We start from the raw sequence: 72089 nt of genomic DNA on the forward strand, positions 1-72089 counted from the left end.
TTTTTTTAATTAGTTAACATTAGTTAATTTTTATTATAAAATATCTTTTTTAAAAGAATTACTTTTTAAAGATTTAGAGTAAAAATTATTTTTAAAAGATTTTGTTAATATTAACCAAACCAAATTGACTTCTCTTGATTAAACTTGTACTTAAAATACTCATACAATTTGACTCTATGGATGCGGTTGCAATTGTTGATATGACAATCATTGCAATGCACACTGCAACACAAAAATTAAACTTTTTATATTTGTTCTTATTAACTTTACCTTCTAGTATTTTAAAATGACAAATATTTTAAAAGAAATTACAAGAAACTAATATGTTTAGAAATACAAGAAAAATAATAATCGCATAATTTTTTATTTTAAAATTAAAAAAAAAATAAAATTATTTCATGTTCTGTACCAACAATCTATTTATTATAATAGATGGCTGATATGTGGAAACATAAATTAAATTAAATTAAATATGGTCAAGAATTTATTTGTTTTTTTTTTAATTACCCGTTTAAATTAAATGATAAGAGGGATACGCTGATTGATGAATACTAACCCAATGCGGGAACCAGCATGGCCAGTGCATTTGGAGAATGTGAACAACATAAGATCATGGTCATACTGTTGAGTAACGGGAGTGTATTGTGGCCAATAATACGCTAAGTCATGAATCACTTTCCCTTCTCCTTCACAGTTTGCCACTGCTCTCCTTATGCTTCCACAAGGGTTGTTAGGGGCAGTTACCACCTCTATATATTCCTCATTCTTATCATACTCCCTTGCATCTCCTCCCCACCGATACAACCCCGAACGCAAAATCTCAACCTCATCTTTATATTCCTGCAATTATAATAACAAACACTCAATAATTTCAAATTGTTTTATTTGACTTAACATTTATAATTTTAACCTGTTAGAATCAGACATCAATAGTAATGATAAATTATTAATAACGAAAGAATCATCTCATTTGGCGCCGTTTCATGTGCAAATTAAATGGCACGCAATTTAGATGATCATTTATTAAGTCAATCACTTCTAAAATTAATTGATTGGAAATATTAAATATTAGAGTATCAAACAAATAATTAAGAAGACAAGAGAGAGACACGGCCATGTTACAATGTTTGCATACAGTGAGATAGAGAATCTATGGATCCATGTGGTTCTAAGTGAATCATGTGTTAGAAGCCTAGTGTTCCCAATAGATATGTTTGTCATATTTTGGTCTCCTAATAAGGTTTTCTGCGCACAACACCGTTACATTCCTCATCATCTACGACTAAATTATATATATGTATGGAGAATGAATTTGTCACAAAAATATGTTCGATTGTTTATACAAATAATAAATTAAACGTAATTTTTTAAATAAAAAATAAAAATAATAACTGTTGGAGTAATTATTTAAGGGTATAACAGCCATAAAGCAAAGTGATTCAATTTGAGTTGTTAGTTAAATGAGTGAGGAATTACATTTGAAGTAACAAGTAGTGAGATGAAAAAATAACAAACCGAGTAATAAGGAGAAGCAGCAACGACATTGATGGGAATGGGAGAATCCGAAGGAGAGAGAGCAAACAAGGCAGCCTGGAAGAGCTGAGTGGAGCCAGTGCCCACCACGATGTGCTTGTCCATACCGGCGGAGGCGTTCCCCACCACGCGGTGGAGCCGCTGGATGGCTTCCCTCAGCTCCGGCAGCATGAACCAGCACACGTTGCTCGTGTCGCTCAGGTAGCTCATCAAATCCTCGCCGTTTATCACCACCGTACACTCTTCACTCTTCTTCCTCCAGTATGATCTAAACACCTCTGGATCACCTCTGTATTCAATTCATTTTATTCCATTAAAACAAATCATATATTAGATTCACAATAATAATAATAATACCTAATATGTATACATTAGTAACACTGTCATATAGAAAGAACGAATAATAGAGTATGTAGATATATGTAATGTGGGATGAAAGAGAAAAAAGTGTGATTTATATATAGGATGAGGGGTTATATGATTACTGATCAAGATTGATGAAGGAACTCGGAGACGGGGTGATAAGAGGCTTGATGGTGCCATTATTAATTTTGTTGACAGAAGGAACAGGAGGAGAAGCAGCCTTCAGGACCACCATAGTTGAAAATCAGAAGAAGTGACAACTCTTTCTATGATTTATATATAATAATAATGCTTCTGATGAATTCTATTAGCGAGTATGAATATATATATATAAGAGGAAGAGAGGTCTATGCACATACATCTGAATCAAGGTAAGGTCCATGCATGATGTATGAATGCGTGATTTAATTTTTTCCTACATTTGGATTGGGTAAAATATTTTCTTACAGATATACCATAAAAAGAATATATTCTTACTAATTTGGTTTGACAAGTGAATTGCTGTGTATGACTCCTTTTGAAAAATTTTTGATATATCAACAAATAGAAAATAATATATCAACAAATTTTTGTTAACAAAAATATTAGACAGACAGTTAAGATTCAACCACCAAAACAACAAAATATTAAAAACAGATAACCATTAGATTTCAGCGGTCAAAAAAGTGCTTAAACTTTCCATTTTTGACATTATTCATTTGATCAAATCATTTAATTTATTTTAGCACTGAATCCACTCAGCAACCGGAAATGGATCCTCTCTATTTTTTTTGTCACTTGAGATAATAAAGTGTAATCTCCCACCTTTAATTCTACAAGTGGGACCAGAAATAAATGAGAGAGAAAATGCAATAAAGAGTGAGATCTTCCACTGAATACCATTCAGTTTTTTTTCCACTGGAGATGATCCATTCCTCTCACCCACCTTTTCAACTCATCCCTTTTCAACTCATCTAAAAATCAATTTGGTGATTGCATACCATGATAAATTTATACGTACCAATACAATAAACATATAGATAAATTAAAATAAGATATGTGAATTATATTTTTCATATCAGTAATTAATTTTTCTTTTTTTAAATATATATCATATCAATATTTTTATTAAACTATCCATATATTTTAATAAAATAAAAAATATTTTTTAATTAATATTATAAAAAAATTTAAATATCTTTTATTTTATATTGGACAAAAACTACCTTAATTCTTTTAATTTACTCAAAATTCAATTAACCTTAGTTTTATATTTTTAAATTTGAACCAATTTAAAAATTAAAACCAAAATACATTTGACTAGTCATATACTAAAAAATGGTTTGGTTTCTCATTAACTCTAATCTAATCCCTGGTGCCTCCATTCATAACAAAAAGAAAAACACATTTAAAAAATTATTTTTTATCATTGTATACCAATCTACCAATAAAGTGCAACCTCACCCCTAATCTCCTCCCCGGATAGCAGCAGCCTATCCTCACCCTTTCCCTTCCTCGCAGTTAGGGCTGGAAGTGAGGCAAGCTGAGTCGAGCTAGACAAAACTCAAGCTCGGTTCACAAAAATTGAGTTAGGCTCACGACTCGACTCATTAACAATCAAGCCTATTTCTTAAGTTTAAGCTCAGCTCACGGAAAGCTCATGAGCTGGCTCAAGGTCACGAGCAGGCTCAAATAACTGGAACATAATCTATAGTTCTATATAAAAAATTATAATTTTAATATAACAAAATAAAAAATAATGCATCCATATATTTAACAAACTTAAAACATTACATCTTATAGCTATCAGCTATCAAGTTTTGAATATTTATTTGACAACTTAAATTGGTAATATAATCTCCACAGAGCTATCTTCAACCTTAGACTTGTTTCTTAGGCCATAAAAAATTCGAAGCCAATCTCCTCCACAATTAAAGTTTCAACTGTAGTCGGACTTAGTAAGGATCGAAATGTATCAATTACCCTTCCACCAGCACTAAAAGTTGACTCTGAAGCCACAGTTGAGATTGGAATAGCAAGAACATCAGCTACCATTCTAGATAATATCCTATATTTTCCACGATTGACCTTCCACCATTCTAAAGCACTGAAGCTAGTTACATCATGTTCTATTTGAAAATATTTTGGTTCATCCAAGTAAGTCTCTAACTCAGATTTTAAAGTTGGAACTACTTCTTCATCCTTTACAAAATTTATCATTATTGACCACCCAGTTTGTGAGGAGTTTGAACTTTTCATTGTAGAGTTGATACTACTTTCGCCACTTGCACTCAATGAAGTTGATCCTTCTTGCTCGTTGGTTAGAATGACATACTCTTGATACATTTCTGTCAAGATTTGATGCACCAATGTCATATTTCTTGTAGCTTCTTGCCTATATATCTGCTGAAAGCACATTTTAAGACCTGTCAATTTGCATCTGGGATCTAAAACAGAAGCAACAGCCATGAGAAGGTTACATTCACTCCAATATTTATCAAACTTCAGTTTCATTTTGGCAGCCATTTCCTTGATGAAAAAAGGTCCACTATTAACAGCTTCATCCAAAATTAATTTAATGCGAAATACCTCAGCAAGATAAAGGTTGGCAGTAGGATATTTACTTCCAGATATGATATTGGTTGCACAATTGATCACTTGTAGAACTTCAGCTATTTTTTCAACTTTATCCCATTCTTCGTGGTCAGGAAGATATCTATAATTTGGCTCACGATCTTGGAATCGAGTGAAGACTTCCTTAAAGTGCAATGCTGTAGATATCATTTGATAAGTTGAATTCCATCGTGTAGGACAGTCAAGAATCAATTTTCTCCCAGGAAGTTGCAATTGTTGAACAATCTCGGAGAATGTACGCAACCTTGCCTCAGACTGATTGATAAACTTCACACTCTCACGTATATTTTCAATTGTTCCTGCTATTTCCCCCAATCCATCTTGAACAAGTAAATTTAAGATATGTGCACAACATCGCACATGAAACAACTTTCCTCCGCAAAGCAATTTTCTATGCCTTGAAATCATGTCCTTCAATGTCCTTAAGCATGAGTCATTATAGGATGCATTATCTACAGGTATAGAATAAATCTTTGATTCGATACCCCATTCAATAAGACATTTGAAAATGGCATCTGCAATATCAACTCTACGTCGAGGTGGAGGAACATGAACAAAACTAAGAACTCGTTTTTGCAGTATCCAATTTGTATCAACGTAATGACCTGTGATAATCATATACTCAATTTTCTGGTTCTGTGATTTCCACAAATCAGTAGTTAAACTGATTTTACTCACATATTTTAAACTTTCCTTTAACTTCTTCTTTTCAGCTTCATATACTTTGAGACAATTACTTTTCAGCATTTTTCTACCAATCTTCTCATAAGCTGTATTATTGCACTTCATCATCAATGAAAAACCAAATTCTTCAACAATGCTGAATGAATACTCGTGCATCATTAACCAATGTGCAGTTGCTTCTCTTTGTCTTGCATGATCATACTTTCCACTAGGAGTTACTAACATAGTACTAATGACATTTGGATGCTCTACTGAATCGCTTTGAGGGAAGTTCAATTTTTTTTTTGTTTTGCCAACATTATTTTTCTGTAGCCATGACAATTGTTCTTCAAATGCCTATTCAATTGACTTATAGCTTTTGAGTCAGTTATAGCATATTTTCTTTTGCAATGAACACATTGATTCTTCACAACCCCATTAGATAATTTCACTTTTTTAAAATGTTGCCAGACAAAGGAGGTTTTCTTCCTTTTATTTTTGTGAATAACACCCTCATCTTCATTGTCTTCTACCTCTTCATCTTCTCCACTTTAATTTTCTCCTTCATTGTTGTCTAATGCTTCTGCTTCAAGTTCCACTTGTATTTCTGGTGATGATATTCCATTAATAGGAAGAAGTAGTTCTTCATTTTGTGTATTATTTGCGTTTTCATTTGAAGCAGACACTAACAATTGATTTTCAAGTTCAGAAATTTTTATGATACTGTCAGTAGAACAATAATTATGTTGAACAATCAATAAAAAAAGAACTCTAAAGATTAAAAAAAAAACAAAAAGAGAAAAACAAAAATTGAAAGAACATAAAAAATATAACTTACTTGATAATTGATTCCCAGAAAAAGAAAGATCAGACTTCAAAGTAATCGAATTTTTCAAAGTAGATCGATGAACAAACCAATTTGCTATTTGAGAGAATGATGTAAATCAACGATTCACTGCAAATCAAGAGATTTTCTTTTGGAAAAAACTCTTCCTATTCCTCTCTGGTTCTCTCTGTTCATTATCATTGACCAATGACTATTATGATTTGTGGTTTGTGAATATAAAGATGCTCTGTACCGCCACACTATATTTCATGATTTTTATCCCTTTAGGTTTCTTTGTCTTTTGGTTTCTAATTTATTAAAAATCTAAATGATAATTATATTTTCTGTTCCTAAAAAATAGAAACTAGAAACTTGATAAAAATTCATTTTGGGACTCACAATTTTTTTTGTATTGACAAATGAATAAATCAAAATATATATACAAAATTATATATTATTACTTTAATGTGTATATATAATATTAAAATATAGATTAAATATATAAAATATATCTTATATGTGTATATATATATATATAATCGAGCTAGCTCACGAGCTAATGAGCTAAGCTTATCCAAGCTCAAACTCGGCTCATTTAATTTATGAGCTCAATTCCAAGCTCAAGCTCGGCTCACCAGCTCACGAGATCAGCTTATCGAGCTATTAACGAGTCGAGCTCGAGCTCGAGCTGGCTCATGAGCTGGCTTGACTCACTTCCAGCCTTACTCGCAGTCGTGCTCTTTCTCCGTCGTTCTTCACGCTTCACGCAGTAGCAACATGCATCAGCAACCACCTTGTCGTTCTCCACGCATCAACAGCCCTGTGTCACCCTCTGTGTAGTGCAACCATCGTGTCATCCTCCACGTAGCAGCAACCCCGTATCGCTCTCCAGCGTTGTGCCTTCCTCTGCTCCTCCCTACAGTTGCCACTCTCTGTCTTTTGCTTGTAGTCGTTTAGTCTGCCGTTTTCACTGTCTAGCCCCACAATTTTCGTCGACACAGTCCCCTGCATCTAGAATGGAGTCTCAGGTAATTTACAGTTCAGTTCCAGCATTCTCTGTCCTAACTTTTGATTTTTTTTATGATTTGTTGTTTTAATCATTTTAATTATTATGGTTCTATTATTTGTGGTTATGTTCTCTATTCCAATATTCTCTCATGTAACTTTGTGGTTGCTATTTTTTTATTATTTAATTTTAATTTGTGGTTTGGTGTTTAATTTGTGCTTGTTCTAATTTTAGTGTTGTTGTAATTTTAATTTATGTTGTTCTAATTTTAGTTTTAATTTTGCTTTAGTGTTATCTGCTGAAAAATGATTCTAATCCGAATCCTCAACAGACATTTCCCTCTTCGTTCTCAGAGCAAGATTTTACTTATTAGTTGGATTCCATCACTCTTCTCCTCCTTCTCATGCTTCTTTCTTACCGTCTCTTCTCTCTTTACAACCTCTTCACTCTCACTTCCTTCCTCGCTCTCCTCTATGAGTCATGGTTCACCTTCACTTTCCGCACCACCATTTCCACCAAATGGACTCCTTTACACACAAGAATCTACTTAACCGTCTCTTCCTTCGGGTTCCTCATATTTCACCTTTCGACCTGATTTCGTCTCTTCCTTTGGGCTTTTTATCTTTCACCTTTCGACCTGTTTGTCACAATCGCAGATCCATTTCTTGAACCACCAATCATAACAATCAACACTGTTCTCTAATTATTGGCGCTTGATTACCCTGTCAACAATCTTTCTTGCTATGTCTTCGATGACGATTGCTCTCCTCATACCTTCTATGCTCTTGTGGAGACTTCAGAGTTTGCAAAGCTTTGGGTTTCTTTCTGCAAAAAGTTCAATGTGCAAGTTAGAGCACCGTTTAGATACTTCTCAGGTGATTCAAAAGTCTATAATAGCGACATCCCTGGATTTAAATAATAAAGGTTGAAAATAAAGGTAATAATACATAGTGATTTGAAATTTTGAATAGTATGTACTATTTTCTTAAAATAATTATGACACTATTTCTTTATGCAGGAGGAGAATGCGCTACTTTGTCAGAAGATTTAAAATGTAGATAAAAAATCTGTTCCATGTGAGCTTGTTAAGAATTTGTAGACTTTTTAAAAACTTAGCAGAGAAATCATCCCACTGTGGTTAAGGTATAGAAAATGTGTATACAAAGTTTTAATTTTATTTTATTCATCGGTTTCTAACCATTAACACCACATACAAATAATAAAAGTTACAATTAATAATAATTTGTTGTTTTATAGTTGATCGAATATGCCACCGTGTCCTCTTTTTTATGTAATAATAATCACACATGCTAGTTTAGATAATTCCAACCTACCCATGAATTAAAAAATTTGCAAGTAGCTAGAGTGAAGTGATGAATCCCAAAATATGCGCATAATACTGAATCGAACAAAGAAATAAAGTGAAAAAGTGAAATCTCATTTATTTGCCAGTTTTTTACCACTTGAATACATTATATTATATCTCACAAGCTTGGAAAGACTTACAATATAATTAATAAAATCTAATAAAATTTGCTTACCTATCGAACAATGACTATTTTTCTTAAGGGTATGTATAATTATGTCAACCTATAATCAATGACAGTGTTATATCCATTTTTTATGTATTATTTGTTTTGTATTATATGGGAGAACAAAGAAGGGGTCCCAAATAGAGTGCTCCACTTGATCTCATATCTAGAGAGAAGACACCAGAACATCCACATCATTACAAAGTTGGTGCTATGAATGTGTTGGTAATTAAATTAATCATTCTTCATACCTAGAACTCCAATATGACATGAATGAAACTTATTATTGAGTCTTTTGATTCAAAATTATGAACAAACTAGAATTTCTGGATTATTGACAAATGCTCCGTTTATGGTGAATGTGGATTGTGACATGTATGTGAGCAATCCTGAGGTTTGTTCTACATACACTCTGCATTGTGTTTGCTTCACTCTGATATTTAAATGTGAGTTGTGAATTTATTTTTTGATTTATGAGTTGAATTGTAAATTTGTGTTACTAGTTCTTTGTGATTTGTGAGTTGAGTTGTGAAGTTGTGTTTTGATTTGTAAGTTGAATCCACACCTTTTTCTATGTATGAAAATGCAAATTTTGCTATTAGTTCTTTTTTCCAGCACAATGGTCATTGAAAGGTTTTTGCTGTTTTGAATAAATGATTAGAAGTAGAGCTTTTCTATTAGAGAAGCGGGCTTCGAATTTGTTAATTTTTCATGTCTTCTATTCACTTTTTGACGAAATCTAGGTTTTTAAAATTTCTAATTTTCTATAAATGGTTGTTTATTTTTGCTTATTGTCATATCAAGAATCTAATTTCTTTCGTTTCTAAGCTTTTGATAAAACTATTTTACGTTAGATTAACCTCTCAGTATAATTGCTCTTAGATATATATAATGTCAGTATTACTCAAGATATAGGATCATCACAATTATATAGAATGGTTTAATTTAGTTGAAGCAGTTAAAAAAAATTCACTCGAAAATCTCACCAGAATGCCTTATTAGCTTAAAAAATTTTGAAAGAATTATTTATTTTTTGTGATTATAAAAGATCTGTTCAATTTAAAATTAAGCAGAGAAAAGTTTTATTCAGTGCATTATAGACGGTTAATGTATTGATGCAAAATTGAATCGAGCCATATATTTATATGATAGGAAACTTTATTTGATGTGATTGGGTAATTGGAGAGGAACTTGTTAGTACCTTTGATGAATAGGTTCTAAAATGTTTATTCTGTTTCTGGTTGGCAGGTTTGAAAAGCAGGTGGTGAAGATCCCATCATTCATGGTCACGGTTGATTCCCAGAATTTAGATAATATGTTGGGATTTCTTGAAGCTAACTTAGTTGTATCACCATGTTTATTATAAACTTGTCAAGCAAATCCAATTCTTTCATGACATGTTTTATTTGTTGTTTAAGTGAAAATGTATTCTTTCTAGAAGATAAACATTGTAGATACAACTTTCTTTTGTTATTTCCTTTGACTTTTTAAGTCAAATATAAGATATTATCCAATATGAACTTGAGTTTAGATACTGTTGAATATGTTTGAATTCAATAACAAAAATATTAGAGGATATTTTGCATATCAACACTAGTACATTTGTTACCTCTTCTCCCGTTGGTCCTTTGTATGTACTACAAATAAATTTTAGTTATTTAGTAAAAAAAGTAATAAGTTTGTTTCATATTTTAATCTACTTTGATATTCTTTTCCTAGTGATTCTAAATCTTGATAAACTTAATTATGTAAATATAGTTTTTTTATTACTCAGTAAAATCAATTGAAAAAACAAAATACTAACTATAACAACCAATATAAGTGATACCTCATAGCATTCAACTGAACTAAACTCTAACAACTCTTATATTCAACTAAATTACATAATGAAAAAAATAAAATAAAATCTATTAACATAAATCCTTTTTTTGACAACCTTAACATGTATTTTACTTTATTATTATTATTAATAATAATAATAATAATAATAATAATAATAATAATAATAATAATAATAATAATAATAATATACATAGAATTTCTAAAGAAATTCGTCTTTCTTTAGATAAAAGTTTATGCTGATGTACCTAAAAGAAGAGCAGTTTATGTTTAACATTGAACTTGGTATAGGAAGAGAAGTTTTATACTTCTATAGCTATTAAATAGATTTTCACATACAATATCAAATGTTGAATACTTGTCATACTATGATATTCTAAAAATTAAATATTTCTATGCACACATTTGGGTGTGGTGTAAGCCTAAAACCTAGTTAGCATATGTTCAATATTTGAAGATTAAGACTTGTTGGCTTCAGTGCTTCACTCTGGGTACAAAGAATCTATAGCAGGCACTTCAGAATATGAAAATACAATTGCTGAAAGAGGTTGAAAGTTGGTGTTCCCAACAAACTAATAGAGAGCCTATTTCAAATTGTAAAGGGTGTACTTGAGAGCTTTTGTCCAGTTTTGCCGCTTATTGAAGCTTTGAGTGATGGAATAGTTTTCCACTTTGTCATTATCAATCCTACAAATCAGCCCAAAAATTTGTCATTTGTTAAATACCACAAACTAACAAGTAAACCTAATACTGGAAACAAACAAACAAAACAAAAAATAAATAAAAATGGTGTGAAACATTGAAATATGAATGATTGTATGTATGTCATTAAGCCCTACGTGAAAGAAACGGTGAAGCTTTGCTTTACAATGAAGTAACTTTTGACCCATGTGAAAGTTTATTCTATTTCACAGCCAACTTTGGGCTCTCCAATGAAGAAGAAATTTGTTTGGATAAAATTTAATGCAAGAGCCAACGCCTAAATGTAAAGGTCTTGATGAAAAAGCAAACCTTCAGAGAAATTTCAAGAACTATTATCAGTGAAAAACTCATCTCACAAACTATTTATAGATAAGCAAAATTTATCAATTACTAAACTTGTGATTTAAAGATCTGATATGAAGGCATGTAAAGAATTGTTCATAAATATCAGTCTACGTCAAAGCACAAACATAGTAAAGCTTAGCTCATTTCTATTTTACAGTCTACTGTCTGTATTTTTGTATTTAATAAAGAAAGGGAAGAGCAGAGATAGAAATCCAGCCTGGATATGCACCAGTAGAGATTATGGACACAGAGTAGGCTTAGTTTGGTTCTTTCCTCTTTGTGAAAAAGACTCGAAGAGCTGTATATCTCATGCATTTGTTCAAAAGCAACATAAATTCCATTAGCTATGACTAATTAAACAACATGCTCATGGATATCATAAGTCATGCCTTGAGTCACATCACATTACTCTCTCAGAGATCAGTGAAAATGAACCCTTGGGTATTATTCCCTCCATAATTCTTCATCAATATACTTAGCAAAAGGCATGAAATGTAATTCAAAAGGATTTAAATTTGATGACACCAACACCAAATTTCTCTTCATCCGACAATTAAGAGTAATGATGATCTCAATGTGAAACAGTGAACGGTAAATTTTTAGGCATTTGGTCAGTGTCCAAAGATAAAACTCACTTCAATAATTAATATGTATCAGTATTATATGCGATGGTACTTACTTGTATGGAAGTCTGAAACATTTCTTAGGTGGGATATTATTTTCTTGATCTTTGGAGTTGGCAAATTCTGCAAAATCCTTAAGGCATACCAAAAATAATGTCATTGCTTTGTCTAGCGTGTACTCCAGAACAAGTTCATTGGACCAAACTTACAAAATCAAGGATATATTGCAATTGAGGATCCAAAGCAGTTGGTTTATATAGACATAACATAACACAATAAAAACAACTAAGAAATTAAAGCCTTTGTAATTATTCATGAAAATTAAAGATCAATAATTCTTAGCTACAATACATTCCACCAAGTCAACGACTACAAGTCTACAAGCTAAGTCAATAACAGTTTTTCATTGGTACTCTGTACATTGCAAAAATATAGAAAGTTAATATTGAATCGCCAAAACACTGAATTATTTACTTCAATTTGAATGCCATGAAATGAACTGGGTATATTTGTTGCACACCTTTGGAAACTACCATGTTACACAGAAAGTGTCAACTGCAGGGAGCAGTGGAGGAAGGCACGAAGTTGGAGAGTGATACAGGATTGCTGCTATGTGGAGGACGACATGATGGCTGCACTGCACGGAGGGAGACATAGGGCTGTTGATACGTGAAGAACAACAAGGCGGTTGTTGGTGCCACAGAGAAAGGTTCATCAAGAAAGCAATATCCAATCGCACTAATCAAACCTTGTTAGGCTAAGTCAGAGTTTAAAGATAAATAATTTCCATTTGCATGCAAGTTGATTTCTTCACTTCTTCTCCTACTCTCTGCGACTCCATTTCTGGAAAGAAGAAGAAACTGGTGATGGATTATGTCTGCTTGAAATCAATGGCTCAAATTATTACTTGGGGCCAAAGCACATCATCAAAGGTGTGGATTTAGGATTCTGACTGAGAAGACACTACTCTAATGCTCTGCTGACCTCGGTCAAAGTAAATAACTCAATGTTAAAATCCCTAATTTTTTGGGTTGATTGAAAAAAAATGAGGGATAATTTCTGATAGCTCAAGGTCCAAGAAGTTGACTTTAAAGAAATCCTAACTATGGTTCTAATCAAGATACAAAAAAGAAAAGGATTATGAGGAGAGCTCAAGGAGAGAAAACCCGAATAGAGAGTTGTATGTGAAACCTCACTACTGAGTTTGAAGTCTTGGAAGCATTGCACCTACACTAAAGGGAGCACTCTGCTAAGATGAAGAACAAAGTCCTGAGTTATGTTGTTGGGTTCTGTTCGTAGTGTTAATGCTGTTATTCATCATCTTCTTCATGTTTTATAGTTTTGTATTTCAGTTTCAATGTATATCTTTCAGTATTTTCTTTGAGAGGTAAAAGGTAAAAAGAGAGTCATTGAGAAAGAGCCACAGAGAGAAAAAAAAGCTAAGAGGAACACTTGAGAGAAAAGCCAAGAATGATTTTAGATTTCATTTGGTTGTGTTTTTTGTCTTGTGTCATGTACTTGAGAGGTGCCCCTTGCTAAGTTAGGTAAGCACTTATTGTAAAGATTTTAGGTATTAGCATAACCAAGTCAAGTTTAGGTTGAAACTTGTGTGCCCAGATAGGATTATGTGAGTCCTAGGGAATTGGTGTTAATATAGTAAAAATACCACCAATGTTGTAATGCAAACTGGATGTAGGTTGCATTGTATACAACAGCCGAACCAGGATACATGACTATGTTATCTTCTTCGTTTCTGTATCTGTTCTTTTTTCTGAAATTCATAAGACACAATGAAATTGTCTCCTAAATAATCCGCTGCGTAGTTCAAACAGAGTTGCAATTTGAGTTCTAGCTTGAAAGCTTAATCATTAAATATAAAAGAAGGTCATAGATTCAACCCCCTTCTCTAAGCCTTCTATAAGCTTCAATTGGAATTAGAGACAAGGTCTAAAGAATCAAGCTTCACAGCTTGGAGCAAAGGTCCAATGGCGAATAACTTGGGCACAACTATAACACTTTACCACACAGAACTTTACGCTTTAGTCGTAAAGCTGAGGTGGTGAGGTATTACGACCTCTAAAAGTAAAATTATATATATATATATATATATATATATATATATATATATATATAGTTGAAAGGAAACTTTATGTAGAAACCTATGAAGGAAAGTTTAAAACAAAGGGCGCAATGCTCACGTAAACGAAAAACTTGCGTATGAAGAAACGTAAGATATATATATATATATATATATATATATATATATATATATGAATAATAAAAAGGGAGCGTCAAAAGATACAAAATATTCAAGTTCCAGGCTCAACCTATAAAGCCAAGGTTGGCCGGAGAATATTTACACAAATATACATAACCCAAAATATCCCAAAACAGATAAAACAACAACCTATTTCTCCACATCGACCTTTAAGAGGAACAAAATAAAGTTAAATATACAGAGGAGAATCTAAATACAGAATAATAAACATATAAGTTCAAAATACGGAGTCCCAAGATATAACACTTCGCTTGCAGAATGAACTACAGACGCTTTCTGAAGTGCCTCTCGACCTACATCTAAAAAACAGCAATATCGTATGGGATGAGAACCGGGGGTTCTCAATATGGTAACGGTGCCGCATACATAATATATAAGGTCCCGGAAAAGCCAGAAGCAATCCTAGAACTCCGACCCTCAAAATTATAAAACTTAAATATTTAAAACTGAAACCATAAACAGGGTGGTCCTTTAAGGTTCTTAATCTTAACCCAACTCTAATTAAAATGCTCAGTTCTCTGCCTTCCTCCAATCCTCCAACTCCGGTAGAACCACAGAGACAAACAAATAGGCAAAACAAGCACATGTAGAATACAGATACAGCAGGTAGCAATTTAACAAGTTAGCATAATAATCACATAGGCAAGCCCAATTAATGCACAAGCAAACAAAATATACATATGCATATGATGAATGTTTATCCTACTGGCCGTGAGCTCACGTGTCGGTTACTTTATCAAAACCCAACACATTTTTGGTAGCTAACCCAGACATTTGTCTCTAGATTGCGCATCTCCAGGAAGAACTTTAACGAAGGAGAGTGCCTTTCTACCTTTTCCTGGAGGTTTCACGAAGGAGAGTGCTTTTCCACATCGAAGGAGTGTGCCTTTCCACTTTGTAACCAGAGAAGAATGTGGGGTAAACAATATGAAGGAGAGTGCCTTTCCACCTTCCCCACATCCCCATCACGACAAGTGAGGGAATCCTCCGTCCTTAATTTGCCATCCGAACACATTTTCAAGTTAACACGCAAGCGGGTTCGCACCCAAACCTTGCCATCTCAACCATTCTGGCCATACCCAGTCATTGCTAGTCTCAACATTCACCCTTCAATTTAGTCACATCTTCGTGTTTTTCATTCTTAATTCGTCATTTTTCAAGCTTAATTCACCCCCCAAGTTATCATCCCTTCCTAGATTCACCTTATCACTAGGCACACCACTAAGGTCTAGGGGATAGATGAGTAAAAATAGAGGTTTAGAGGTTCGAAATTGGATTTTAAAACACAAAAATTAACCTTGCTGAAAATAGAGGTCACACGTACGTGTGGGCCACGCATACGCGTGAGTGAGTTTTTCCTTGCTTGCATATACAAGCACCTAGCTTATGTACGCGAGATGCTCAACCCGAAAGGGTTAGTCGCGTTGCGTGCAATGGTCGCGTACGCAAGTTATGCAGAATGGCAAAAATATTGAATGCTGCAGAATTTTCAATTTTCCACTCCGAACTTCCGACGAGTATAACTTTTTTATTTTAAAATATTTTTTCATCCATTTTTTGAATGGCATAAACTTCACGGACCTAATTTTCAGATGAAACAAATTTGAAATAATTTGGGAGTTTGGAAGTCGAGTTTTGGCTCGCCGAAGTTCGGTCAAAAATTAGTTTTTCTCAACCAATCTCAAACCTTTATTTTTACCAATTCCTTTTACCAAAATCAAACTTTTACCACTCAAGATGACACAACCACATCCAACACAGCCCATATCCTATCACAACCATCCATACCTCAAATTAATCATACTTATCCCAAAAATCTCAATTATACACACACAATTCTCAATTTATCAATATTCATTTTTCTCATTCATCACCTTCAAAATCATCATTCATCAAACTATTTCACCAACCATAATCACGTTCACATCATGATTCATTAAATCTAATCAAGCAGCATGAATTCTACATACATTGTCAATTGAATCATTAAACATGCTCCAAACTCGTAATTCAACTTATCCTAGGTCGTCTAACCTAAGTTTTCATAAGATGTTCTATATTAAAACGAGAAACCAAAACCATACCTTGGCCGATTCCTCATTAAAGGCTGGAACACCTCACAATACAACGTTTTCCAAGCTTCCAAGACTCCTAAATCTTACCCAACAGCCCTATAGCCTCCAAAGCTTAACCCAAGCTCCACATTCTCAAACTTGACTCCATCAATAATAATTTTCAATCTATTATCATAATTACCACTATAATCAAAATAAAGTTTACTACTTCAACATATATACCAATGGTTTGAGGGTGCTTACCTTGTCCATAACTCAAATGAGCTGAATCCGACAAAACTCATAAGCTAATTCGAACCTAAACACTGAAATCATACAAAATTCAACATGCATTCACATTGAATTTCAAAATTGGGGAGAAGAAAACTGAAATTGAGAAGTGAGTTTCATACCTAAACAAGAACTGCGCTTTGTAGAGCTCGTCGAGGAAGACGCGTGGCCACAAACGGTGTGGCAATCGGAGTTCAGAGTAGGAAAATCTATGAAATTGAAGTTTAAGTGAAAGTTTGAGTTAGGGTTCCATGGACTCCTTTCTCTCTTCAGCGTTCTTGCTGAATGAATGAGGAAGAAGGAGTTTCTATTTAGTATATTGGGCTAAGTGGGTTGGGCCATGGGCCCAATACGGGCCCAGTTCACCTGGTTCGGCCCATTCAATCCAATCTTAGGACAAATTCTTTAAAATTGGTGTCAAAATTCTTATTTTAATTAGTTCTATCTTATTAAACTATAAAATTAAATTTTTCTAATTTTTTTATTAATAATTAATTTATTAATTAATTATTTACTAATTTTACGGATTTTAAAACAACCACAGTTGCCTACACTCTAACAGAAGGTCAGTCAAACAACAGACTTCCCTTTTTCAACGAGAAGAACTAAGCCTACTAAAAAGAGAAGTTGATTTCTTTGCAGAGAAGGCTCTTGTGGAGTAAGGAGGATGACAAATATAGATTACCTGTAGTGATGTGAGAAATAGTACAAGCTCCAAAAAGGCAAGGAGGTTTGGAAGTGGGTGATGCAGTGATTTGTAATACAGCTCTTGTGTTCAAGTATTGGTAGCGATTTTCAAATGAAGGTTATCCATTATGAAAGAAAATTGTGTGCTCTTATAATAGCTTGAATCCTAATGAATTACTCTCTTGTCAGCCTATACTTAAAAGATGAGGTCCTTGAAAGTATATATGTTAGTTACAGATAGAGGAGCAGGAGGTGAAATATAAAATGATCAAAGGGATATCTTTGGAGATAAGGGATGGAAGAAGGATTCGATTTTGGAAGGATGATTGGCTACTGTTTGGTGTGTTAAAGGTCACTTTTTCAAGGCTTTTCTGGTCTCAAATAAAAAAGAATTTGTTATAGGAGATTATATGTTTCGGGATGGGCTATAGTGGATATGAAATTTTCAATGGAGAAGGAAAATATTCCAATGGAAGTTCAAATCAGTTAACTAACTTTGTGGGGTTCTACAATTAGTCAAATTAACAGCTGAGAAAAATGACCGATTAGTGTAAAAATTTGTTAAATTAGGTATTTATTCAACTAAATTTTTTGTGCAGGTTTTGCAGGATGAAACACTCCAAGAGGGTATTACAATCTATCGTTTCATAGTGTTATTTGGAAAGACTTGGTGCCACCATTAGTTGAGTTATTCACCTAGTTTGTGTTGGTCGGCAGGGTTAATACTAAAAAAAGAATATGTAGATTACGCGTTATTGACCAAAATGATAAGATTTGTATATTATGTAAAAAAGATATTGAAAATATTCACCACTTGTTTCTTGGTTGTGAGTTTACTTGGCATGTGTGGTGTGCTTGGTTGCTTGCTTGTAATAAACTATAGGTTGTTCCAAGGGTTAAGTAACACTTTGAGAGTTTGACAAGTGCACCTTTAAAAAAAGAAAGAACGTAATATGTAGTTGATTGGTTTTTTGCTATCATTTGAAATACTTGGTTAAAAAGAAAATTAACAGCAGAGAGAGAAGACCAGTTAGTGTAAAAATTTGATAAATCAAGTGTTTATTCAACTAATCTTTTATGCATATTTTGCAGGCTAAAGCACTCTCGGAAGATATTACAAGCTATAATTTCACTAGTGCTATTTGGAGAGGCTTGGTGCCACCATGAGTTGAGTTATTCTCTTGGTTTGTGTTAGTCGGCAGGGTTAATACTAAAGAGAAGTTATGTAGATTAGACGTTATTGATCAAAACAATAAGATTTATGTATTATGTAAGAAGATATTGAGAATATTCACCACTTGTTCCTTGGTTGTGAGTTTACTTGGCAGCTGTGGTGTACTTTGTTGTTTACCTATGATAAACTATAGGCTGTTCCAGGAACAATTAAGTAACACTTTGAGAGTTGAACATGTGTACTTTTAAAAAAGGAAGAATGTAACAGGTAGTTGATTGATTTTTTTTCTGTTATTATTTGAAATACTTAGTTGAAAAAGAATGACAGAACCTTCAAAATGAAGAAACAGATGTAGCAGAAATAATCACCATGTCGATTAGGAGCTACAAAAAATGGAGTAGCTATTGATCTCTATGATTATTGATAGCAATATCAGAAATGACTACGGAATTATGGATTGATTTTTTATTGGAAAGTGCTAGGTAAACAATGACCATCTTAAACAATATGAACAACCATCAATCAAATAAAAATATACTATACCCTAATTTAATGCTACTAATTAAATTTAAGATTAATTTACTATTTTAACCCTATTAATTTACATTGTTCAAAAATATTATTGATTATCTATAGTTTTTCTTTTTTATTTATTTGTCTAGCATTTTACTTTCTCTTGTTGCTATACTTTATTCTGTTCAGCTCTTTATTTAAAAAAAAAAAAGAAAAAGAAAAAAAGTGTACAAATGTAGATTTTGACTATAACGGAATGTTGTAGAGACATGATAGAGATTATTGCTTGGTTACGCTGTCATCAAGATCAAATTGGAATTGCTGCAACCTAACGGCTATATTATTTATTAAGCAACAGAATATATGATTTTGTTACAAAGCAGCGTTAGTGATGATAGTATATAAAGTGATCGAATAAGTTAGTAAAGGACTTGTCATTATTTGTTCCTATGTATATGCATTTTCCTACAACAATCGAAAATAGTATCAAATATTACATCAAAGGGTGGTTTTGCTCTCTTACGATTCACGATGAACGGTATATGATCACCCTCCACAACCTTATAGTACCTGATTCATCAAATTAAACACATTGAATTTGACCTAATTATATTGGGGCAAATTGAAAGAATTAACGGGTTAAGGATGGGAGCGGGCGTACCAGATGCCTGGTTTGATGAGTGAAGAATCGTTTTGAAGGAAGCAATTGGGATGTTCAATTGGGAAACGAGGATGTGTCATTGATATTGTGTTTACTGCTCCATCATTCTCCTGCCAATCACCATCCCTTGTATTGCATTGTACACCAAATTTATGTCAAATGTTATCTAATAAATATGGCTTTAATTTTGATCAATGAAGCCCTGACTTAGTAATAATATCTTATTTTTATATTCATGTTTTCAAAAAATTATATTAAAATTTAATTTTTAAGATATTTTTTGAAAATATATATTTACTGTTGGATATTTTTTATTGTGTTTTTAAATTATTTGAAGACATTTTGATCGATAGTAAAATTCGAATATATTTTTGTTAATGTTTAAATAATTCGAGAACAGTTTTTGTGGTTAACCCTTTTATTTTTCTATAAAATATGAAAACATAATATATATATATATAATATTTTTTAAATAAATTATAATAGTATCTTATATTTATTGTATCAATATTAAAATAGAAATAATATTTTAAGTGTTAATATATAAAATATTTAAAATAATTTTTTATTTTGATAAATAGTAATATATGCTATTTTTAAATTTATTTTAAAAATATATAGATTAAAAATAAAGTTTAACACAATTTTATTTAAGTATATTCTCAAACATGTTTTTAGAGAAGTATTTTTTTATTTTTTATTAATATAATTGGACACTAAAAACATGCATGTTGAACAAAGAACAAATAAATATCGTATTCAAAATGTGTTAGACACACAAATATGATAATTCAAAAAAGTGTCTATATTTCATAATTTTTTTTTATGTATGTAAAATGGTTTAATAATCAAACAGTCTCAAAAAAAATTATGTTCTATGTCAATCTCGTATAATATCAAATCAAATTGATCTTTTGCGGTTTAAACAATGACATGTCACAAAATAATTTAGGTTATATGGTATTTTTTAATTGATAAAAGATCTAATTTGATTTAAGATTATATTTTTTAATAAAAATGTTATTTATACACTAAAATCAGTTATGATATATTTTAGTATCTATGTTTCTACAAATATATATATATTTTGTTTAAGTATATTTTGTATTTTAATAAATATTTTATATTAGTGATAAAATTTAGTGACTAATTTTAATATATACTTAACGATTAACTTTGTAGAGACTAATTTATTGTGATTGATGATTTGATCTTTCAAGAAACAAATTGATGCATACCAAATCTTTTAAAAATCATTTTTACTATTAATGATGTATAAAATATGTTACAAAAGTCAGTTCAATGAAATTCGACCATTGGAACAAAAAAGTGTATAGTTACCTGTAGCCTTTATAAGGTGGAGTCAAGTGTGAAGGATAACACCACTGAGCCATCTGCAAGACCCTCAAGAAAAGCAATGGCGTAATCTTGACCATGCTTGAATGAATTGTGAAACCCATCAGCTTCCACGTACGCTTTGTAGCGTAGCTCATGTAGTATGTATTTGGGAATGTACGTATATGTTTGTTCAGTCTTATACACCCTTGAATTGTGAGGTCAGGGAGGATCCAATCCCCTGAATAAAATGGACCTTCTTTCCCTATTAGGCATTTCCAAATACCCAAAATGCCCTTCTTTCTCCATGACAAGTCAAAGTGATCCAACCCAAAATTGTAGCGTTTCTTTAGCATCCAAATGTCTAACCAATCATAAATTATCACCGCAATGCGAAAGAGTTGTAGCATGCAAATAGGTTTCAATGATCTACCATCTCCAGGCCTGAATCATATATATCAAATCAACATTTCATAAATAATGATTATCGTTGAGATAAATCATTATATGACATGAATGATACGAAATATTTATGAAATTTTTTTAAAAAAAATTGATCTTTGATGTTGCTTTTAAAAAATTTGAGCGTATGGCGTACCAAACAAACATAGTATATATACAAAAAATCAACTACCAACAAGAGTGGAGACAGAACATTTTGTCGAAGAGAGTCAAAATGAAAAATATAACTTTAAAAAGAGAAAAAAATTAAAATTAGGAGAGACTAATATAAAAATTAAAGAACTGTATAGATTAAAATTTTTAATTTAAAAAAATCATTATCTTTTATTATGTACTAATTTCTATTGTCAATGAGTTATAGTTCAAATAGCATAATTTTTTCATATTCATCTAAGAGATGGCGGATTCGAGTTTCCTTATCTTTGGTAAAACTTAAAGGAAAAGATGAACAAGAAAAGAAGAAAAAGAAGATGATGATAATGAAGAAGGAGAATGAGGAATCATAAGAAGGTAAAACAAAAAGGAGAAGATGAACAAGAAAAGAAGAAAAAGAAGATGATGATAATGAAGAAGGAGGAGGATGAGTGCTTATTTTGAATTGAGTTTTTTTGCATGTCGTCAACATTAAGTAATTTCAATGCATTCTAATATATTGCTTGTTTTGAACCGAGTTTGTTTGTGTATCGTTATTATTAAATAATTCTAGTGCGTTTTGGATTTAATTTTGGTACATTCTGAATTTAAATAAGGTATACTTTTGGTCTGAACTTATTTTAAATTGAGTTTGTGTACCATCATCATTAAAGAATTTCAGTATATTCTGGATTTAAAATGTTATACATATAAAAAGAATTGAGTTTGTTCGTGTGTCGTCATCATTAATAATTTCAGTGCATTGCTTGTTTTGAATCGAGTTTGTTTGTGTATTGTTATCATTAAATAATTTTGGTACATTCTGGTTTTAAAATAAGGTGCACTTTTGGTTTGAACTTATTTTAAATTGAGTTTATGTACCGTCATCATTAAAGAATTTCGGTGCATTCTGGATTTAAAATGTTATACAGATAAGAAGAAGATGACAATGATGACAATAACGATAACCACTATGAAGCACGGACACTTCGTTGAGTTTCCGTGTTCGCATATCGGACACAACACTCACCGACACTCGTCCGACACACGTATCTGCAATGTCCAACCGTATCTTAATAAAAAATAAAAAATTCTTTTCCGGACACGTTTGGACACACCTAAATATCATCACGCGTCAGTGTGTCCAGTCTTATTCTTAACATATATTCTTGAAATAAATTTAGATACAGTATATATTATTATTTATTAAAATAAAAAATATTTTAAATATTTGATATAATTAAAATAAGACATTAAAAATAATTAAAAAATTAATTTATATTTTAATTTTAATAAAATATCACAATATCATTACGATTGATGTAAAAAATACTTTATATTTTATATGTATGCGTGTTCGATCCCTGTGTCTTATAAGATTTTAAAATTTGTGTGTCGGCGTATTCGTGTCGTGTCGTGTCTCGTATCTGTGTTAGTGTCCGTGCATCATAAGATAACCATGATGATAATAATGATGATGGAGGAGGAGGAGAAAAAAGGAGGAGATCGAAGAAATTCAAATGAAAAAAGAAAAATGAGGAGAAGGAGGAGGAGGAGGAGGTAGTGGTGTGGTGGTGGTGACGACAATGGTAACAAAAGAGAAAGATGAGGAAAAAGGAGGAGGAGGAGGAGGAGAAGAAGAAAAAGAAGAAGTAGCAACATCAGTGGGAGGAGGAGGAAGAACGCGAAGAAGAATGAGGAGAATTGTAAAGGAAAAGGATAGGAGGAATGCAAAGAAGGAGAGGACTGCGTGATGTGGAAAATGGTTATAACAACTTGGTTAGACTTTATTAAGTATTTTGTATAGTTGTAAAGCTTTATTCATTAGTCATTGGTATAGAATACATATTAAAATGCAAAATATATATTGAAAATTGGAATACTAGAGGGCCGTCAAAATTTATTGTTTCTGGTCATCACTTAACCATCAATGTTTAAAAATATAGAATAAAGTATGTTATTATATTACTAGACTAAAGAAATTGAATTAATGACTAAATAATGACTAAAAACAATAAATTTTGATGGTTTTTTAGTATTTTTTTTATTAAAAATGAGTTAAATAACACATGTATTTATATATACAAATATATAGAAGTTTTTTTTTTTTATGTGAATATAACATTTTTACGCATAAATAAACATATGTACAATCACGTTTTAAATCCACATCTAACAACTTAAACTTTAAAATAAGTGATTTGATGTCAATAATATATATAACTTGTGAATAGAAGTTAATAAGAGAACTCACTCCATGCCATCAATGTAAGTTCTGGTGGTCCCATTAAACGTTCCTGATAGTGAAGTGATGCTTAATACCCAGTTCTCAGAGGTGTTTCCATACCCCTTAAATGCCTGGAAATAATAATATTAAAAAAGAAATGGAGAATATATTAACCATATATCACACGTAACACAACCCATGGATTAGGAGCAACAACCTTATCAGCAAGCATTTGTTGCAAGACACGCACAACTTGTGCTCCACCTGAATGCCCAACAAAGTGAATAGGATGTTCCTCGTCCCAGTCTGGGTAGTGCCCTGTCACCCCCAATATCGATCAACACAGAAAATTATGCATATAAATAAAATATAAGTAAATAACATAAGATCCTTGAACGAACCTCTTTTGTAGATTCGTCCAAACTGTGAGTGCCCGCAAGTTTTGCTGTGTTCTTCACCATAATCAACTTGGCCACCTTTTAAATAATAGAACAATTCCCGTGCTCTGTATATAACCAGAAAGAAAATTTATATTATAACACTTGCAAACAAGTTTGAAGAATTCTCCTACTACAACGATCCATACTAAACCTCACCTATCATAAACACTGGGTAAAGACCCCAAATAAGGGACAAGAACCCTTTGATCTTCGTTCTCTGCCCCAGCAAAGTTTGATAAAGAACCTAATCTCTGGGAATTAAGATTAATCAGAGAGTTAAAGAAGTAAAATTTAAGGCAAAAACATAAAAGGGAAAAACAAAGGAATTAAGGGGAAAAACATTGGGCTCACCCTTTTGTCAAACGGCCCAAATCCCAAAAACCCATGAACCCAAACAATAGTAGGCAAATCATCATCAACCTTGCTTTCTCTTTGTGTTTTAGGTATTGTTTCCTCTCCGGTCCCAACATTACTGATGTTAGGCCTAAGAAAATGCGAAAACTCTTCAAGGGCATGTGAGATTTCTCCAGCAAATGCTAAGCCAAAATAATAAAATTCACAAAGAAAATGAACCAAGTAGCTCACGACTAGCTCCACCAAGTATTGATAAGTAGCCCAAATTGCAATCATCTTTGATGGGTGCCCAAAAAATATAACTAACAAGTTCCAAAAAGTGAGCTTGTTTAAAATGTTCAGTGCCCGAGTCGTTTCTAGCTCTTGAAGCTAACAATGTTCTCATTTTATATATCATACCATAGTTTCCTCTATGTATTAAATAAATCATATAAGGTAAGTATGTTTAGAATGAACCTTAGGGAAGCCTGATAAGCCTCTTTGGACGACTCATAGTACATATTACCTTCACGCAAGTACATAGATGTCCAAAAAAACACACACACAAACTTATGTCTTAGGCTAAATATTCATTCATGCAAAGTGGTAGGGGTGTTCGCGGTGCGGTTTGGATCAGTTTTGAGTCAAAAACTCATCCGATCCGAACACTAATTTTACTTGCGGTGCGGTTTGGATTGGATGATGTTTTAAAAAAAATCCGATCCGATCCGATCCAATTTCAAGCGGTTTGGATTGGATTGGATTTGCGGTTTTGTAAATTAAAAAAATTAAATGCATATAACAAGTCTTAATATCAAATTTTAAATAATTAACAATGACATAATAAGTCTCAACAATATCTTAAAAAACTAACGATAACATAACATAGAAATAAAATTATAGGTTAGTTAAAATAAATAATAAATAACATTTTGAACATAAACTATTTATTAAATAATAATAATACATGAATAATATAAAAATATATAATAAATTAAACATGTTATAAGTATAATTATAAATATAATAATAAAATAATAATATTATAGCACATTGTGCGGTTTGGATTGGATTGGATCGGTTTTGAAAAGTAGATCCAAAATCCGATCCGATCCAGCGGTTTGTAAAAAATAAAATCCAATCAGATCCAAATTAGTGCGGTTTTAATCAGTTTCGGTTTGGATTGGATTGGATGAGCGGTTTAATTTGGATCGGTTTGGCATTTTGTCTGGTAGTCGGTAACTCATTTACAGTTTGCACCATACAAAAAATATGAAAAAGTCCAATTTGTCCTCACCAGGCGGTTTTTTTTTTTCTTATAATATCCCCTACCCAATAGACTAAGAACTACTAATATGTCACAAATCAGAACTCCATGTAAGAAGTTGTCACTAATCAATGAGTTACTACATACATAAAATAAAATTAAAATTCCCAACACTTGCTTAAACGATTGAATAAACTAATCACTCGATTAACCCAAATTAATTTCTTACTTGTTGGTTGTTAGTTAACATTTAGTTGTATAATTAGCATTTCTCAAAATTATCCGGGGTTAGAAACACATGATTTGTGTTGCACAAAGAGTAAAACCAGGCCTATGAATAAGTCACAACCATTGCATTTATGCCCATGGCCAAGACCCTTGGCATCTTTACAAATTACTATGGCAAAGCTTAACACATCCAAAAGAGACTTACATTTGAAGAAATTATATGTAATTAATTTTCACTTTTGATAGCATTCATAGCACTGTGTACACTACTTGATTCTGATACTTCTCATAATTCTACAAATAAATTGGAAAAATGAGAGAAAATTTTTACATTTACAAAGGTGAGGGTAGAAATGAATTGAATGGCTATTTTTTTTTCTCTTTTCAATTGATAAATGGGGAGAGAGAGGGTGTGTCTAAGAGATGCAAATTTAAGGCTAGTGATGGACTTCATTTGGCACTGTTGGAAGCTTCTTTCTGAAAACATGCTTCCTGCAGCGTTCAAAAATGCTGTCATAGATTAAATCAAACTGCACTCCTGCTCTCTCCCTGTTAATAATGAATTGTATGTGATCACCTTCAACATACTTGTAGTACCTGTTTCAATCCATATATCATAGTTTTAGTTAGTGCACTCAATAATTTCTCACAATTTAAATAAGAAACTTTGCATAAATGCTAGAATTAAAGTAATTGAATAGGCTAAATACCGTTACTAAGAACTCCCTCTATTCTATACTGGATAAGTCGTTTTAACATTCCTAGTACATTAATAAATGAATGTATTTGGATAAGATTGCATAAGATTCATTGATTTATGAATATATTAGGAAAATCAAAATGATTTATCAAACATGGAATGAAAGGAGTACTTAGTAAGCAATTTGCAACTTGCAACTAGATTCCTTCATTACTACTTAGGGAGCATTCAATCCAGAACATTTTTCAGAACAAAAATACCATCTGCACTTTAAAAATCAACCACCATGTATTTATGTATAAATACAAGTGTTGTTTAATTCATTTTTAACGTGTATTTTGTATTCTAATATATATTTTATACAGGTAGCTGATTTGATAATTGATTTTTAGTGTACACCTAGCATGATTGTCTTAAGCAGTAGACTTCTTTTCTCCCCTAGCTTTTCTGACCATAAACTTAATAGATGAAAGGGAATCATCCACATAAATTTGAAAACTCCGAAAAGAAGTGGAAAATGATCATTGCATTTAAGTGCTCCCTAATATCAGTTTAAAAATAAATGTTATTGTCAATTTTATAATGATGTTAATTCATTGTCAGCAATACATCTCTGCATTATTTACAATAACTTATAAGATGACGGCACTGCATTATATAATATTTCCAGTAACTAAAGTAGTTTGTCCAAGATTATCAGTGTTGGAACTACCAATGTGTTATGGGCTACCAATGTGACTCAAAAAACCCAGATATGGAATGGTGTTACTTACCAGATCCCAGGTTCTAAGGGCTGGCAGTCAGAATCGTTTTCTACAAAGTGGCTGGGGTGTTCAATTGGGAGACGTGGATGAGTCATAGAAATTGTGTTCATCGCTCCATCATTGTCATGCCAGTCCTCATCTCTGCCCAAGCAGTTACATAAAACTTTGGTTGATCAACGTTCATATAAATTTTGATTGGGTTATTAAGTAAGGAACTACAGATGATGACGAAAAATAAATCTAAATATCTAATGCATTCAAGAACCAACCTGTAGCCTTTATAAGGGAGAGGAGCATTTGGAGGATAGGTCCACTGGCTCATTTGCAAAACTCTGACAAAGAGTAGCGGGTGAATTCCAAGTATGCCTGAAGGAACCGTGATTCCCCGGACCTTCCTGGTACGCTTTGTAGCGTAGCTGAAGTAGTACGTGTCTGGAAATGTGCGTAGTTGGCTGTTTAGTTTTATAGTACCTTGAATTGTAAGGTCAGGGAGGATCCAATCCCCTGAAGCAAATGGACCAGCATTCCCCAGGAGGCAGTCAACAAGGCCGGATATCCCTGCCTTCTTCCACGACATGTTGAAATGATCAAAGCCAAAGTTATAGTAATTCTTCAGCCAGGGAATGTCGAACCAATCATATATAAGCACCCCAATGCGGCAAATTTGTAGCAGGCAAACATTTTTCAATGATACTCCATCTTCTGGCCTGAAAGAATCCCAAATTGTGCGTGGATTAGCGTTTAGATCACTAAATGTAGCAAACTCTTTGATAATTTGCAAAATGCAATCAAATGATACAAGAAAGAGAGAATTTGTCGAGGATTGATGGTTTTCATTGAAAAGCTCAAGAACTTCCATTGATGCAATAATTAATCCCCTTAAACAAGAAGCAACAGCTAAACAGCCTTCTAGTACTACATCATCCTGGTGATTTGTCTATTTTTCATTTGATTCGTTTTCCATGGAAGTTGGAACAATTGCATGCTGTCACAAATCCCACTTTTGAAAATTGAACCAAGAAGCTTAAATAGATAGGTTGCTAAAGTAAAACCCTAAAGTATTCCCTCCAATGTTGATAAGGCATTATAACTTTTCTGGTATTCTTATATGAGCAGAAAATTGTTGAATCCCAAAGGGTTAGTTGATCCCTCTTGCTTGCCCAACTGGGTTTAAGCCATTTTATCCTATCATCTAAAAACTATATTCATAGATTGATGTATTTGGATGAAATTTATATCCAGATGCATTGAGTCATAGCATCTAGATAGATCAATTTAAGAATGTACCAAAACAATCAAAACAACTTATCCGGTAGTTCGCTAGGATTAAGCGTGAAAATTATGTTATCAGGCCTCACCGCATGCCGTCTAAGTAGGTTCTTGTAGTGCCATTTAACGCTCCAGATAATGCTGTTAGGCTCAATACCCAGTGTTCTGATGTATTTTCATATCCCTTGAATGCCTGAAGACAAATTTAGAACACCAAATATCAAAAAGAACGAACACCAACAAATAAAACAAGACAACCTCATTATGTGCCAATAGGACAGAGAAAATCAGGGATCAAAACCTTATCAGCAAGCATTTGTTGCATGACACGAACAACTTGTGCTCCAGCCGAGTGTCCAACAAAGTGAATAGGGTGATCCTCGTCCCATTCAGGGTAGTGCCCTGCCAATAACACAACAACTGCACCATTGAAACTCTATGGAAAAATACAAAGGAAGCAGAACAGAGTTCGGTGCAAAAGAACAAGAACAAACTGAAAGCATTGAATGAATGAATGATCCCTCGAACCTTGTTCATAAATTCTTCCAAATTGAGAGTGTCCACAAGCCTTGCTGTGCTCTTCTCCATAATCAACTTGGCCACCCTTCAAATAATAGAACAATTCTCGTGCCCTGAAATAAAAATAAATAAATAAATAAATAATTAACTAATCAGAATTAAAAAAGATATTTGTTGGAAAATCACACACAAACCGATTAAGAGGAAACCCATGAATAAACACCAGACATAAATTATTAATTTTCTTTTCTCTTAAGCCTTAGAACCTCACCTATCATGGACGCTGGTTAAAGACCCCAAATCCGGAACCAGAACCCTTTCATCTTTCTTCTCTGCCCCAGCAAAGTATGACAAAGCACCCAATTTCTAAAAGAGAAAACAACAATCATGTACAATAAGAAACCCAGCAAAGAAATTAAAATCAAATTATATTATTAATTTATCATATTATTATTCATTGGAAGATAGAAAAACTTAGCCCAACCCAACAAAAGCTAAAACAAAAACGTGTAACTTTGAAGCAGAAAAAGAAAAGGAGATTGGTACTTGGTAAATCTTACCCCTTTGCCAAATCCAAAAATCCCATGAACAAGAACAATAGGAGGAAGATCATCACCATTGGTAGAAGCAACACTGTTTCCTTCATCAGCAGAAATTATTCTCTTCTCATTGACCCTATTGACGACATCAACAATCTTCTTAGGCTTTTGGTACAGAATTTCATTGAGCGACTCAGATAAATCTCCAGCAACAGCTGAGCTGAAAATGTAGAATCCATAAAGCAAATGAACCAAAGAGCTCACAAACAGTTCCACCAGCTTCAGATACCCCATCCATAACCTCAACATTTTATCAAACACCTTGTCTACAAGAAGATGAAGAAGAAAGAGGAAGAAGAAGAAGAAGGACCAACAAAAGACCAGAGATTGATTTCAAACGAAAGAGCCTTCCTTTATACCGAAACAACAAAAGAAGGCTCTCTGGAAGCAACAAGTTTAAAGGGGTCAAACTTTATTTTAATTTGAAAAAAAAAATGAAGCTTTGAAGGTGAAAGAGACCCTTGTGAAGATCTCCTCCTCTATGCAGAAGAAACCTTGTTGGATATGGCAACGGCAATGGCAATAATAAGAATTAACAAAAACTTACGCGCTCTTTCTTTTCTTTAGACTTTGGGGAAAAAAATTAAAAAAAAAAAAGGTCTTTTGACGTTACACACATTTTCTACGTTTTCTACCATACAACACAAAACCCAATGACCAATCACAATACGGCAATACCCTTACTTCCATAATAATAAAAATAAAAATTAGTAATATTGTGTTGAAGAAAAAAAGAAGGGGGGGCTGGATTGGGTTTTTTGAGCTATGACACTTGTCCTAGCAAGATCCTTGAGTCTCCGATTTTTTTTGTCAATTTTGGTGGGTACCACTAAAATTGGGTATAACTTACTCGAACCAAAGATTAGTGCCAATTTTTTCGGCTACTAATTTGGAAAAATTGTATTAGAAGAAAGGCTTAAAATTATGTGCCTAATGCTTGTACTACTAGACACTATTTGAGAAAAATAGGTGAAGTTGGTTAGATTATTTGCATTATTGAGTAATAATATTAATAATTCAAAGGGGTAATAAGTTAGTAGTATACGAGTAGAGTTAATTATTCTAGGAGTTTCCTTCCAGGTCTAGTGTGCTGTAGCAAAGCTGGAAGGTTCCCCAGTTATGAAACCAACTCCCCCAACTGTATTCATTCACCACCTTATCCATTCAATCTTTTGTGTCTTTTTTATTATTATTATTATTATTAATTTATTATTATTGAAACTTGGAATCAAATATTCCAGTCCCCCTTTCCGAAAATAATAATAAAAAAAAATTAAAATCCTCATAGAAATGATTGCAACTATTGGGGTGTAACGCGCTTTAATATTGTGGTCGGCACTTGCCACAGAAAAATGTGTAGGGACATACAGATTTATTAGGGGCTGGATTTCATAACTGTGACTCCATTCAAAACTTTCGTTATTATTTCAATAGTGGGCTGAATTCAATAAATCTTTTCATTTATTTATTTATTTATTTAAACGGGACCAATGCGCAAGCAAAACAAATTAAACATGAGGATGATAAATCTAATCCGAATGAAAATAAATACGCATACTAGTTGTTTCTTTTTTTATTTTAGTTGGATATACCAAGTCTATTTGTTACTATCTAAGAGTATTAGTCTATGTCGTTAAGGTTATTATCTACTTAGGTTTAGCAAGGGTATTTTTATAAGTATTGTTGAGTTTATTGGCTCCTTATACTGCAATTCTTGTTCAATAAAACAAAACATTTTCATAGAAAAATCTACAAAAAATTTTACAATATTATTTAATTATATTTATTATTTTAAATAACTATTTAAGTGATATGAAATAATTATTTTTCAGGATAAAATTTATACAAAATTTCGACCTATTACAAAATTCAACTATAACAGAATTGGGTATTGACTGCTTCAGATGAGTTGAACTGAAAAAGATCTAAGTTGAAATCGGTTAATCGCATGTGATCCAAACTTCGAAGAAGTGAAGACTCCATCATGAGAAAATAAAATATCAATTATAAGATGAGTCGAGTCGAGTCAAAAAAGACCTAAGTCAAAATTTTATAAACTACATGTGACTTTATCTGGAGCACTAATTATTTTATAAACTACATATGACTTTATCTGGAGCACTAGTTAAAACGTGAGGACTTGGAGACTAATAAGGTAAAAGCAAAAACATAAGGTGTCCACCTTGGAAGTCCACCTTGAAAAACAAAGTCTTTCACAATTAAAGCAAAATCGTAAATTGTGAAAACATAGGAGAAAGAGAAAAATTGGATTGTGGCAAGGAGAGAAGTATTCTGTAATCCACAGTTATTATCTATAAATAGAAGAAGTTTAAAAGAATTAGGGACTTTAATATGAATATTTCATCATCACACAAAATTTTGCCAAAAATCAAATTACACTGACGCAACGGAAAATAATAAAGTACAAGTATATGTGAGTGTCTGGAATTTACTTTTTTTATTTTTTATTTTTAATTCATTTTTTTATTTTTTTGCTTTACATATTTTATTTTTATTTTTAAGTATTTTACCGTCTTTCAATATTAATTTTACTTTTTTATCTATTTAACGTTTTTATTCATTTCATATTTTTTATTATAATTTTTTATATTATTTGTCACAATTTAATACAATTGAACATTTTATACATTTTTTGATATATATATATTAAATAATTTTTAAGTTGAGTCTATTTTTTTTAAAAGAGTCATTTATTCTTCAAATTGAGATTTTTATTTAAGTTTGATTCAATATCCTATCAAAATTATTAAAAATCAAATGAAGCATTTATATAATTAAAATGCTTATAAATAAGTCTATAATCTGTAGTTGCATTCAAACGGACCACCTTTTGGCATAATTCATGATAAGATCAATAGCAGAAACTAGTTAGATTTTTGTAGTAGATTTCATTTAATGATGAGGCAAGACTTTATTATTGCTGTTGTTATGTTTGATTTATTGATGTGATTTTTATCTTATTTTTTTTGTATTTGGTGCTATTTTTCATTAATGGTTTATGTGATGTATATCTGTTGTTGACAATTGAAAAATGAATGAAGGATTTCGATTACATTAGTTGATATAAAAATACATCTTCATTGAGCAAGTACTATATGCGGATAATATCATATTTTATATTTTCTATAGAATATTCTTAGATAGTTTAGTCTGAGATAAGAAAAAAATTGTAATAAACTAAATTGTTTTAGATTGTAAATTGAGTGACAAATAAATTTTAAATGCACAAATGATCTTTTTTATTTACAACATTGATATTTCTGTTTTTCAATATTTTTGTAGTTAAGAGATTTATAATGTATACATACAAAAAAATTATATTTCTTAATAAAATTATTTTTTTGTTATATAGATATGATTTTAAGCTATCATTCATAATATTTTGTATGAAGTCATTAACAGCCAACTAAGTATGTAAACGGATATGAATAATTTGATTATTCATTTAAAATCGATCCAACATGATTATATTGATTCCGAATCTAATGAATAATCATATACAATCAGACCAAATTCAATTAAATCCGGTCTCAATTAGTTTGGGTATTAATTCTGAGGTAGTGGAATCTATACCAACCACATTAGTTTAATAATAATTAAAAATTAATAAAATCTTCTAATATATATGTTCTGATAGTTACTTGAAATGTTGATTTAGATCTGAACGTGAGATTCATGTTCTTTTGAGTGGCAGTGGTGTCGAGGTACTGCCGGACGAGTTACTCGTGAGGAAGTGGGGGTGGTACCTGCAAGAGACTCCAATACTTAAGTTAGTAAAGGTTTTAGTCAGGTATTTAGTAGATTAGAACGTGTCTTATACTTGAGGGATGTCAGTGTATTTATAGTAGAGTTAATCACCACCTTTGTTGGAGTAGTTTCATCTTTGTTGATGGATGATCGTTTCCTTTATCTTAGGAGTCTATTAAGATCTCCCTTCTAGATGTAGTGGAGAGTGTTAGAAATAAGAGACTGAGAGAGTAATCTGAAAAGTGTATTATTGAGTTGTAATCAAAGGTACAATATACAAGGGGTATTTATAGGTGCTAAATGAATCAAAGTAATAAAGACATAGAATCCTACAATTAATGTACATATATACTATATAAATATGCGTTGGAAATCTGACGAAGAGAGGATCACAATGATGCCGGAGGTGACGAACCAAAGCGTCGGAAACAGATCGAAAAATGCAAGCAAAGAGGCACGGGTGAAATCTGGAAGGAAGATCAACCTTGTCGTGGCAGCGTCTTTCGGTGGCGCGTGGTGGTGCGTCTGGCGGCGGTTTTGGTTGCGTTGGAATCACGGCGACAAGACGAACAATATCGTTACGGGGGTGACGAACCAAAGTGTCGAAAAGGGAACGAAAAAGGAGGCCAAAGAACACAGCCAGAAAGGGAAAAAACAATAAGGCTATGAACTAATATTCATTGAAAAAAAAGACCTAAGCTCTGATACCATGTTAGAAACAAGAGATTGAGAGAGTAATCTGAAAAGTGTATTATTGAGTTGTAATCAAATGTACAATATATAAGGGGTATTTATAGGTGCTAAATGAATCAAAGTAATAAAGACATAGAATCCTACAATTAATGTACAGATATACTATATAAATATAGACGATACTAATTGATCTAAATTGATTCTAATGATTCTCTAATCTAACAGAGAGATTTGACAATTACTTGTTTGGACAAGTAGGACTAGACCTTTCTGTCGGTGTCCGACCTCTTAAAGAAGTCAGGTATGGAATAGAGGCCACCTTTTAAGTTTGGGCCTTTTATCCTTATTGGTTAGACTTTTATGTTTTAGAATAGAGTATGAACAAAATAAATAAATAAATATATATATATATATATATATATATATATATATATATATATATATATATATTAATCCAAAAATCTTTTAAATTAGGATAGTTATTTACTTATTTAAGTTTAAATTAATGATATAGTGTTTTATTATTATTATTATTATTATTATTATTATTATTATTATTATTATAGAGAATTTTTTTATTTTTTTCAATTTTATCATTTTTTTATAAATTTTATTTTCAATCGGATACCTAATTACTAGAATCAACCCAATCCGAATTAATCTGTTTGAATTAATTCGAATTTTCTCACCGAAAACCTCAAAATTAAACCAACCCAAATTTATTAAAATTTATTAAACCAACACTCTTACTACTAACAAAATTGGGAAAAAATTTAAATTTTGATTTATTTTTAATAGTTTTAGAATAAAAGACACCATATTTAAGTTTGAAAAAAATAAAATAGTAAAAACAAAAAAATTGAGTAGTTGTTTTTATAAATGTAGTGTAATTATTTTAAAGTAAAATTAAAATAAAATGTTATTAGAGAGAAGCTAAATACAATAATAAATACTAAAAGACCAATTCAAACAATAAATGTAACTATAAGCTAAAAGTGGACTACGAGTACTATGGTACTATCCGTAGCCCAAAGAAAAATTCCCTTTTTAATTTTCATTGATTATTAGTGATATATATTATACAGGTGAATGCTATGGTGTTTATAAGTTGGTGTTTATTTACTAAAAAAAATTAAAAGTTATTATTTTATTTAAAAAATATAAAAATAAATCATTTTTAAAAAATTAAAATTTATTATAAAAAATAAGTTAGACAATATTTAAACAAAAATTCATAAGCATCGTAGAATTGACCATATCATACATGTAAAATGAGGAATTTGATTTAATCACTATTAGATACCACAAATGACTTATTAGAGCGTAGCTTGCACGGGTGAGATAGATAAAGGTTGGGTGGACTGATTCAGTGCTTCACCAAAGCCATGTGATGATTGTGTGGCACATGCTCATTCCGGTTTTATTTTCTATTCTTATAATTTCTTATTCTTATATAATATTAACAATTAACAATTAGTATGTTTTTGGAATAAAACAAACAAAATAGGTGCAAATTGAAGCCGTGGGGGCTGCACACTCTGTCTGCTCTTCCCATATTATTGACCTCAACTATTTGGTGAATCCATTTGTCATCTCTGCCTACCAGAGAAATTATTAAATATTCTGGGAACAAATTACATTTTATAAACATTATTTTAATATTATGTATCATATGTAGATAATAAATTAACAAGTTGTTGGACGAGTGATTAACAATTTATTTGAGTAAGAAATTAACAATAATTTTAACAGAGTGTTTTTAGAATATTATTTTTAATATTTATAAAAATAAATTAATTTAGAATCAAAATTTATATTAAAATTAATAGTTGAAATAAATTTTATCTCATTTTAAAGAGATAAAATCATTTTAATAAAATTTTATTAATTTTATAATTATCTGAATAAAATAATTAAAAATAATATAAAATTTAAATGAATTGAGATCAAATATTTGAGAATTAATTTATCTTTAATTTTTAAGTAGCTATCATATAATCTCATAAATATTGAAACATTGTTTTGTAAAATTCAAAAAAAAATTAAAATAAAAATTAAGATTGGAATTGTTCTAAAAATAAAATAATTCGAACTTTGGAAAGTATACTTACTCAAAAAGGGGAAAGTGTTCCATCTGTCAAAATTACCAATAACAATGTCTTCCACTACTTTACTTTATATCGCCATAGTTTAGTTCAGCTAAAACAAGGCCTACTTTATATTCTCATGTTTTGGAATTTTCAAAGGATTTGACTAATTGAGAGGAATAAACAATGCTAATTGCATTTTAAACACCGGAGATACGGTTGGCTTAATCGAAGGAATACCTTTATTTTTATTTTTGGTAGTTAGCTAAGAGGTTCTCTTGGTATATTTTAATTGCAAACCTAGGCTTGTACGCGTTGACTTTGAAATTCAAAGACTCCAAAATCTTCTAGTAATTCTAGGTCACCAATTTTGAAATTTCGTTTGGTGCCACTGGTGGACATCAATAACTTCCATTCTGTCACTACAAAGAAATAAATTGTTTGGCTCATTTTTTTTTTTTTTTGTTACGGAAAAGATACTGGTTAGTGCAATGAAATGGAGAGATTCTAAAAAATTTCACTGGTATGGTGTAAGAAAAAAATGCGAGCTACGTTTTATGTTTGTTTCTTTTTTTTTGTGTTTAGCAATTTAAATAAATTCAGGCTGCGTTTTATTATTTTAAAGGTTTTTAATTTTTTTTAATTTTGGTTGAGTCCAAACGCAACCTACATTTAGTGAGGGCTGTATTTTATTTTATTTTTCGAAATAATAAAACGCAGCTTACATTTTTGTTAGTTTGGCAATCTTTTTTTTTTTTAAACAAATAAAACGCAGGTTGCATTTTTTGTGCGTCAGAAATTTTTTTCAGAAAATCTAAAATGTAGGTTGCGTTTGTTAAAAAAATATATATTTTAAATAAGAGTCCAACTTATAAATACGAAGCATGATTCATTCAAAATGCTTCATTCCACTTCTACTCTGCCTTTTCTTCTTTCTTGCATATATGTAATAGTTTTGAATTTTTTTGGCAGTTAGTTGTGTCAAAAAAATTGAGTTAGGTGGAGTTGAAGTTGTGGAAGGTATTGTAAATTCGTGAGTATATTATAACGGTGATATTATACCAACACACACGAAGGAGTGACTTTTGTTTGTAAATATCCGTTGTCATTTGCTATATTGTGCACCATGAGTTTTGTGGAGTTGCAAAATGGTCTTTGTGATACATACAAAATCATTTTTCAAAAAGGATGAGCAACATTTTATACAGGAATCCTGTACAAGTATTTGGCGGGCTGATACAGTTTCAAATAATGCCAATCACGGACGACGCCAGTATGCAGCAGATGTTCTGTATTTAACAACAAACCCAATTTCACGTGCCGATGATAGAGCTGTATGTTGAGTTCAGACAACAGTCAGGGTTGGGCGCGGTCGACGAGGAGGTCAATGTTGATGGGCTGGGGGATATAGATTGGGAAGAAGATAATAATGACAGTGAAGAGGAGTTCGAAGCCAACTATGAAGTCAATGACGAAAACGATGACGGAGACTTGGCAAGCAATCCTGCGGTGCAAAATGAAGCGGATGCAATTGTAAGCTAGCACCTGTTTGGTGTTCCATCTTTTATGCAGACTCTAGATCTCGAAGTCATGCGTGCCTCAGAATTTCCTAAGTATGCGAATGCAGGTATGTTATGATTATTAATACAAGTTTCCTATAGTGTGTATTTTATTTGCCTTGTCTGACTGATGGTGGTGCGCATGTCTTAGGTGATGGCAACGTTGCGGCAGAAGATAGCAAGTTTAGTGTCGGAATGGAATTTAGTTTGAGAGAGTCGGTGATATCCGCAATCAAAAGCTATACTATCTCCAGAGGAGTTGATTACAATGTATATGAGTCTGAACTGCAGACATTCGATGCGAAATGCAAGGGTTATGGTGTAGGATGCGATTGGCTTATCCGAGCTATCTTGATTCGAAAGAAAGAATGGCAAGCACACGTGCACCATGGGCACGATTTCACAAGATCATGCCAAGTTGGACTCAGACATAATTGCAAAGGTCATTAGGCCGTTGGTCGAAGTAGACCCGTCGATAAAGGTGAAGTTTGCTATTGCAGAAGTTCAATCCATGTTCAACTACACTGTAAGTTACCGCAAGGCTTGGTTGGCAAAGCAAAAAGCTGTCGCAAAGGTTTTTGGTGATTGGGAAGTTTCTTACCAGACTTTGCCAGTATGGTTGAAAGCAATGACTGTGAAGATGCCAAGGTCTTGTGTTCAAATTAAAACGCTCCTCGTTTACCATGAGAGTGAGGAGGTTCAAGGTGTAAGAGTTCTGCACCACATTTTTTGGAGCTTCTATCCGTGTATTGTAGCATTCAAACACTACAAGCCACTAGTGCAGGTTGATGGCACGCACCTATACGAAAAATATAAAGGTGCACTTCTGGTAGCGGTTGCACAAGATGAGAACCAAAACATTGTTCCTATTGCATTTGCGATAGTCGAGGGCGAGACGGCAGACACATGGGAGTTTTTCCTAACCAATTTGCGAAGATATGTTGTTACCATTGATGGTGTGGGTATTATTTCTAACCGCCATACCTCCATCAACGCTGCAATAGCTCGCAGTAACGGTGCATGGTCATTGGTCACCACCAAGAGCGTGGCACATGTACTGCATCAGGCACATCGGGTCCAACTTCTTAAGGAGGTTCAAGGCTCCATATTTGCATAAACTCGTGGTGAACACAGGTATTTCAAATCGCTGTTATGGGTATTATTTCAACCCGCTACTTGAATGAGATGGATTCGTGGGATGTGCGTGGTCCTCGCCGGTGCACTATATGTGGACGTGAGGGACATACCCGTAGCCGATGTCCTCAGTGCGCAGGTCCAAGCTCCACTGGAGGTCATTAATGGTTAAGCTTTTCAATGTAACTTTGTTATGACGTACTTCACAATTATATGTTACTTTTTATGTAACCTCATCATTTATTTTAACCTAGTTAACAATTTATAATAAATAAAGTTTTTGACCTCGTTATGTAACTTTTTAATAAATAAACATTTCGTTCCAAAAGTGAAACATGATAATCTCAAACAGAGTTATACGAGAACAAAGCTAAATATGTAATAATAATAATAATAATACTGAACAGAATCATGTAAATATAAGATACGACACTAAATACAACTCTGAATACTAAATACAAGATCAACTGCAATAGCCTACTTCCTCGGCGCCTTCTTCGAATACAAGGATATGGTGTATTTGTCCGGAGGTGCAGTCTGTGTCCGTAAGTTATACGGATGACCCTGAGACACACCGGCATCCAGCCCACTGCCAACGTCAGGACCACCAAAATCTGTCATGCTCACACCACCAGTGTCATACAAACCAGAACCACTCATCCCTGGAGCACTCGCTCCACCAAGATCATACCAGTGCGGCAAGTCATATCCCAAATCTCCCCCTTCCTATTGCGGGTACTCATTCAAATCAAACAACTGGGAGCGTGGTGGTGCGGAAGGACCAAAACCAAACCAAACCCTTCCAAACTCCAATTCTCATTAAAATCCACACTCTATGTCATATTGCACCAAGCTTACCATATATTCCTTCACCTTTCCTCATCCTCAATCTCAACATTAACATATCATATATAATCAAACCTCATCAACGTTTTTCCAACTACCTTACCAATCAATAAACATCAATATCATATTTATCAACACATTTTACTCTTCAACTTCACAATGCCTTTATCCTCATCATATCATTATCAATCATCAAAATCAAACTCAAAAATCATCATTTCATCATACATCATCATACAATAGCATCCGACAACTCGTCAACCATTCAAATCCAATCCTATCCTATGGGTCACTAGCCTAAGTGTCCATGAATATTATATACTACATAGAGGAAACTGAAACCATACCTTGGCCGATTCTCAATGTGTCCAAAACTCAAAATTGAGCACCAAATGAGCTTTCCAACCACAATCCAAGCTTCCAACAATTACCAACAAGCTTCAAACTCACAACAATCAAACTATATATGCATAAACCATCACAAATCAACCTAGGGCTCATCATAAACAAAATTTCATAAGAGTTTAAAGTCTCTTACCTTTCCCAACAGATTTGGATGTCAAAACCGAATGCTAAGCAAGGATTAGAGTGAACCTAAACACCCAAAATCACAAAAACTCACTTAGTTCAAAACCCTAAAAACCCAAAATTTTATGGAGAAGAACTGGGAAAATTTTGAGCTTTTCTTACCAGTTTCTTATATGGGTTTTGTAGAGCTCTTCACAAGGAACGCGTAGCCGCAAACGGTGCGGTGATCGGAGCTCTTTAGCTCAAGATATGAGCTTGAGAAGATGATGATGAATATTGTTTTCTTCTTCCTCTTCCTCTTCTCTCAATTTCTGATGGGTGTGTGCATTTAAGTGTTGTGTGTTGATTTGGGTTCACTTAAGGAACCCTTTTATATGTTGGCCCCGGTCCAACCCGTTAGCATTTTTAGCCCGTTTGGCTCAACTTCGGGCCAAACTTTTAAAATTTACGCCCGATTTTTCATTTCTAATGTTTTTCTAAGGTTCTTGACTATTTCCACTTTTTCTCGTGCTGTTCTGGGCAGACTTGAACTGGGTCAACCGGTTCAATTGCCGATTCGTGATTTTTTACGGTTTTTCGCAGAAAATACATTTTCTGACTTAGAAGGACCCACTGAGTCCAAAAATCACCTTTAAATCCTCAAATTCTCTATCTAAATTTTCAGAATCTAATTTGGGCAATATAATCACTTAATTAACCGGTTGATTAGTTATGGTTCTTACATTTTTCCCACCAAATAAGAAATTTTGCCCTCAAAATTTGAATTACCTGAGAATAGATCGGGGTAATCCTTTCGCATCTTGAACTCCGATACCCAAGTATGCTCTTCAACTCCTGCTCGCTCCCAAGCAACTTTAACCAACTGAACTTCCTTTCTTCGCAGCTTCTTCACACTAGCGTCGTCAATTCTTACTGGTGTCACTTGGAAAGTCAAGTTCTCTCTTAACTCGACCGATTCAGGCTCCAACACATGAGCCGCATCCGACGTGTACTTTCGAAGTTGTGACACATGGAATACGTCATGCAGATTAGACAGATGAGGTGGCAAGGCAACTTGATATGCCACTGACCCGAACCGTCTTAGGATCTCAAACGGTCCTATATACCTCGGGTTTAACTTCTTGGTCTTGGTTGCTCTTCCAATTCCAGTTGTCGGTGTAACCCGCAGAAATACATGTTCTCCCACTTTAAACTCTACTGGTTTCCTTCTCTGGTCTGCATAACTCTTCTGTCGACTCTGAGCAGTTAACATCCTCGCGCGAATTATCTTAATGTCCTCAGTAGTCTTTGCTACTAAATCTGGACCCAAAACACTTGCTTCACCAGATTCATACCAACAGAGTGGAGACTGGCACATCCGTCCATACAAAGCCTCATACGGAACCATCCCAATGCTCACATGAAAGCTATTGTTATACGCAAACTCCACTAATGGCATGTAACGATCCCAACTTCCAGGTTGATCCAATACACATGCTCTCAGCATATCTTCCAGCGTCTGAATAGTCCTTTTCGACTGTCCATCAGTTTGCAGATGATATGCGGTACTGAGACATAGCTTTGTACCGAAAGCTTTTTGGAAAGCTCCCAAAAACCTTGATGTGAATCAGGGATCACGGTCCGACACTATGCTCGACGGCACACTATGCAACCTTACTATTTCCTTTATATACAACCTTGCTAACTCCTCCATAGAACAGTTCACTCGAATAGGCAGGTAATGAGCGAATTTGGTTAAACGGTCCACGATCACCCAAACTGCATCAAATCCTGACCTAGTCCTCGGCAAACCAGTCACAAAATCCATCGCGATTCCTTCCCACTTCCACTGAGGAATTTCAAGTGGCTGTAGCATTCCTGACGGCTTCTGATGTTCTATCTTCACCTTCTGACACGGCGGGCACTTGGATACCACTGTAGCTATATCATCCTTCATTCTCAGCCACTAGAACATCTTCTTTAAGTTATAATACATCTTCGTACACCCAGGATGAATAAAAAACCTACTGTTATGAGCTTCCGACCACAAGTCTTGTTTCAAACTCTCGACATCTGCTATGCAAATTCTCCCCTTATATCTCCACAACCCTCCATCATCCTTGGTAAATTCTCCAAGTCTCTTCTCACCAACTGGCTGAAACAATCGCTGAAGCTTTTGCTCATCTTGCTGAGCCCTTTGGATCTCCGTCTTAAACGTACATGAAATTTACAACTGATTCAAACAAGCTCTTCCGGCAACTTCACCAATATCTAACTTAAGATCCGCAAACTTGTCCACTAACTCCTCTTCCTTAGGTCTCATCCAAGCAATTGTCAAGGATTTCTGACTCAAAGCGTCTACTACCACATTTGCCTTTCCAGGATGATAACTTAGTTCAAAGTCATAATCTTTAAGCAACTCCATCCACCTTCTCTAACGCATATTTAGCTCTTTCTGATTAAAGATGTACTTGAGACTTTTATGATCAGAAAAGACGCTAAACCTCACTCCGTACAAGTGGTGCCTCCAAATCTTCAATGCAAACACAATCGCCGCTAACTCCAAATCATGAGTTGGGTAATTCACCTCATGTAGTCTAAGCTGACGTGATGCGTAAGCCACCATGTTATAGTGTTGCATCAACACGCAACCTAATCCTTTCAACAAAGTGTCGCAATATACTTCATACGGTTCTTGCAGATCTGGCAAGATTAAAACAGGTGCTGAAGTTAACTTCTACTTCAAAATTTGAAAGCTCTCTTCACACTCCGTCGTCCACACAAGCAGTACTTCCTTCCTTGTCAACTTGGTCATCGGTAGTGCAATCCGGAAAATCCTTCAATGAATCTCCGGTAATATCTTGCTAAGCCCAAGAAGCTCCTAACTTCCATTACCGTCATCGGTCTTTCCCATTCCATCACCGCTTCTACTTTCGAAGGATCTACGGCTATTCCTCCTTTGCTCACTACATGACCTAAGAACTTCACTTTCTCCTTCCAGAACTCACACCTCGACAACTTAGCATACAACTTTCATTCCTTTAGGATTTGCAACACAATCCTTAAGTGTTCCTCATGCTCCTCTGCCATCTTAGAATAGACTAAGATGTCGTCTATGAATACCTCCACGAATTTGTCCAAAAAGAGACGAAAGACCCTATTTATGTAATCCATGAAAACAGCATGTGCATTCGTTAACCCGAAGGATATTACCACAAACTCGTAGTGTCCATAGCGCGTCCTAAATGCAGTCTTAGGGATATCATCATCCTTCACCCTTATCTGATGGTAACCGGATCTCAAATCGATCTTGGAAAACACTCTGGCCCCTTGCAACTAATCCATCAAGTCATCTATCCTTGGTAGCAGGTACTTGTTCTTCACTGTCACTTTGTTTAACTGTCGGTAATTCACACACAGTAGCATTCCTCCATCCTTCTTTTTCACCAATAGAATTGGCGCTCCCCACGGTGATACACTCGGTTGAATGAACCTCTTGTTCAGAAGCTCTTCTAATTGAGTCTTGAATTCTGCCAGCTCTATCGGAGCCATCCTATAAGGCGCAATTGACACTGGTCCGGCTCCCGGCACCAATTCAATCACAAATTCAATTTCCATTTGAGGTGAGAATTCAGGGATATCTTTCGGGAACACCTCCGAAAAGTCTCCAACCACCGGGATCTGATCTAAGTCCTGGGTATCGCCTGAAGCATTAGCAGTTAACAAGATGTAACCCTAACACTGCTCCCCACTAGAGTGCACCCTTACAGAGTTCAGGTAGTAACCTTCAGCTATCACTACCCCACTCCTTCCTTCTGACATAAATCGAATTGTCCGTTCAAAGCAATCCAACAAAACCCGATTATTTGACAACCAATCAAACCCCAAAATCATCTCCAATCCAACCATTGATAAACAGATCAAATTATGCACAAAGTCTCTATCCTCAAGTTTGAATCCTACTTGCCTACAACCTTACCTGGTCATAACTGTCTGATGCGAAGTATGCACATGCAGATCAAAAGGTAACTCTGACACTTTCAAGCCTAATTCCTCAACTTTAGCAAATGAAGTAAACGAATGCGAAGCTCCAGTATCATACAATGCAATTAATGTTTTATCACTAATAAGACATATACCTCTTATCAAAGGATCCACCTTGGAAGCATCCTTGGCGTTCACAGCAAAGACTCTACCTCGATGCTGATCTTGACCCGCATTGTGATTCTTCCCATGAGTTCAATCCGTCGCAATGTAGCCAGGCAACCCACAATTGAAGCAACCACCTAAATAAATCTTGCATGAGTCATAAGGGTGAAAATGCCCACAACGCACACAACTCAAATTCGGAGAAATCTTACTCTGATTTCCTCTCCCCTTAGCATACTGAAACTGATTCTGATTGTTCTTTCTGAAGCATCCCTGACCTTGAGGTGCATATCCTCCTCTCTTGAAACTTTGACCTCTAGGATGGAAATACTTCCCACGTCCCTTACTAGTATTCCCTCCATGAGTCTCCTTGGACGCCGCCACTGTCTTGGCATACTCCTCAACTACCCTTGCTTTGTTCACCAAGTCAGAAAAAGTACGAATCTCCAATGGAGCCACAACAGTCATAATGTTGTCCTTCAATCACCTTTGGTATTTGATACACTTCCAGCTCTCGTAGGACTCCGGGGATCCCTGACATTCCCTAGAAAACCTACAAAGCTCCTCAAACTTGTTGGTGTAATCTGCCACCGACATGGAACCTTGCTTCAGCTGCATCAGTTCCATCTCCTTCGCTTCCCTTGCAGACTCAGGGAAGTATTTCTTATAACAGGCCGTTTGGAACACATCCCATGGAACATCAGCGTTCTGTAGCTATAGCACGCGACACTCTACTTGCCACCAGGGCTTGGCCTCTCCCGCAAGCTGATTAGCAGCAAACTATACATACTGATTGTTTGGAACATGCTGCGCCCATAAATCATGCTCCATGGCCTGGAACCAGTTGTCCGCTTCAGTAGGATTAGTTAATCCTCGGAAAATTGGCAGATGAACCTTGAGGAACGTCGCCGAGGTCATCGGAACTCCTCCGGTGTTATCGCCATTTCCATTGCCATTCCCAGCCGGTTGGCCTAATCCGCGGGTGGCCATATAGGGTTCCTGTCTACACCAAACAGTCGATATCAAGGTTATCAGTCTCAATACCAAAAGTCTAGTGCTTCAATTATCCCAAACAGGCACTCACAAACAAGCATGCTATGCAATATCAATTAGATAACCTAATAGCATCAAAGAAAAGACACATAGAGTATGTAATGAAGCACAATCGGTCCATCTCTCAGTCTCACAAGGACGAACTGCTCTGATACCACTAAATGTAACATTCTAATTAGCCTAAGCTTTACCTTGCGTCGTAAAGCAAAGGTTAATAAGAGATTATGACAATTCTAAGCTCATACATATAATATATATACATATATATAGAAAGAATAGTATAATCTAGAAGCCCGATGAATAATATAGCTCAAAAATAGGATTAAAATGCAAAAAACATACTAACAAAGTCTCGAGATTAAAGCACAAGATACAGATGTAATATAAGAAAAGATAATAGTATAATAACATAGGAATATAGTCACGGCTCGTGGAGTTTAAGCCGGCTAGCTATATACAGACCAACAGAACCAGACAGTCAAAACAGTTTATACAAATTTTGTTCTCTCATATACAAGCCTCTAGGCAAAGCAAAATACAAAAGTGAGAGACATATACATAATAAATCAAAAAGACTCCAAAAAGTATCCAGATTATCCGCTCCTGTCACCAATAAAATAACTCACCGTGGTGGGTTGCGACCTGCATCTGAAAACAACAACAGAAATATGGTATGAGAATCGGAGGTTCTCAGTATGGTAACAGTGCCCAGTGAAGTAGGATATAAGACCCCGGGACGCCAAAGGCAATCCTAGACTCCATATCCATCACAAAATTCAAACTTAAAGCATTCTAAAACAAATAAGTATACTCATATAAATCTTAACATAACTAAACAGGGTACTTTATCTTGAGGGATTTCTAATCTAATTAAACACCGTTGTCCCACATCCTTCTCCAACCTATCCTCCGTGCGATCCCATTGTGACCGCCTTCCGAACATTCTCAATCCCAGTAGAAAATCACAATTAATTACAATGCAAGTAAATCACAAGTAAAAACATATAAGACAAGTAGATCAAGTAAGCAATTAGGCATGTTAATCAATTAGGCATACAATTACAAGTCGGCAAAGCATACAAAGTAGGCAAATAGAAAATGCACATGATGAATGCCTGTCCTACTGGCTGTGATATCACATTGTCGGTTCAACTGCCAACCCGACTCATCTCCATGGAGATGTTGCCCTTCGGAATCATTATATGGGAACCCCCGAGATATAGTGCTCGGATCACTATCCAGGGTTTTGCGCCTGTACGCTCTATAGATCCGAAGGGATGCGAGCGAGATACTATTGCCACGAACCTCACATCAAAGCACAAGCGAGATTAATCACCGTCCTTACACCGCCGCCGCTACCTCGACAGGCGGGATTAACCACCGTCCCTGCCGGACGCATAGCGTATCATAATCTCAGTATAAATCAATGCTTTAGTGGTTTTTAGAAAACATTTTCAATATCACATGGATCCATCATTTCATTTAGAGTCCTTGACTCATCTCAACCATTGTCAATTCATATTTCCATTCATCTTCTCACTTTGCCAACTTATCCTCAATACACTAGAAACCTAAGCCTCCATTTTCTAAATTATCCAAATAATGACATCTAAAACCCTTAAATCTTTTCCCATTTTTCAAGTATATAAAAATAGTCCCAAGAGTCTTAAAATGGTGTTAGAGAAGCTTACAACCTTTTTGGAAAGGTAGAATAGTTGAAAACAAAGCAAAATTTGAGAAACAGGGCGTGTGCGTCCGCACAGGGGTGTGCGTGCATACGCCCAGGAAGATTTTTAAAAGTGTGCGTATGCACAGGAGTGTGCGTACGCACAGGTGTCAAAGTTTACAAAAATCTGTCCACTCGCACAACCTGTGCCAGCACCCCCAACAGACTGGCCTCCCCAACGTGTGCGTGCGCACAGGTTGCAATTTTACATTGGTATGTGCGCACACAAGCTGTACTAGCACTGCAAGCAGATTGCCTGCCTCTGTGTGTGTGTCTACACAGGTCTGTGCGTGCACACAGGTCAAGATTTTCACAGAAGTATGCGTGCGCACCAGGCTGTGCGTGCCCACATACCAGAAAACACAAAATTCTATAATTTTGCAGAATTTCAAATTTTCAACACCAACTTTTAATGATCATAACTTTCTCTACAAAATTTCAAATTTCACAAACTTTATATCGATTTAAAGGGTTTTCAAAGATCTATTTTTGAGAAGTTTTATCAGATTTTGAAAACCGAGATAAAGTTATGATCAGACAAAGTTCACCAAAACCAACTTTTACCCAATATCACAATTTTCTCAATTCCTTTATAAACACCACCAAAACCAAACCAAACCCTTCCAAACTCCAATTCTCATCAAAATCCACACTCTATGTCATATTGCACCAAGCTTACCACATATTCCTTCACCTTTCCTCATCCTCAATCTCAACATTAACATATCATATATAATCAAACCTCATCAACATTTTTCCAACTACCTTACCAATCAATCAACACCAATATCATATTTATTAACACATTTTACTCTTCAACTTCACAATGCCTTCATCCTCATCATATCATTGTGAATCATCAAAATCAAACTCAGAAATCATCATTTCATCATACATCATCATACAATAACATCCGACAACTCATCATCCATTCAAATCCAATCCTATCCTATGGGTCACTAGCCTAAGTATCCATGAATATTATATACTACATAGAAGAAACCAAAACCATACCTTGGCCGATTCCCAATATGTCCAAAACTCAAAATTAAGCACCAAATGAGCTTTCCAACCACAATCCAAGCTTCCAACAATCACCAATAAGCTCCAAACTTAGAACAATCAAATTTTATATCCATAAACCATCACAAATCAACCTAGGGCTCATCATAAACAAAATTTCATAAGAGTTCAAAGTCTCTTACCTTTTTCAACAGATTTTGATGTCAAAACCCAATGCTAAGCAAGGATTAGAGCGAACCTAAACACCCAAAATCACAAAAATTCACTTAGTTCAAAACCCTAAAAACCCGAAATTTTAAGGAGAGGAACTGGGAAGATTTCGAGCTTTTCTTACCAGTTTCTTATTTGGGTTTTGTAGAGATCTTCACAAGGAACGCGTAGCCACAAACGGTGCGACGATCAGAGCTCTGTAGCTCAAGATATGAGCTTGAGAAGATGATGATGAATAGTGTTTTCTTCTTCCTCTTCCTCTTCTCTCAATTTCTGATGGGTGTGTGTGTTTAAGTGTTGTGTGTTAAGTTGGGTTCACTTAATGAACTCTTTTATATGTTGGGCTTGGGCTCAACTTGCGCCCGGTCTAACCCGTTAGCATTTTTAGTCCGTTTGGCCCAATTTCAGGCCAAACCTTTAAAATTTATGCCCGATTTTCCATTTCTAATATTTTTCTAAGGTTCTTGACTGTTTTCACTTTTTCTCGTGCGGTTCTGGGCAAACTTGAATCGGTTCAACTGTCGGTTTGCAGTTTTTCATGATTTTTCACAGAAAATACATTTTCTGACTCAGAATGACCCACTGAGTCCAAAAATCATCTTTAAATCCTCAATTACTCTCTCTAACTTTTCGGAATCTAATTTGAGCAATATAATCACTTAATTAACCGGTTGATTAGTTGCGGTTCTTACAGAACCCACAAATACAGATATAGGATATCTGTACAGAATACACGACATTCTCCTAGATATTTGAGAATCCATCTTCTCACAAATCACACCTTTTAATTCTTCAAATGACAGTGTGAATAGAATATCTAATAGATTTTCACACACAAATTTCACTCTTTGAGATATTTGTAATAAAATTTGGCCATGATAATACACTTTTAATCTCACTCTATCATCTATGATAATAGAGAAGAATAGAAAGACAGAGGCGAACTTCAAAGATTTTAAGAGTGTGAGAAGAAGAAGATGAAGTGGGTTGCTCGATTTTGGGTTGGTTATATATGAAACTGAAATCGGACCGTCCGACCGCTTTCTTGATGGTTCAAATTTTTTTGAACACTTAAATCACACAGTCCGATTAGTGAAACAGCCCGCCAAAAAAATTGTGTGCCAGAAATCGGTGGATCCGATTTCATTGTCCAGCAAAAATTTTGTCCTGCAGCGTTAAAATCGGTTGGTTCGATTTCTTTGGACAAACAAAATTTCACTCTCCATACATGAAATCAGTGGGTCTAATTTTTTTGCAATCAGATATACATCCACCACAAATTGAACAGTCCGATTTGTGTCCTCTCTCACCTACAAAAAATCGGAAGGTCCGATTTCTTTCCGTCAGTTACCCGCCGTCACAATAGTGTAAAACTCTCATAAGTTTCATAATCCGGTATTACACTAAATTAGGTGTCATATGCAAAAAAATTAGCCCAAAAATAATTAAAAAAATCACACATTTTTTTACAATATAAAAAATTTGAGAAACTTCTTTTAATAGTCGAAAGTTTCTGTTTCTGGCAAAAAAAATTGGATATAAAATTTTTTTAGTATTATTCTCGACGATAAAGATATGTAATATTAAACAATGAGGTAGTGGATTCATTTTTCTTGCAGTGTGCGAAATATTTTTTTTAATTAACCAAAAAACATCTTGCTAAATTTTTTTTTTAAATTAACCAAAAGTTTTTTTTTTAAATTTATAAAATAGAAACTTGCTAATAGAAGAATGATTTTCTCTTATTTTAATTTTAGAAAATCATATCATGCAAAGCGAGAAGAGTTTTGGTTTTATTTTTTAAATAAAAAGAATAATTCGAAGAAATTAATATGACATTTCAGACATTTGTATAGTGCAAAAAATTCACTTTATCAATTAAAAATATTTTAAAAATGACTTAATATAATATTCAATTCACTGGATGATAATTTTATTTTCTACGTAAAAATACAATTTTACTTTTTTATCAACAGAAGAATTTCACTTAGTGGAACGGATGCGGAAATTGAAACTAATTAAGATATTCGCTCTCATGCTCAGATGTATAACAGCACTAATAAATTATCTATCTCTTTCGTATCATAATGTGAGTCTCGCAACAGAAACTTATATAAATTTGTATATATAATTAACTAGTATATAATTAAATATACAATTAACGTATATTACCATACATATTTATATATTTAAATTATACATGTACAATAATTAATATGTATTCCATTATTGTTATTATTAATTTTATGGCAGTAGCCACTAATCCTAATCCTCAAGAACAGATGGTTGAGCTTAATCAGCAACTACACCTAATGACAAAACAGTTAGCAGAATTTAAAGAGATGCTCCAAGAAACTAAAATTGCTAACAAGAACATAGAATCATAGTTGAATCAGACAAAACAACAGTTATCTAAACAGATAACAGAAGAATGCCAAGCAGTTCAACTGAGGAGTGAGAAGATATTGAATAACACTGCTCAAAGTAGCAAAAAGCCAAGAAAGGAACATTTGACAGAGGATAACCAAACCACTGCTCAAAATCCCTCTGAGGACAGTAAGAGCCCAGAGAGGAATACTCCTGGCGTTCAAACGCCAGAAAGGGGGGAAAAGCTGGCGTTAAACGCCCATTCCCTGTCCAGTTCTGGCGTTCAAATGCCAGAAAAGGGGGAAAAGTTGGCGTTAAACGCCCATTCTTCACTCAATCCTGGCGTTCAAACGCCAATGAGGAATCAGACACCTGAGAATGCTGATAGTAACCCCTCTAAAAAGGCTTCTCCAACCACTTCTGTAAGGAATAAACCTGCAGCAACTAAGGTTGAAGAATATAAAGCCAAGATGCCTTATCCTCAGAAACTCCGCCAAGCGGAGCAGGATAAGCAATTTGCCCGCTTTGCAGACTATCTAAGGACTCTTGAAATAAAGATTCCGTTTGCAGAGGCACTTGAGCAAATACCTTCTTATGCTAAGTTCATGAAAGAGATCTTAAGTCATAAGAAGGATTGGAGAGAAACTGAAAAAGTATTTCTCACTGAAGAATGCAGTGCAGTCATTCTGAAAAGCTTACCAGAAAAGCTTCAAGATCCAGGAAGCTTTATGATACCATGCACATTAGAAGGTGCTTGCACCAAGACAGCCCTGTGTGACCTTGGAGCAAGTATCAATCTAATACCTGCATCCACTATCAGAAAGCTTGGGTTGACTGAAGAAGTCAAACCAACCCGGATATGTCTCCAACTTGCTGATGGCTCTATTAAATATCCATTAGGCATAATTGAGGACATGATTGTCAAGGTTGTGCCATTCGCCTTTCCAACTGACTTTGTAGTGCTGGAAATGGAGGAGCACAAGAGTGCAACTCTCATTCTAGGAAGACCTTTCCTAGCAACTGGATGAACTCTTATTGATGTACAAAAAGGGGAAGTAACCCTGAGAGTCAATGAGGATGAGTTCAAGTTGAATGCTGTAAAAGCTATGCAGCATCCAGACACACCAGATGACTGCATGAGCACTGACATTATTGACTCTTTGGTGGAAGAGATCAATATGACTGAAAGTCTAGAATTAGAGCTAGAGGACATCTTCAAGGATGTTCAGCCTGATCAGGGGGAAACAGAGGAAACAAAAGAATTTTTGAAAATTCCTCAGGAAGAGGATAAGCCTCCTAAACCTGAGCTCAAACCACTACCACCATCCCTGAAGTACGCATTTCTGGGAGAGGGTGACACTTTTCCAGTGATCATAAGCTCTGCTTTGAATCTACAGGAAGAGGAAGCACTGATTCAAGTGCTAAGGACACACAAGACAGCTCTTGGGTGGTCCATAAGTGATCTTAAGGGCATTAGTCCAGCAAGATGCATGCACAAGATCCTACTGGAGGATAATGCCAGACCAGTGGTTCAACCACAAAGGCGGCTAAATTCAGCCATGAAGGAGGTGGTGCAGAAAGAGGTCACTAAATTACTAGAGGCTGGGATTATTTATCCTATTTCTGATAGCCCCTGGGTGAGCCCTGTCCAAGTTGTCCCCAAGAAGGGAGGAATGACAGTGGTTCATAATGAAAAAAATGAACTGGTTCCTACAAGAACAGTTACAGGGTGGCGTATGTGTATTGACTACAGAAGGCTCAATACAGCCACCAGAAAGGATCATTTTCCTTTACCATTCATAGACCAAATGCTAGAAAGACTAGCTGGTCATGATTATTACTGCTTTTTAGATGGCTATTCAGGTTACAACCAAATTGCAGTAGATCCTCAGGACCAAGAGAAAACAGCATTCACTTGCCCTTCTGGCGTGTTTGCCTACAGGAGAATGCCTTTTGGTCTGTGTAATGCTCCTGCAACTTTTCAAAGATGCATGCTATCCATCTTCTCTGATATGGTTGAGAAATTCTTGGAAGTCTTCATGGATGACTTCTCAGTATATGGAGACTCATTCAGCTCCTGTCTTAACCACCTAGCACTTGTCCTGAAAAGGTGCCAAGAGACTAACCTGGTTTTAAACTGGGAGAAATGTCACTTTATGGTGACTGAAGGAATTGTCCTTGGGCACAAAATTTCAAGCAAGGGAATAGAGGTAGATAAGGCAAAGGTAGAGGTAATTGAAAAATTACCACCACCTGCCAATGTTAAGGCAATCAGAAGCTTTCTGGGACATGCAGGATTCTACAGAAGATTTATAAAGGATTTTTCAAAAATTGCAAAACCTCTGAGCAACTTGCTAGCTGCTGACACACCATTTGTGTTTGACACACAGTGTCTGCAGGCATTTGAGACCCTGAAAGCCAAGCTGGTCACAGCACCAGTCATCTCTGCACCAGACTGGACATTACCATTCGAATTAATGTGTAATGCCAGTGACCATGCCATTGGTGCAGTGTTGGGACAGAGGCATAACAAGCTTCTGCACGTCATTTATTATGCCAGCCGTGTTCTAAATGACGCACAGAAGAATTACACAACCACAGAAAAAGAGTTACTTGCAGTGGTCTATGCCATTGACAAGTTTAGATCCTATCTAGTGGGATCAAAGGTGATTGTGTACACTGACCATTGGTGCGCGAAATTGTGATCACTACAACTTCACACAACTAACCAGCAAGTGCACTGGGTCGTCCAAGTAATACCTTACGTGAGTAAGGGTCGATCCCACGGAGATTGTTGGTATGAAGCAAGCTATGGTCACCTTGTAAATCTCAGTCAGGCAAACTCAGATATATATGGTGATGAACGAAAATAACATAAAAGATAAAGATAGTGATACTTATGTAATTCATTGGTAGGAACTTCAGATAAGCGCATGAAGATGCCTTCCCTTCCGTCTCTCTGCTTTCCTACTGTCTTCATCCAACCCTTCTTACTCCTTTCCATGGCAAGCTCGTGTAGGGTTTCACTGTTGTCAGCAGCTACCTCCCATCCTCTCAGTGAAAGCGATTGCATATGTCCTGTCACGGCATAGCGGAATTCAGCTGTCGGTTCTCGTTCAGGCCGGAATAATATCCATTGATACTTTTGCGTCTGTCACTAACGCCCTAGCCTGCTAGGAGTTTGAAGCACGTCACAGTCATTCAGTCATTGAATCCTACTCAGAATACCACAGACAAGGTTAGACCTTCCGGATTCTCTTGAATACTGCCATCAAGTCCTGCCTATACCACGAAGATTCCTTTTAAAGAATCCAAGAGATATTCACTAAGCCTCGGATGCTTGTAGAACAAGAATGGTTGTCAGTCACCTTGTTCATGGGTGAGAATGGTGATGGGCGTCAATCATCACCTTCATCATGTTGAAGAACAAGTGATATCTTGGATAAAGAACAAGTGGAATTTGAATGGAAGAACAATAGTAATTGCATTAATACTCGAGGTACAGCAGAGCTCCACACCTTAATCTATGGTGTGTAGAAACTCCACCGTTGAAAATACATAAGAACAGTGTGATCATTGGTTTCGGCCCCAGAGAGGGAACCAGAAGAACCAAGATCTGATCTAAGAACTAGATGTCCAAAGATGAAAATACAATAGTAAAAGGTCCTACTTATAGAAAACTAGTAGCCTAGGGTGTACAGAGGTGAGTAAATGACATAAAAATCCACTTCCGGGCCCACTTGGTGTGTGCTTGGGCTGAGCAATGAAGCAATTTCGTGTAGAGACTCTTCTTGGAGTTAAACGCCAGCTTTTATGCCAGTTTGGGCGTTTAACTCCCATTTAGGTGCCAGTTCCGGCGTTTAACGCTGGAATTTCTTGAGGTGACTTTGAACGCCGGTTTGGGCCATCAAATCTTGGGCAAAGTATGGACTATTATATATTGCTGGAAAGCCCAGGATGTCTACTTTCCAACGCCGTTGAGAGCGCGCCAATTGGGCTTCTGTAGCTCCAGAAAATCCACTTCGAGTGCAGGGAGGTCAGAATCCAACAGCATCTGTAGTCCTTTTGAGTCTCTGGATCAGATTTTTGCTCAGATCCCTCAATTTCAGCCAGAAAATACCTAAAATCACAGAAAAATACACAAACTCATAGTAGAGTCCAGAAAAGTGAATTTTAACTAAAAACTAATAAAAATATACTAAAAACTCAACTAAAACTACCAAAAACATACTAAAAACAATGCCAAAAAGCGTATAAATTTTCCGCTCATCACAACACCAAACTTAAATTGTTGCTTGTCCCCAAGCAACTGAAAATCAAATAAGATAAAAAGAAGAGAATATACTATATACTCCAAAATATCAATGAAACATAGCTCCAAATTAGATGAGCGGGACTAGTAGCTTTTTGCCTCCGAACAGTTTTGGCATCTCACTTTATCCTTTGAAATTCAGAATGATTGGCTTCTTTAGGAACTCAGAATCCAGATAGTGTTATTGATTCTCTTAGTTAAGTATGATGATTCTTGAACACAGCTACTTATTGAGTCTTGGCCGTGGCCCAAAGCACTCTGTCTTCCAGTATTACCACCGGATACATACATGCCACAGACACATAATTGGGTGAACCTTTTCAGATTGTGACTCAGCTTTGCTAAAGTCCCCAATTAGAGGTGTCCAGGGTTCTTAAGCACACTCTTATTGCCTTGGATCACAACTTTATTTCTTTCTTTTTCTTTCTTTTTCTCTTTCTTTTTCCCCCCTTTTTTTTTCGTTTTTCTCCTTCTTTTTCTCTTTTTTTTTTATATTCACTGCTTTTTCTTGCTTCAAGAATCATTTTTATGATTTTTCAGATCCTCAGTAACATGTCTCCTTTTTCATCATTCTTTCAAGAGCCAACAATTTTAACATTCATGAACCACAAATTCAAAAGACATATGCACTGTTTAAGCATACATTCAGAAAACAACAAGTATTGTCACCACATCAAACTAATTAAGCTAGTTTTAAAGATGAATTTGAAATCCTGTACTTCTTGTTCTTTTGTGATAAAAACAGTTTTCATTTAAGAAAGGTGATGGATTCATATTCATAGCTTTAAGGCATAGACACTAAGACACTAATGATCATAAGACACAAACATGGACAAACATAAGCATAATTTTCGAAAAACAGAAGAATAAAGAACAAGGAGATTAAAGAACGGGTCCACCTTAGTGATGGCGGCTCTTTCTTTCTCTTGAAGATCCTATGGAGTGTTCTTGGTGCTCCACCCTTAGTTGTCCCATGTTGGAACTCAATTCTCCTAGGGAGCTGTTAATTTGCTCCCAATAGTCTTGTGGAGGAAAGTGCATCCCTTGAGGTATCTCAGGGATCTCTTGATGAGAGGGGTCTCTTGTTTGCTCCATCTTCTTCTTAGTGATGGGCTTGAGGTCATGCCTTCTCAGTTGAACCGGCTTTGGATGCCATAAATGGTTAGGGAAAAACAAAAAGCAATGCTTTTACCACACCAAACTTAAAAGGTTTGCTCGTCCTCGAGCAAAAGAAGAAAGAAGAGAGTAGAAGAAGAAGAATTGGAGGAGATGGATGTGAGTGGTGAGGAGGTATTGAGGTGATTGGTGAATGGGTGAAGAAGAAGAGAGGGTGGTGGGGTTGGTGGGGATCCTGTGGGGTCCACAGATCCTTAGGTGTCAAGGAAAAGTCATCCCTGCACCAAATAGCATCAAAATCCACGTTTTGAGCCATTTCTGGCGTTAAACGCCGGGCTGGTGCCCATTCCTGGCGTTTAACGCCAGGTTCTAGCCCTTTTCTGGCGTTTAACGCCAGTCTGGTGCCCCTTTCTGGCGTTAAACGCCCAGAATGGTGCCAGACTGGGCGTTAAACGCCCAACTGCTAGGCTTACTGGCGTTTAAACGCCAGCAGCTTCTTCCTCCAGGGTGTGCTGTTTTTCTTCCTGTTTTTCATTCTGGTTTTGCTTTTTTCATTGTTTTTGTGACTTCTTATGATCATCAACCTACAAAAAAGATAAAATAACAAAAGAAAATAGTTAACTATAAAACATTGGGTTGCCTCCCAACAAGCGCTTCTTTAATGTCAGTAGCTTGACATAGGGCTCTCATGGAGCCTCACAGATAATCAGAGCAATGTTGGAACCTCCCAACACCAAACTTAGAGTTTGAATGTGGGGGTTCAACACCAAACTTAGAGTTTGGTTGTGGCCTACCAAACTTAGAGTTTGACTGTGGGGGCTCTGTTTGTCTCTGATTTGAGAGAAGCTCTTCATGCTTCTTCTCCATGGTGACAGAGGGATATCCTTGAGCCTTAAACACCAAGGATTCTTTATTCACTTGAATGATCAACTCTCCTCTATCAACATCAATCACAGCCTTTGCTGTGGCTAGGAAGGGTCTGCCAAGGATGATGGATTCATCCATGCACTTCCCAGGATCTTGTCTCTTTTGAGGTAATTTCTGCCTAGACAAGTCATCCAGTTCTTTGGTGAGCAAGGGAGGTTCATCTTCCCAAGTCTCATTTCTAAATAACTTGTCATTTAGCTTCATGATTGCTCCAAGGTATTTAGCAGCTTGCTCTTCAGTGACATACTCATCCTCTTCAGAGGAAGAATACTCATCAGAGCTCATGAAAGGCAGAAGTAAGTCCAATGGAATCTCTATGGTCTCATTTTGAGCCTCAGATTCCCATGGTTCCTCATTGGGGAACTCAGAGGAGGTTGGTGCACGCCCATTGAGGTCTTCCTCAGTGGCGTCCACCTCCTTCTCCTTCCTCTCCATATTCGGCCATGTTTATGGCTTTGCACTCTCCTTTTGGATTTTCTTCTGTATTGCTTGGAAGAGTACTTGGAGGGAGTTCAGTAACTTTCTTGCTCATCTGTCCCACTTGTGCCTCCAAATTCCTAATGGAAGACCTTGTTTCATTCATGAAACTTTGAGTGGTTTTGATTAGATCAGAGACCATTGTTGCTAAGTCAGAGGTATTCTGCTTAGAACTCTCTGTCTGTTGCTGAGAAGATGATGGAAAAGGCTTGCCATTGCTAAACCTGTTTCTTCCACCATTATTATTATTGAAACCTTGTTGAGGTCTCTCTTGATTCTTCCATGAGAAATTTGGGTGATTTCTCCATGAAGAATTATAGGTGTTTCCATAGGGTTCTCCTAGGTAATTCACCTCTTTCATTGAAGGGTTCTCAGGATCATAAGCTTCTTCCTCAGATGAAGCATCCTTAGTACTGTCAGGTGCATTTTGCATTCCAGACAGACTTTGAGAAATCAAATTGACTTGTTGAGTCAATATCTTATTTTGAGCCAGTATGGCATTCAGAGTGTCAATCTCAAGAACTCCTTTCTTCTGACTAGTCCCATTGTTCACAGGATTTCTTTCAGAAGTGTACATGAATTGGTTATTTGCAACCATTTCAATTAGTTCTTGAGCCTCTGTAGGCGTCTTCTTCAAATGAAGAGATCCTCCAGCAGAGCTATCCAGAGACATCTTGGATAGTTCAGAGAGACCATCATAGAAAATACCTATGATGCTCCATTCAGAAAGCATGTCAGAAGGACACTTTCTGATTAATTGTTTGTATCTTTCCCAAGCTTCATAGAGGGATTCTCCTTCCTTCTGTCTGAAGGTTTGGACTTCCACTCTAAGCTTACTCAATTTTTGAGGTGGAAAGAACTTTGCCAAGAAGGCATTGACTAGCTTTTCCCAAGAGTCCAGGCTTTCTTTAGGTTGTGAGTCCAACCATATTCTAGCTCTGTCTCTTACAGCAAAAGGGAATAGCATCAGTCTATAGACCTCAGGGTCAACCCCATTAGTCTTGACTGTGTCACAGATTTGCAAGAATTCAGCTAAAAACTGATGAGGATCTTCCATTGGAAGTCCATGGAACTTGCAATTCTGTTGCATTAGAGAAACTAGTTGAGGCTTAAGCTCAAAGTTGTTTGCTCCAATGGCAGGGATAGAGATGCTTCTCCCATAAAAATCAGGAGTAGGTGCAGTAAAGTCACCCAGCACCTTCCTTGCATTGTTTGCATTATTGTTGTTTTCGGCTGCCATGTCTTCTTCTTCTTTGAAGAATTCTATCAGGTCCTCTAAAGAGAGTTGTGCTTTGGCTTCTCTTAGCTTTCGCTTCAAGGTCCTCTCAGGTTCAGGGTCAGCTTCAACAAGAATGCCTTTGTCTTTGTTCCTGCTCATATGAAAGAGAAGAGAACAAGAAAATATGGAATCCTCTATGTCACAGTATAGAGATTCCTTTAGGTGTCAGAAGAAAAGAAGAGTAGAAGACAGAAGTAGAAAATTTGAACTTATCAAGGAAGATGGAGTTCGAATTTTGCATTAAGGAATAGTGTTAGTCCATAAATAGAAGGATGTGAGAAGAAGGGAAGTAATTTTCGAAAATTAAGTAAAAGATTTTGAAAACATTTTGAAAAACACTCATTGATTTTCGAAAACAAAAGTGGGAAAGAAGTAAAGTGATTTTTGAAAAAGATTTTGAAATTAGAAATCAAAAAGATTTGATTGAAAACTATTTTGAAAAAGAGATGAGGTTAAGAAGATATGATTAGAAAACAATTTTAAAAAAGATTTGATTTGAAAATAATTTTAAAAAGATATGATTTGAAAACAATTTTAAAAGATATGATTTTAAAAATTAATGACTTGCCTAACAAGAAAAGATATGATTCAAACATAAAACCTTTCTCAACAGAAAAGGCAAAAAATGTTCAATCAAATCATTAATTGTTAGTAAGTATCTTTGAAAAAGGAAAGAAATTGATTTTGAAAGCCTTTGATTGAAAGGATATGATTTGAAAAAGATTTGATTTTGAAAAACTTTGAAAACTTGAAAAAAAAAATTGATTTTGAAAACAAAATCTTCCCCCTTGTGCCATCCTGGCGTTAAACGCCCAGAATGGTGCACATTCTGGCGTTTAACGCCCAAACCTATACCTTTTTGGGCGTTAAACGCCCAACCAGGCACCCTGGCTGGCGTTTAAACGCCAGTCTGTCTTCTTCACTGGGCATTTTTGAATGCCCAGCTTTTTCTGTGTGATTCCTCTGCAGTATGTTCTGAATCTTCAATTCTCTATATTATTGACTTGAAAAGACACAAATTAAAAATATTTTTGGATTTTTAATAATAAGGAAAAATCAAAATGCAACAAGAATCAAATAACAATGCATGCAAGACACCAAACTTAGCAGTTTGAACACTACTGACACTAATGCATATGAGACACACAAAACACTCAAGTCAAGAGAATTTAAAGATTAGAGCTAGAAAATCATCAAGAACAACTTGAAGATTACTGAAGACACATGCATGAATGCAAAAACATGCAATTGACACCAAACTTAACATGAGACTCTAGACTCAAACAAGAAATATTTTTGGATTTTATGATTTTGTACTTTTTTTTTTGAATTTTTTCGAAAATTATATGAAAAAGAAAATAAAGGTATCAAAATTCTTAATGAGAATTCCAGGAATCATGCAATGTTAGTCTAAAGCTTTAGTCTAAAGGAATTAGACATAGCTAGCTAAGCTTCAGCAGGACATTGCATTCAAGAGCTAAATTGATGATGATCAATCAGCTTTGGTGATGATAAGAACATCACCTTGAAACACTAGAATTCATTCTTAAGAACTCTGAAAAAAAATACCTAATCTAAGCAACAAGATGAACCGTCAGTTGTCCATACTCGAACAATCCCCGGCAACGGCGCCAAAAACTTGGTGCGCGAAATTGTGATCACTACAACTTCACACAACTAACCAGCAAGTGCACTGGGTCGTCCAAGTAATACCTTACGTGAGTAAGGGTCGATCCCACGGAGATTGTTGGTATGAAGCAAGCTATGGTCACCTTGTAAATCTCAATCAGGCAAACTCAGATATATATGGTGATGAACGAAAATAACATAAAAGATAAAGATAGTGATACTTATGTAATTCATTGGTAGGAACTTCAGATAAGCGCATGAAGATGCCTTCCCTTCCGTCTCTCTGCTTTCCTACTGTCTTCATCCAACCCTTCTTACTCCTTTCCATGGCAAGCTCGTGTAGGGTTTCACTGTTGTCAGCAGCTACCTCCCATCCTCTCAGTGAAAGCGATTGCATATGTCCTGTCACGGCATAGCAGAATTCAGCTGTCGGTTCTCGTTCAGGCCGGAATAATATCCATTGATACTTTTGCGTCTGTCACTAACGCCCTAGCCTGCTAGGAGTTTGAAGCACGTCACAGTCATTCAGTCATTGAATCCTACTCAGAATACCACAGACAAGGTTAGACCTTCCGGATTCTCTTGAATACTGCCATCAAGTCCTGCCTATACCACGAAGATTCCTTTTAAAGAATCCAAGAGATATTCACTAAGCCTCGGATGCTTGTAGAACAAGAATGGTTGTCAGTCACCTTGTTCATGGGTGAGAATGGTGATGGGCGTCAATCATCACCTTCATCATGTTGAAGAACAAGTGATATCTTGGATAAAGAACAAGTGGAATTTGAATGGAAGAACAATAGTAATTGCATTAATACTCGAGGTACAGCAGAGCTCCACACCTTAATCTATGGTGTGTAGAAACTCCACCGTTGAAAATACATAAGAACAGTGTGATCATTGGTTTCGGCCCCAGAGAGGGAACCAGAAGAACCAAGATCTGATCTAAGAACTAGATGTCCAAAGATGAAAATACAATAGTAAAAGGTCCTACTTATAGAAAACTAGTAGCCTAGGGTGTACAGAGGTGAGTAAATGACATAAAAATCCACTTCCGGGCCCACTTGGTGTGTGCTTGGGCTGAGCAATGAAGCAATTTCGTGTAGAGACTCTTCTTGGAGTTAAACGCCAGCTTTTATGCCAGTTTGGGCGTTTAACTCCCATTTAGGTGCCAGTTTCGGCGTTTAACGCTGGAATTTCTTGAGGTGACTTTGAACGCCGGTTTGGGCCATCAAATCTTGGGCAAAGTATGGACTATTATATATTGCTGGAAAGCCCAGGATGTCTACTTTCCAACGCCGTTGAGAGCGCGCCAATTGGGCTTCTGTAGCTCTAGAAAATCCATTTTGAGTGCAGGGAGGTCAGAATCCAACAGCATCTGTAGTCCTTTTGAGTCTCTGGATCAGATTTTTGCTCAGATCCCTCAATTTCAGCCAGAAAATACCTAAAATCACAGAAAAACACACAAATTCATAGTAGAGTCCAGAAAAGTGAATTTTAACTAAAAACTAATAAAAATATACTAAAAACTCAACTAAAACTACCAAAAACATACTAAAAACAATGCCAAAAAGCGTATAAATTTTCCGCTCATCAACCATGCTGCTCTTAAGTACTTACTCACAAAGCAGGATTCAAAACCCAGGCTCATAAGATGGGTGTTGCTTCTGTAAGAGTTTGATATAGAAATAAGAGACAGAAAAGGGACAGAGAACCAAGTAGCTGATCATCTGTCCCGAATAGAACCAGTAGCTGGGGCGTCCCTCCCTTCTATTGAGATCTCTGAGACTTTCCCAGATGAGCAACTTTTTGCCATTCAGGAAGCTCCATGGTTTGCAGATATTGCAAATTACAAAGCTGTGAGGTTCATACCTCAGGAGTACAGCAGGGTGCAAAGAAAGAAATTAATTTCAGATGCCAAGTACTACCTATAGGATGAGCCATATCTCTTTAAGAGATGTGCAGACGGAATAATCCGCAGATGTGTACCCAGAGAGGAAGCACAAAGGATCCTGTGGCATTGCCATGGATCACAGTATGGGGGACATTTCGGAAGTGAGCGAACAGCCACTAAGGTCCTCCAATGTGGCTTTTACTGGCCCACTCTCTATAGAGATGCCCGAGAGTTTGTGCGTAACTATGACAGTTGCCAAAGTGCTGGTAACTTGCCTCATGGATACTCCATGCTTCAACAAGGGATCCTAGAGATTGAATTGTTTGATGTATGGGGTATTGACTTTATGGGTCCGTTCCCACCATCATACTCAAACACTTACATTCTGGTGGCAGTGGACTACGTATTTAAATGGGTAGAAGCAATTGCTACACCCACTAATGATACTAAGACCATGCTGAAATTCCTCCAGAAACACATCTTCAGCAGGTTTGGTGTTCCCAGAGTACTAATCAGTGATGGGGGCACTCATTTCTGCAATAAACAGCTGTACTCTGCTATGGTCCGATATGGAATTAGCCACAAAGTGGCAACCCCATATCATCCACAGACAAATGGGCAAGCTGAAGTCTCTAATAGAGAGCTAAAAAGAATCCTAGAATGGACTGTAATTGCCCGTAGAAAGGATTGGGCAAAGAGCTTGGATGATGCTCTGTGGGCATACAGAACAGTATTCAAGACTCCAATAGGAACCTCTCCATACCAACTTGTGTATGGCAAGGCCTGTCATCTGCCCGTGGAACTGGAACATAAAGCCTACTGGGCAACCAGATTTTTAAACCTGGACGCTAAGTTAGCTGGTGAAAAAAGATTGCTTCAGCTAAATGAGCTAGATGAATTTAGACACAGTGCCTTTGAAAATGCAAAAATTTATAAGGAAAAGGCAAAGAAGTGGCATGACAAGAAGTTGTCATCCAGAGTCTTTGAGCCAGGACAAAAAGTTCTGCTCTTCAACTCTAGGCTCAGGTTGTTCCCAGGAAAACTTAAATCCCGGTGGAGGGGTCCGTATGTGATTACAGGAGTGTCACCATATGGATATGTGGAGCTTCAGGATACTGATTCTGACAAAAAGTTCATTGTTAATGGACAGAGGATCAAGCATTATCTTGAAAGTAATTTTGAGCAAGAATGCTCAAAACTGAGGCTTGAACGATTCTTAGTGAAGGTCCAGCTAAAGACATTAAAGAAGCGGTTGCTGGGAGGTAACCCAGTCATTAGCAGGTTATCTATTTTGTTTAATCAAAGTTTGATACATATTCTCAAAGGGCAATCATCAAAATTGAAGGAATTCACAGAGTTACAGAAGGATTCAGTGCAAAAAGCAGAGAAAAGGAACTTGCTGGCGAAAAAATGCCAGTAAGGGATACTTTGGGCGTTAAACGCCAGATTGGGCACCATTCTGGGCGTTTAACGCCAGTAAAGGTGCCATTTTGGGCGTTAAACGCCCAGTAATGAAGGGATTTCTGGCGTTTAACGCCAGCCAGGGTACCTGGCTGGGCGTTAAACGCCCAAATTGGCCAACATTTGGGCGTTAAACGCCCAAATTGGCCAACATTTGGGTGTTAAACGCCAGAATGGATACCATTCTGGCCGTTTAATGCCAGAAAGGTGGGGGACAGAGATTTTGCTTTCCACTTCAAATTTTTTCAAACTTTCCTGTTCTAATCCATAATTTTCTACATAAATACATTTCAAACTTTCATCATTCACCTTCAAATTTTCAAAATTAAAATCATTCTTCAAATCTCTTTCAAATCCTTTCCAAATCTTCTTCAAAAAACTCAAATATCTCTCAATTTCTTTCCATATCTTCTCAAATCTCCTTCAAAATTTTCGAACTCTCTCTCCCTTCCCTATAAATATATGTTCGGCCACACCCCCCTTCCCCACCATTCGAATTTGCTCTCTTCCTCTCTCTCTTCTTTCCTTTCTTTTGCTTGAGGACAAGCAAACCTATAAGTTTGGTGTGTTTTTCTGTGATCACTAAGTTAAGGCTCATCAAGATCATGGACCCCAAAGGAAAATAAACCAATTCAAGAGGCAAGAAAGAGAATGCTCCAAAAGACCTTTGGAGTCAAGAGAAGTTCTTAACCAAAGAACATGCAGACCATTACCACAAAATAATGGGTCTAAGGTCAGTGATCCCGGAAGTTAAATTTGATCTGAAAGAAGATGAATATCCGGAGATCCAAGAGCAAATTCGAAACAGAGGATGGGAAGTTCTAACCAACCCTGAGACAAAGGTTGGGAGAAATATGGTTCAGGAATTCTACTCAAATCTGTGGCTGAAAGATAAGCAGAGAATGACTAGAACCGCCTTTCATACCTATAGAACCATGGTCAGAGGGAGAATTATTTACTTCCATCTGGACAAAATAAGAGAGGTCTTCAAATTACCTCAACTACAAGATGATCCTGATTCCTTTAATAGGAGAATGGTGAGAGTAGATAAGGGGTTGGATCAAGTTCTAGAGGACATATGCCTCCCTGGAACCAAGTGGATGACCGATTCAAAAGGTGTCCCAAACCAACTCAAGAGGGGAGATCTCAAACCAGTTATAAGAGGCTGGTTGGACTTCATAGGGCGTTCTATCTTGCCCACTAGTAACCGTTCTGAGGTTACTACCAAGAGAGCAGTGATGATTCATTGTATTGTGCTGGGAAAAGAAATGGAGATTCATCATCTGATTGCTTGTGAAATTTACACAATTGCAAACAAGAACTCCACTGAAGCCAAACTGGCTTACCCAAGCTTAATCTCTTTGCTATGTAAATATGCTGGGGTGAGGATGGGAGTAGATGAATTCATCCCAATTGAGCACCCAATCACCAAGAGGTCAATGAAAGGACAAATGCAAGATAACTCTATCAAAAGGAGGGCGCAGGAGTTCCTCCCTGAACTTCCTGAAATTGACTACTGGACTCGTCTAGAAGCATCTGTTGCCAAGTTGCAAGAAGCTATGGAACAAATTAAGGAAGAACAGCAGAATCAAAACTGCATGCTCTGCAAATTGCTTAAGGAACAAGAGAAGCAGGGGCGTGAGCTACAGGAGTTGAAGCGCCAAAAGCTCTCCCTTGAAGGGTCAAATACCCCACAAGTTGAGGGAGCATCCACTTCTCAAAATCAAGGTTGTTGAGTCCTAACTCTGTGATAACCTCTATCATTAGGAGTCTATTTAAATTTTTGTTTTCTATTACTATTAGTCCTATCTTATATCTATTTTTGAGTCTTGTTCTTAATTCATGATTAATAAAATTTAAGGTTCATGTCTTAAAGCTATGAATGTCCTATGAATCCATCATCTCTCCTAAATGAAAAATGCTTTAATCACAAAAGAACAAGAAGTACAGGATTTTGAATTCATCTTTGAAACTAGTTGAATTAGTTTGATGTGGTGACAATACTATTTGTTTTCTGAATGAATGCTTGAACAGTGCATATGTCTTTTGAATTTGTTGTTTTAAGAATGTTAAAATTGTTGGCTCTTGAAAGAATGATGGAAAAGGAGAAATGTTATTGAGGATCTGAAAAATCATCAAATTGATTCTTGAAGCAAGAAAAAGCAGTGAATACAAAAAAAACAAAAAAAAGAGAAAAAAAAAATATATATATATATATAATAATAATAAAGTTGTGATCCAAGGCAAAAAGAGTGTGCTTAAGAACCCTGGACACCTCTAATTGGGGACTTTAGCAAAGCTGAGTCACAATCTGAAAAGGTTCACCCAAGTATGTGTCTGTGGCATGAATGTATCCGGTGGTAATACTGGAAGACAAAGTGCTTTGGGCCACAGCCAAGACTCATAAAGTAGCTATGTTCAAGAATCATCATACTTAACTAGGAGAATCAATAACACTATCTGAGTTCTGAGTTCCTATAGATGCTAATCATTCTAAACTTCAAAGGATAAAGTGAGATGCCAAAACTGTTCAGAAGCAAAAAGCTACTAGTCCTGCTCATCTAATTGGAGCTAAGTTTCTTTGATATTTTGGAGTCTATAGTATATTCTCTTCTTTTTATTCTATTTTGATTTTCAGTTGCTTGGGGACAAGCAACAATTTAAGTTTGGTGTTGTGATGAGCGGATAATTTATACGCTTTTTGGTATTATTTTTAGTATGTTTTTAGTATATTTTAGTTAGTTTTTATTACATTTTCATTAGCTTTTAGTTAAAATTTACTTTTCTGGGCTTTACTATGAGTTTGTGTATTTTTCTGTGATTTCAGGTATTTTCTGGCTGAAATTGAGGGACCTGAGCAAAAATCTGATTTAGAGGCTGAAAAGGACTGCAGATGTTGTTGGATTCTGACCTCCCTTCACTCGAAGTGAATTTTCTGGAGCTACAGAAGCCCAATTGACGCGCTCTCAATTGCGTTGGAAAGTAGATATCCTGGGCTTTCCAGCAATGTATAATAGTCCATACTTTGCCCGAGATTTGATGGCCCAAACTGGCGTTGCAAATCAGCTTCAGAATTCCCGGTGTTTAACGCCGGAACTGGCACAAAAATTGGAGTTAAACGCCCAAATTGGCATAAAAGCTGGCGTTTAACTCCAGAAAAAGTCTCTACACATGAAAGCTTCAATGCTCAACCCAAGCACACACCAAGTGGACCCCGGAAGTGGATTTTTATGTCATTTTACTCATTTCTGTATACCCTAGGTTACTAGTTCACTATTAATAGGACCTTTTGATATTGTATCTCTACCTCATGACACTTTACACGTTTCTCATTGTATCTTCTACTGCATGAGTCTCTAAACCCCATGGTTGGGGGTGAGGAGCTCTGCTATATCTTGATGGATTAATGCAATTACTACTGTTTTTCATTCAATCATGCTTGCTTCTATTCTAAGATATCACTTGTTCCTAAACCTGATGAATGTGATGATCCGTGACACTCATCATCATTCTCACCTATGAACGTGTGCCTGACAACCACCTCCGTTCTACCTTAGATTGAGTAGATATCTCTTGGATCCCTTAACCGGAATCTTCGTGGTATAAGCTAGAATTGATGGCGGCATTCAAGAGAATCCGGAAGGTCTAAACCTTGTCTGTGGTATTCTGAGTAGGATTCAATGATTGGATGACTGTGACGAGCTTCAAACTCCTGAAAGCTGGGTGTTAGTGACAGACGCAAAAGAATCACTGGATTCTATTCCAACCTGATTGAGAACCGATAGATGATTAGTCGTGCTGTGACAGAGCGCATTGAACATTTTCACTGAGAGGATGGGAGGTAGCCATTGACAACGGTGAAACCCTACATACAGCTTGCCATGAAAGGAGTCTTGCGTGCTTGAAGAAGAAGACAGTAGGAAAGTAGAGATTCAGAAGATAGAGCATCTCCAAAACCTCAGCCTGTTCTCCATTACTGCAAAACAAGTACTTATTTCATGTTCTTTTACTTTTCACAATCAACCCTGATAATTATTGATATCCTGACTAAGAGTTACAAGATAACGATAGCTTGCTTCAAGCTGACAATCTCCGTGGGATCGACCCTTACTCATGTAAGGTATTACTTGGACGACCCAGTGCACTTGCTGGTTAGTTGTGCGGGATTGCAAAAGTGTGATTGCAATTTCGTGCACCACTTACCAAAACATCAACCTTTTTTATCTCTTCTTCCAGTTGCAAGATCTTCTGGTCCATCCCACTAAAGTTCGCCTTGTGCCACCTTCCCAGCGGATCCGTTAACGCCTTCAATTTATCTGTGAACTGCATCTCCCCTAAACTCCTCTATTCCTCCTTAACCATACTAAGAAAACCTTCATGAGTAAACCACGAATCAAGACTCCAAAAAGGCCTAGGACCATGCCGCATCATTTTATCATCCATAATAATCGGACAGTGATCTGACAGGCCCCTAGGGCCGCCTCTCAAACGGGTCTCAGGGAACTCCTCTACCCATTTTATACTAACCATAGCTCTATTAATACGACTGCAAGAGCGACCTCGGAACCACGTAAACTTGCGATCTGTAAGCGGCAGATCCACTAAATGCATGTCTTGAATCCAAACCATGAATTCTTCAGCAGACAGAGGTAGGCTCACAGTGCCTTTCCGTTCCTCCACATTCACTATCTCATTAAAGTCCCCCATGAAACAGCAAGGGACCTGACACAACCCAGCAATATAGCTCAACTCCTCCCACACACGGCTCTTCTCCTCTCTACTATGAGCACCATAGACCAAGAAAAAAGCACAGCTGAAATTGTTCCTTAGTAAGACACCTTCCACACATAATCACCTTTCCCCCTTATAGCAGTTATTCAATTTAAAAAACAAATCGTCCCAAATCATCAAGAGGCCACCGGATGCACCATCCGATCCAATATATTCCCATCCAGCCCCATCATACCCCCATAGCTTTCCAACATCAAACCTCGTCACAGTCTGTCGTTTAGTCTCAATCAAGCCTACCATACTCAATTTATGTTTATTTTTTAAATCCTTCACCATTCTCATTTTTGCGTCTCCCCGTAACCCCCTAACATTTCGAGAACTGAAAGTCATTTAGGACTATTAGTACACACCTGCTTTTTGTTTTTAGGTCTGTATCGTCTCATCTTCGCCTTTTGTTTCGCCAATTTTCTCTTCTGTGCTATTTCTTCATTTTGTGCCTGGAGAATTGCCATTATGTCATCTTCCTCATTGTATAGCACAGCACCTGATTCCTTTGCCAGCTCCCAGGTCAATTTATTTTCCAACAACTGATCCTCTAGGCACTGAGAGTCGCTTGCGTCTTCCTCTTTATCATAGTCCCCCTGCCCCAGTCCGAAACCTCCGCAACTTCCCTCAGCCCGTCCAACAGCCCGACTATCTCTACTATGGCCCAGAACACTTCCTTGTACAGTTTTTAGCCCAACATTGTTGCCATCTTGTTCCCCGAAGACTGCTGCCGCACCACTCTCCAGGATCAGTTCGGGTTGCAGCTTCCCCTCCACCGCCGCCTCATCCCCGTTTCACATCACCCATGCTTCCACAACCCCCGATCCTCATTGGCAGTTGCGTCGTTGTTCACTCCCCGACTCGGTAAAGCAGCTTCCCACTCACCAGCACCCGCCCCGTTATGCTTCCCATCGCGGACGTCCCCACCAGTTCGGGCGCGGCCTTCACCACCATCGCACAGGTGCCCCCTTGCTCCCCAGCATTACCATTGCTATCACCGGGGCCAGCGACCCCTTCAATGGATCCCACCCTAAGTAGGTCTTGCTGCTGCTGCGCAAGTGTCAGAGGAGGTCCTTGACCCCCTCCCAAACCAGGTCGTGGCCATCAGGTAAGGGAGAGTAGCCCAAGATGGGTCCAATGTCTCTCTCCAAGCCTTTTTCCTTCCTTGGCCCAACTCTTAACCAACCTTGTTTTCTTTGTTTTCCTTCCAGACCAGCCTTGTTTTTTTGTTTTCCTTTCTTAGTAGTCCTTTTCAGTCCAGCAACCCCTTCAGTACATTTCCCCAAACACGGTAGTCACAGGTAACGGTTTGCTCTGAATCAGCCTCATAGCTCGCACCGTAATCATTTCTACAATTAAAGATTCCTTGATTGATGCTATTAACAGAAAGATGTGTTCCTAGTTTTCTGCATTTGTGATCGGTATCGCATTTAATCCATTCATTCAAAATATTATCTGAAATTATCAATCTGTCTCTATTCTCTTCCTCTCCTCGTCACACCACCATCATCAGCCCTTCATCTTGGCCTCCCGCCTCAAATTGGTCCGGCTGCTTACTCAGCCCTGTATCCGTTACTGGACTCTTACCTGTTAAATCCTGGTTCAAGATATCACAGTTCGTTCTTTCGTTATCAATAAGAAGCTCTTTACACTGCATGTTACACTCTCCATGACCAACTTCCTTGACCAAGACGTCATATCCCCCCGTACCCACTGTGATATGAATCCTCTCTTGAATCACATCCATAACACTTGTATCAATCTGCACTCGACCTACTGTGAATGTGCTGCACAATTCTGTCTCCTTAGTACACTTAACAACTGCCCCCCACTGACCTCCTATCGTTTTAAACGTGTCAACAGACCAGGCAGATAGCGAAACCCCAAAGCATTCGAGCCATACCCTACGGGTTTCACTGCGCTCCGACTCCTTCCACTTCTAAACCCTGTGGAAAAGTTGTAAAAGGCTATTCAACATAAAAGTGTATATCTCATCCACATGCTCAAGACTGTCAAAAGTTAGAAGTGCCTTGCAAGCTCCCATTTCCCGGATTTGAACGACCAAAGGAAGAGAAATTGAAACCATTTCCCTCAGAGCGATGAAATCAATAGGCTTCGTCATCACCCCTATCAAACTTCTCTGCAACCATTCCAAGTTTCCAGGTGCCACCACAGCTTCCACTTTCTTTATCTCGCCATTCCCAGCCCTGCTCTTCATGGTGTCATTTGTCCGTAATTCACGTGCAGGCAACAATAAGCAGTCATAATCTTTATCCCCACGTGGCTTCAGGTTTGTTTAGCGTAGCATCTCCTCATCGTTCCTTTTCCATATCCGTGACTCTAGTCATTCTTCTGAATTTTGCCTCTTGCACCAAGATAATCTTACCTCTCAGTTTCAGACGATTCATTTTTGCTATAGCTTTCAAAGCCCCTCCTTTCGTTGTGTATCGTATGAACGTAAACAAGTAAATATCACCATTTTTAATTTTCTAGGATAGATAGATATCATTGATACGTCCAGTCCAATTGAACAACTGAAACAACTCTCGCTTGGAGATGTCCTCTGGGAGATGATCCACAAAAACGGTGAAAGATTCGTGTTCCAAACGTCGATACTCTTCTCTGTTCCAAACCCTAAGATCTTTGCCATGTTCGTTAGCCCTACCCGTCCGTGTATTTCCCCCTCTCACTCACTCTCTCTCTCTCTCCCTCTCTCTCGAACCCATACTCTATATCAATTAAGTCTTATATTTTAATTATTATAATAAATATTAGAATCAAACAAAAATAAGTAATAAAACCTTGAAAACTAAATTATTAACCATTTAATAGCTGTCTAACAATCTCATAGATTCTCCCCTTTAATTTGATCTCATCCAAGACCATATATCGGACCTCATTATTGTTCTCCATTTTATCATATCATAGTCTAAACATTCAGCTATGTTGTTTCGGAATCTAACTGTGCACTAATTGTAAGTTGTAACCCCTTGGATCAGTCACATCACATGTTATTTCCACTAGCTAGGACAAGTTAAAAGAATTTTTCCTCAGGGTGTTCAAGGCAGTTTATATCGATTTTGATCAATCCTATCTAAAATATATAATTGGTTGTGAT

At 35.9% G+C, this 72089-nt stretch overlaps 4 protein-coding genes and 1 non-coding gene across 5 annotated transcripts in view; 1 reads left to right on the forward strand and 4 right to left on the reverse strand.

Moving 5' to 3' along the window:
- Positions 1-2131, reverse strand: part of LOC130980600 (L-tryptophan--pyruvate aminotransferase 1-like) — a 2880-nt gene extending 749 nt beyond the window's left edge. The window contains exons 1-3 of the mRNA XM_057904259.1: positions 2019-2131; positions 1516-1822; positions 557-840 (exon numbers count right to left, since the gene is read on the reverse strand). Of these exons, the coding sequence (XP_057760242.1) occupies positions 557-840; positions 1516-1822; positions 2019-2131 (704 nt within the window). The remainder of the gene's footprint in view (positions 1-556; positions 841-1515; positions 1823-2018) is intronic.
- Positions 2132-3768: 1637 nt separating this feature from the next.
- Positions 3769-5418, reverse strand: LOC130980601 (zinc finger BED domain-containing protein RICESLEEPER 2-like). Its single transcript, XM_057904260.1, has one exon. The coding sequence runs from the start codon at positions 5416-5418 to the stop codon at positions 3769-3771; it is 1650 nt and encodes a 549-aa protein (XP_057760243.1).
- Positions 5419-19413: 13995 nt separating this feature from the next.
- On the reverse strand, positions 19414-25004 carry LOC130982954 (uncharacterized). Its single transcript, XM_057907107.1, has 8 exons — positions 24651-25004; positions 24456-24550; positions 24261-24364; positions 24077-24177; positions 23887-23990; positions 21045-21482; positions 19704-19829; positions 19414-19612 (listed from the first exon to the last, which is right to left on the reverse strand). Exons 1-8 carry the CDS (start codon positions 24927-24929, stop codon positions 19480-19482), a joined length of 1380 nt encoding a protein of 459 aa, XP_057763090.1. The 5' UTR covers positions 24930-25004; the 3' UTR covers positions 19414-19479.
- Positions 25005-26233: 1229 nt separating this feature from the next.
- On the reverse strand, positions 26234-30551 carry LOC130981742 (uncharacterized). The gene is made up of 8 exons (XM_057905407.1): positions 29940-30551; positions 29651-29745; positions 29389-29492; positions 29162-29262; positions 28950-29053; positions 27861-28298; positions 27601-27732; positions 26234-26724 (listed from the first exon to the last, which is right to left on the reverse strand). Exons 1-8 carry the CDS (start codon positions 30225-30227, stop codon positions 26565-26567), a joined length of 1422 nt encoding a protein of 473 aa, XP_057761390.1. The 5' UTR covers positions 30228-30551; the 3' UTR covers positions 26234-26564.
- A 28108-nt stretch (positions 30552-58659) lies between these two features.
- On the forward strand, positions 58660-58767 carry LOC130984466 (small nucleolar RNA R71). The gene has a single exon (XR_009088401.1). It is a non-coding gene; the product is annotated as a small nucleolar RNA R71 (small nucleolar RNA).
- Positions 58768-72089: the final 13322 nt, after the last annotated feature.

Source organism: Arachis stenosperma, chromosome 5, assembly GCF_014773155.1.
Source record: "Arachis stenosperma cultivar V10309 chromosome 5, arast.V10309.gnm1.PFL2, whole genome shotgun sequence".
NCBI lineage: Eukaryota > Viridiplantae > Streptophyta > Magnoliopsida > Fabales > Fabaceae > Arachis > Arachis stenosperma.

Bases quoted from the DNA above. Each gene is read 5' to 3' on its own strand.
- LOC130980601 (XM_057904260.1), bottom strand. From the start codon at position 5,418: ATGTTAGTAACTCCTAGTGGAAAGTATGATCATGCAAGACAAAGAGAA.
- LOC130982954 (XM_057907107.1), bottom strand. From the start codon at position 24,929: ATGATTGCAATTTGGGCTACTTATCAATACTTGGTGGAGCTAGTCGTG. The intron at 23,991-24,076 runs GTTGTTGCTCCT...TATTATTTCCAG, and splicing joins AACAAATGCTTGCTGATAAG to GCATTTAAGGGGTATGGAAA. The intron at 19,830-21,044 runs GTAACTATACAC...ATGCAATACAAG, and splicing joins CCACCTTATAAAGGCTACAG to GGATGGTGATTGGCAGGAGA.
- LOC130981742 (XM_057905407.1), bottom strand. From the start codon at position 30,227: ATGTTGAGGTTATGGATGGGGTATCTGAAGCTGGTGGAACTGTTTGTG. The intron at 29,054-29,161 runs GTTTTGATCCCT...ATTTGTCTTCAG, and splicing joins AACAAATGCTTGCTGATAAG to GCATTCAAGGGATATGAAAA. The intron at 26,725-27,600 runs GTAAGTAACACC...GGATTGAAACAG, and splicing joins CCCTTAGAACCTGGGATCTG to GTACTACAAGTATGTTGAAG.